The sequence below is a fragment of the Plecotus auritus genome, assembly GCF_963455305.1.
Source record: "Plecotus auritus genome assembly, chromosome: X".
Classification (NCBI taxonomy): domain Eukaryota; kingdom Metazoa; phylum Chordata; class Mammalia; order Chiroptera; family Vespertilionidae; genus Plecotus; species Plecotus auritus.
Genome location: NC_137784.1, coordinates 74,121,079 through 74,193,167, shown reverse-complemented (window position 1 = coordinate 74,193,167; position 72,089 = coordinate 74,121,079). Strand labels below are relative to the sequence as shown.

General features: G+C 39.0%; 1 pseudogene across 1 annotated transcript; it reads left to right on the top strand.

The window, feature by feature from the left end:
• The first annotated feature begins 23,342 nt into the window (after positions 1-23,342).
• Positions 23,343-25,133, top strand: LOC308240007 (F-box only protein 46-like; annotated as a pseudogene). Its single transcript has one exon. The product of its transcript is annotated as an F-box only protein 46-like (transcript).
• The last annotated feature ends 46,956 nt before the right edge of the window (positions 25,134-72,089 follow it).

Sequence of the window (72,089 nt, the reverse complement as noted above, 5' to 3'; positions counted from 1 at the left end):
GCAAGGGAGGGAAGTTAGGGGTGACTGGGCCAGCAGGGGAGAACAGTTAGGGGTGACCAGGCTGGCAGGGGAGGGCAGTTGGGAGGGACCAGGCCTTCAGGGGAGGGCAGTTGGGGGCAACCAGGCCTGCAGGGGAGGGCAGTTAGGGGCAATCAGGCTGGCAGGGGATCAGTTCGGCTTTAATCAGGCTGACAGGGGAGTGGTTAGGGGGTGATCAGGCTGGCAAACAGAAGCAGTTAGGGGCAATCATGCAGGCAGGCAGGCAAGCAGTTGGGAGCCAGCACTCCTGGGTTGTGAGAGGGATGTCCAACTTCCCTCGAGGGGTCCCAGATTGGAGAGGGTGCAGGCTGGGCTGAGGGACACCCCCCTATACAAATTTCGTGCACCAGGCCTCTAGTGATAATATAAAATTTCTCTGGAAAAGAATGAAGTCATTGATGACAGTAATCTGAGATCCAAGGAGATAGATGTCTAAAATAATGGATAAAGATTTTGGGTCTCATTCATGAAAGAGAAAGTGTTTCATTTCAATGATGATTGAAAGGAAATTACCAGGTCTCACGTGATAAACATTGAATTCACTTTCCTTCAGTCTTCACTTTATGCATGTTAACTCAATTAGTCTTCTGTTACTGTAAGGAAAAAAATGCTTGTTGATTGATGAGAAAATATGTTCCTTACAGGTGTATATTAGCTTCTTTTCATAATAATATAAGGAAAAAGGTAGTTTTCACTTCAAATTTTAGGGCAAGATTTTAAATACCCTGGTGTTAATGCTCGCAGCATAACTGTGCTGAAACAATTCTTATGTTGTTCTATGCTATATTGAAAATCTCATGGAAAAATACATTTGTAGAATACCACAGCAGTCATTCAGTGTCTGCTCATAATCTATGCCAGCAGTTTGAGAGGACTGCATTCAGAAATAGTGTTATAGGAACCCCAAAGGGAACACTGATATCCAAAATATGAGGTAAAGACAACAGCAAATGCAATAATAAAACACTCACATAAAAATATAATTTTCCATGAAGCTAAAATAATAGGTTGAAAAATAAGAACTTTAGCTAATCAGTTGTTGGCTCTTTCTCCATAATTTCAAATAATCAAGTCAATAATTTCCCAATCATTTGTTTAATTTGCTTTGTTGATGAAGTGACTACATTGCATTGGCATGATTTTGAGAGTCTGAATCAGAATATGAAAAATCACAGGGGATGGGTAGACTGCCCAAGAGTGAAGTGAAGATGTGTTTGATAACCAAGCATGGAACAAGATGTCTTTCAACATCACATGACATTTATGGAACTGAATCATTTGTATCTGCAATTCTCATGGAGACAGTTGTGGAGTTTACCTCCTGTTGGAAATTTCAATTCTAATCTATAGAAAGTCATTTTTGGTAAGTATGATAGTGTATGCACCTCTTTGACATGAAGGACTGGGTTTACATTGAGAAAGTAAAAAAAAAAAAACCTTCATTGGATTCCAGAAGAGATACATTTTATTCCAATGAGTATATGCAGAAAAAGTAAGAAATTATACTTTCAGATTATTTTGGAGTAAAGTTGGATCAATATTTTCCAATCATAAAAAACTTAATAATGATGCCCTAGCTTTGGCTCAGTGGGTAGAGCATTGGCCTGTGGACTGAAGGGTCCCGGGTTCAATGCTGGTCAAGGGTACATGGCCAGGTTGTGGGTTTGATCCCCAGTAGGGGGCATGCAGGAGGCAATGCAGGAGGCAGCTGATCAATGATTCTCATAATTGATGTTTCTCTCTCTCTCTCTCTCTCTCTCTCTCTCTCTCTCTCTCCCTCTCTCTCTGTCTCTCTCCTTTCCTCTCTGAAATCAATAAAAATATATTTAAAAAAAACAATGGTGTATGCTTTGTGTATACTTACTCTGTAATTTAGTGCTTTTATCACCCTTCTCACTTGCACTTACTTCAGATATATTATTCCCAAGGTAAATGATCAAACTTCCCTGAAAAGGATTAGTCAAAATAGTTTCTAAAATATTATAGGAACAAATTTGTAAAAGAAAACAATGGCAATATTTTTACTGCTTTTGATAAGCATTGTTATTTCATTGGGTGGTCAACTAAAAATGTTAGCTTTTTTACAAAAAAATATTTTTTGTTGATTTCAAAGAGGAAGAAAGAGAGAGAGATAGAAACATCAATGATAAGAGAGAATCATTGATCGGCTGTTTCCTGCACGCCACATTGGGGAATGAGCCCACAGTCCAGGCATTAGCCCCAAACAGGAATCAAATCATGACCTCCTGGTCTATTGGTCAATGCTCAACCACTGAACCATGCCAACTGGGCCAACTTTTTTAATCTGGACACTCTCTCCCCCATCCAAGTGCACGCACACACACACACACATGCACACACATACATATGTACACACAATCTTATGACCAAGCTTTTCTACTTCTGGGTATATATCCAAAGGAACCCAAAACACTAATTCAAAAAATATATATGCATCCCTATATTAATTGAAGTACTGTTTACAATAGCCAAGCTATGGAAGCAACCTAAATGTCCCTCAATTGACAAGTAGATAAAAAAAAGCTGTGGTACATATATACAATGGAATATTTCTTGACCATTAAAAAGAACAAAATCTTACCTTTTGCAACAGCCTGTAAGGACCTAGAAGTTATTATGCTAAGTGAAATAAGTCAGTCAAAGAAAGATAGTTGCCACATGATTTCACTTACATGTGGAATCTAAAGAACAAACAAAACTGAAGCAGATTAATAGGTACAGAGAACAGACTGATGGTTGCCAGAGGGAAGAGGGGTTTGGGACACTGGGTGAAAAAGGTGAAGAAATTGAGAAATACAGATTGGAAATTAAAAATAGTCATGAGGATATAAAATATAGAATAAGAAATATTATAATGACTATGTATGTTGCCCATTGGGTACTGGAAATATCAGAGGGAACACTTTGCAAAGTATATGATTGGCTAACTACTGCTAGTATATTGTACAAGTGAAACTAATCTACACTAATAAAAGATAAATATGTAAATTGACTGTCACTTCATGACACCCACCAGCCAATTAGGAGTGAGTATGCAAATTAGCAGGACAAAGATGGCGGCAGCCACAGAGCCAGCCAGAGCGGGCAGGAGGCTTGGGTCACCCTTCGCAACAGAGGAAGCCAAGCTTCCCGCCTGCTCTGGCCAGCTGCTAAAGGAGGGGCCTGAGGGCGGCGGCCAGAGAGCAGGCCTGAGCAAGTGGGAGGCTTGGGTCTCCTGGGCTGGCTGCCGATGGAGGTGCCTGCAAATGGCCCTCAGCCCCTCACCCAGGCTGGCCATGCCCCCATGGGGTGAGGGTTCCCACTGGGGGGCATAGCCAGCCTGCAAACAGCCATCAGCCCCTCACCCAGGTTGGCCAGGCACCCCAGTGGGGACCCACTCCCTGAAGGGGGTGTGGCCAGCCTGAAAACAACCCTCAGCCCCTCAGCCAAGCTGGCCATGCCCCCCCAGCAGGGACCCTCATCCCATGGGGATGTGGCTGGCCTGAAAACTGCCCCAGCCCCTCGCCCAGGCTGGCACTGTCCCCAGTGGGAACCCTCACCCCAATGGGGGAGTGGCAGGCCTGAAAACCACCACAGGCCCCTTGCCCAGGCCACCCCATTCCCCAAGGGAACCCCCACCCTGATCCGGGACACCCTTAAGGGCAAACCAGCCAGCCCGCACCTGTGCACCAGAACTTTATCTATACTAATAAAAGGGTAATATGCTAATTAGACTAGGAGACCTTCCAGGAGACCTTACAGACATTCTTCTGGACAAAACCATGGTGGCGGGGCCGAGGTAGAGGCCAAGAGGGGAGGGCAGTTGTGGGTGATCAGGCCAGGATGGGACAGCAATTGTGGGTGATCAGGCTGGTGGGGGGGAAGTTGGGGGTGAGCAGGCAGGCAGAGGGGCAGTTGGGGGCAAGCAGGCCAGTGGGGAGGGCAAGTGGGGGTGAGCAGGCTGGCAGGCAGAGTGGTTAGGGGCAATCAGGCAGGCAGGCAGGTGAGTGATTAGGAGCCAGCAGTCCCGGATTGCAAGAGGGATGTCCGACTACCGGTTTAGTCCTGATCCCAGTGGTGCGATCAGGCCTAAACCAGTAGTCGGACATCCCTCGAGGGGTCCCAGATTGGAGAGGGTTCAGGCCAGGCTGAGGGACCCCCCCACCCCGCACATGAGTTTTGTGCACTGGGCCACTAGTACAAAATAATATTGAATGTAAACTGTAAGTTAAAAGTTTAATAAAATGTTTAAAATTGATTTTTATTGATTTCAGAGAGGAAAGGAGAGGGAGAAAGAGATAGAAATATCAATGATGTGAGACAATCATTGATTGGATGCCTCTTGCATGCCCTACATTGGGAATCAAGCCTGCAACCCGGGCATGTGCCTTGACCAGGAATTAAACCATGACCTCCAGGTTCATTGGTCGATGCTCAACCACTGAGCCATGCCAGCAGGGCAATAATTTTTTTTTTAATTAAAAAAAGAGAAAACACTACAAAATTCAGGCTAGCAAAAGGCTGGCTTTATTTGCATATGTTTACAGAAGTGACTCATCAGGACCCATTTAGTTGCAAGTGACAAAAATCAACTCAAGTTAGGTTAAATCAAAACTGAGAATATAATTAGCTCATATATCTTAGAAGAATGCTGGATAAAATTTTTAAATCATAGAGAAATCACAGAAATGAGGACTTTAGGACCTAGGAACAGAGTCAAAGGAGATATCTATATACAGTTTTCTTTTATTAGTTGGGCAATTTTCATTTTGAAATATGTAAGAGTGGTCAATACAAAAACACTGTGACACTGCCTTACAACTCCTTGGAATATTTAAAATGCTGACTGGTGATTCTTAAAGTATGTGTAGGCTAAATCTATAAGAGGAAGCAAAAAAAGAAAAACACTGTAAACAGAATAATAATTTCTCAGTGAGCCAGAAAAACATTGATATGACCCAGAAAATACTGAGTTGATTAAAGAACTTAAAACAATATCTAGCACTTAGTGAATGTTCAAGAGTGTCAGTTTATAAAATGTGAAATAAAATAGAGTCACTTATTTTTAGGAGCTTTACAATGGAACTGGGAGGCCATTAAGGTAATGGTCTTATGCATGTCCTCATCAAACAGAACTTGAACTTCTTAACTGGGCCACAGCATAAATATTCTGAGAATATAGCAAGAACACCTGCAACTTGTTAAAGTGATGGACTTTTTCTTAGTGATACCTTAGCAATCAATTGTTTTTGGCCAAGGTTAACTTTCTGCCAATAGCACCAATTAAAAATCTCTGTGAATGATTATGCAAACTTCCCCACTTTCTTTTAAAAACCTCTGACTTTTGTTCTCTAGCAGGACACTATTTGACTTGCTGCCTGAATCTGTGTTACCCAAATTGCAATTCTTAGATCCCCACATAAATGTTTTTCTTTTTATTTGTTTGATTATTGCCTCCTGACAAAGTCAACATGTCTGCTGTCAGAATTGGGATCTGAAACAATCTCACTGTTTTAAGACTGACATCTCCTGGAATGGGATGGGATGCCCACACAAGTCTTCTTTTGCTCACTGCTTCCATGAGCCATTGTGCTCCTTAACTTTGAGTCTTCTCAGGCTCTAACCTGTGTCCCTTCAGTTATGATCCTCACCTTTCTTTGGGATCAGGTGAATGATTGCCCTGGGAGATCACTGTCTCATGGAGCCAGTTTGCAGTTACACCATTGGGAGGGTTTCCCTACTAATGAGTGTTCCGATTTCTTTGTGCACTGCATTAACTCTGGGATTATCTTTATCAAAGTCCCCATGAAAGGATTATCATCTATTGGTGACTCTAGATAGTTTTATATTTATAAACAATGGTCCTTCATCTTGAAAATCTCTATCTCAATGAACAGATAACACCAAAGATGATTTCAAATTAGAGTGGCCCCTGGGAGACTCTTTTGAAGTCCCAAAACTGGTTTTCCTACATAATAAACTTGAAAGCCTTAGAACTAAATGAATTTAAGATTTTTAAAACAATGGAATTCATTCTTTAATTGATATGCTGAAGCATATCAATATGTCTTTTAGAAAAGACAAAATGACTTCAAAAATATTTCTATGTCTTTACATCATGCAAATAAGTATCTTCAGTTAAAAAAAAAACACACACACACAAACTTTGGCTATTACTTTGTATTTTGTACCTGAGATAGGCTAAAATTTGTGACATAAAAGCTAATTTAGTCCTGGACAAATGGCTCAGTTACACACCAAAAGGTTGAGGGTTCAATTCCTAGTCAGGGTACATGTTTCAGTTTCATCCTAGGGCCTGTACAGGAGGCAACAGATCAATGTTTCTCTCTCACATTGATGTATCTTCCTCTCTCTTTCTTCCTCTCTCTTTCTCTCTCCCTATCTCCCTCGCAAAGCAGTGAAAACATATCCTCAAGTGAGGATTTAAAAAAAAAAGAAAAAAAAACTAATTTAAGTTTGTTGGTTTAATAAAAGCAGGCATGTTTTCAAAATTTGTCAACAAGAAGAATAACTAAAGATGATAGTTAACTATTTAATTTTAATCCAAGCATAATTGTCAAAAAGTAATTTTAAAAATTTTGGGTCTGTTAATAAACATGTTTTATGCCATATTACAATATATAGTTTTATTATAAGGAAGAATATACTTCTAAAGTTTTGAAATGTATTTTTAAGTTTGCTAATTTACTGCAGAAAGCAAATATATGATAGATAGTTTACAATTGCTTGCTTTCTAATTTATACTGGAAAGCAAATATTTCAAATAGTTTGAAGGTTGAAAAAAGGAGCCAGAAATACAAAATGAACTAAAGAGAAAATTCCAAAACACTTATAATAATGAGAGTAAATTAACTCTGCACACACTATGTACATTGATGTTGAGAAAATGCAAGCAAAACAGCAAGCATCCATTGGAAGATGAAAAGCAATGAAACTCCCATGAGAGCTTTCTCCTACTATAAAAGTGTTTGCTGTATCTTCTTATTCTTCAAACTATAGTCACAGACCATTGGTGAATTATAATTAACATTTATTTTAAATAAAAATATACATGGTACCTACATTTATCAATACAAATATATAGATGATATATCTTTAATTTTATAAATCATAGATAAGTTTTTTATATTTATTATCCTATCTAATAAAGATTGAATATGTTAATTGAACATGACATCCTAACAAAGATGGTGGCGCCCACAGCCAATAAGGAGGGAATATGCTAATTGACTGCCACACTCTCAAAGATGGCGGCACCCACAGCCACAAGATGGCAGCACCCAGTCCCCTCATTCACGCCTGAGTCCCTCAGTCTTTTCAGCCCCACTGGGAGAGTGGCAGGTGCATGGTGTGGCTGGACTCACCTTCAGCCTCCCAGCCTCCCAGGGCCAGCCTAAGGCTCAGGTATCCAAGGCTGGCCAAGGCTTACACTGCCAGCAGTGGGAGCAGCAGAGGTGTGATGGGGGCGTCGCTTTCCCCTGATTGCCGGGTCTCCTCCCACCCCTAAGGGCTTCCGGACTGTGAGAGGGGCCAGGCCGGGCTGAGGAACCCCGCCCCCCTAGTATTTAAATAAAAGAGAAATTTTATAAAATACAAATAGAATGCATGCACAGCATATGCTGAAGATAAAAAACACAAGTCACTTTATTAAACTTTTTTTCAGTTGCTTACTGATTTAATATATGTAGGTATGTGCTAGGCCATAATATACACTGTATTTCTTGCTATGAAATGATTCAACATGTTTGAAGGCCATTGCTCTTACTATTATACCACAGTGAGTTGATTGGACAAAGGTTCTATACAGCCAGCTGGGAAGACCAGTATAAGAAAAATCACCCTTTCTGTCCTACACACACATAATGATGACTCCCTAAGGCCAGGCTGCATTTACTCTTTGATAGACTTGTACTTGTTTTCTTATCTTTCCAGATTCACAACCAGGAAGCAATCTTTAAAAAATATATATTTCCAATATCTGGTAACTATTTGCAAGACTGAGAGAGAATACTGGTGATAACTTCCAAAATATTTATAGCCTTACCATTAGTTTAGAAGTTATTATCCCATCTTTTAAATCTTTATTCTGACTATTTATCCTTGGAGCAATGCTCTTTAGCAATAATGTGGGGATTCCATTTCCCCTGCCATTTTTATCCTTCCCAATATGGCAGAGGAATATTAAGATGAAACTGTAGACATGAGTGAATCTCATACTGTAATTTCTAAAAAATGTATATGGATTACTGTAACTATATTACATACAAATGATTTATATTCATTTAATGTAATTCCCAGACACTTATGCTATCCTCCAAGAGTAAATCTGTAATTATTCTGTAACAACTACCATGCATCATTTGTTTTTATGTAACCTTTCTAAGTTTTTGAAATTGAAAAAATAATTTAGTCCTAAAGTAAAATTATTGCCAGAATTAGAGGAAAATAAAAATAAGGCAAAACTGAAAACAATATTAAAATTAAATTTTAATGTATAGTCAAGCTGGACTAAATTGAAATAAATTTAATTAAATTTTAATATTAAAAGTACACTGATGCAAAATTAGAATTCATTTTTTGTCTTTGTTAAAAGGACACAGTTTCAGAGAGAAAAATGGCAGCTAAATAGGCAGCAGTGTTGTGCCCCTCCTCCTAGGGCAAGGCCAGGAGAGGAACTAAATCGGAGAACATCCACCCTGAATTAACAAATTAGACACAGCTGAGGAGACAGTTTTCAATAAGGAAGGGCAGAGGACACCTAGAGAATGCCACCTGCCAGCATAACCCACATGGAACCACCACCTTGCCCCAGCAGTGAGTGGTGCAGTACCTCCCAGCAGGCTCCCAAACATCTGCAGGGAGCGTGGGCCACCAGAGTGAGCTCCCACACCAGCCTGCTGGGACCCAGAGTCCTAGGATCTGGCTCCAAACCACCACAGTGAGTGCAAGCCAGGGGGAACCCTGTGCCCCAACCCCACCCAGGACACCAGAACCATGCTGCTAGCCTGACCCAAAGCCACCCAGCACTCACTCCACCCCTAGCACCAGGACATGCTGCCATGGTGACCCAGAGCAACCCAGAGCAAACCACAGGGGAGCTCTGACTGTGTGACCAGAGCAACCTGCAACTGCTCCACCCTGGCCCCTGGGACAGTCCTACTGGGGACATCCAGAGCAACCCAACATGCACCTCATTCCGGGAGACAGGGGAGCATGGACTGAGCGACCCAGGCAACCCGCCTCCGCTCTACATTGAGGAGGAGTGAACTGGAGGGAACCAGTGAACTCTAACTCCGGGCTACAAAAAAGTGGGGACTCTGTGACCCAGAGCAACCTGAGCCAACTCCACCCAAGCCCAAGGTCTTGCTGCAGGGGCAACCTAGAGTAACCCAGCAGGCGCCTCTGACTCACGCCATAGGGGAGCTCAAGACTGAGCCACCCAGGTCAACCCACCCCCGTTCCACACTGAGGAGGGGCAAACTGAAGCAACCAAGCACACTTCTCACTCCGGGCTACAAGAAAGTGGGGATTGTGCACCGAGAGCAACTTGCACCCACTTCTCACCAGCCCCTGGGAGAGTCCTGCAGGAGCTACCTGGAGCAAACCAGCACACACCTCACTCCAGGCCATAGGAAAGTGCTTCCAGGGCAACACAGAGCAAGTAGGTGTGCCCAGCCAGGGGCCACAGGACCAGGCTGAAAGTGCACTTCCAGAGGGACCTAGGGTGTCACCCTGTCACAAGTGCCAGGCCACATAGCAAACTGCATGCCAGAGGGCTCTGGGTCCTCACAGGGAGTCACACATCAGAGGAACTGTGCATGCGCTTCCACCACCCCGAGCATCTGAAGCAGACAACTGAGGGACCAGATCCATGGGAGAAGGGGATACAAATCAGAGCAGAGACAATAAAGGTGTGAGACTCAAGGCAGACCCAGCCTCTGGGCTAAGGATTTCTGGACCATTGCCCTGATAAGGTCTTCAACCTCTCAAACACCAAACAGGGTGCCCAGGGCAAGAAAGAGGAAGCAAAAATGGGGAGACAAAGAAACAACCACCAAAGGAAAGAAAATGAATCAGCAGAAAAGGACCTAAATGAAATGGAGGTATGCAATGTCAGAAAAAGAATTCAGAGTAAGGGTCATACAATTCATAAACAAGATGGATGAGAAAATCAACAACTTATGTAAGAATCCAAGAGTAAATAAAAAATTATATAGCTACAATAAAAAACACAATGGAAGGTTTCAATTGTAGACTATAAGAAGCAGAGTACTGAATTAGTGAGTTAGAAGATAGGGCAGTGAAACATACCCAATCTGACCAGCTGTTAGAGAAAAAAAATTAGTTAACAGGAGAGCCAAAGGAATCCTTTGGACATCATGAAACAAAGTAACATATGTATAATAGTAGTGCCAGAAGGACAAGAAGAGGAACAAGGATTAGAAAACCTATTTGAAGAAATAATGACAGAAAACTTCCTTGATTTTGGGAAGAAAAAGTCACACAAGCACAGAGAGTCCCAAACAAGATGAACCCAAAAATACCCACACCAAAACATCTCATAATTACAATGGCAAATGTTAATGACAAAGAGAGAATCTTAAAGGCTGCAAGAGAGAGACAGAGAGTTACCTACAAAGGATCTCCCATTAGATAATCAAATGATTCTGCAACAGAAACACATCAGGCCAGAAGGGAATAGAATGAAGTATACAAAGTGATGCAAAACAAGGGACTGAATCCAAGAATACTCTATCAAGCAAAGCTATCATTCAAAATTGAAGGGGAAATCAGAAGCTTCACAGACAAAAAAAAGGGCTAAGGGAGTTTATAACTACCAAGCCAGCAATGAAAAAAAAAGCTAAAGGGACTGTTGTACAAAGAAGAAATAGAAAGGAAAGAAGGAACACAGGCATAAAGAATAGAAATGGCTACAAACAAGTACCTCTCAATAATAACTATACACATAAATGGACTAAATGCTCCAATCAAAAGACATAAGAGTGGCTGAATGGATAAGAAAACATGAACCATATATATGCTGTCTACAAGGGACCCACCTCAGACAAAGGACTCACACAAACTGAAAGTGAAGTGATGGAAAAAATATCTTTCAGGAAAATGTAAAAGAAGAGAAAAACTGGGATAGAAATACTTATATCTGACAAAATAGATGTCAAAGTGAAGGTCATAACAAAAGATAAGAAGGCCACTTCATAATACTAAAGGGATCGATACAACAAGAGGATATAACTCTGGTAAATATATATGCACCCAATGCAGGAACAGCAAATACATAAAAAAAGTCTTGAAGATATCAAGGGAGAGATCAACAGTAATAAGATCATAGTAGGGACTTTAATATCCCACTGACATCATTGGATAAATCCTCTGGACCAGGGATCCTCAAACTACAGCCCGCAGGCCACATGCGGCCCGCCGAGGACATTTATCAGGCCTGCCGGGTGCCACTGCCTGTCCTGCTTAGCAGCCGACTTGTCCCAGGCCTGCAGTGCGCATAGGAATTTGTTCATAGTTGTTGTTTTTTAAACTATAGTCCGGCCCTCCAACGGTCTGAGGGAAAGTGAACTGACCCCCTGTTTAAAAAGTTTGAGGACCCCTGCTCTGGACAAAATTCAGCAAAGAACCAGCAATCCTAAATGACTCACTAGGTCAGATGGACTTAATCAACATCTTAAGAAAATTTCACCCCAAAGCCACAGAATATATATTCTTCTCAAGTGCAAATGGAGCATTTTCAAAGATAGACCACATATGGGGTCACAGGCAAAGTCTCTTCAAATTCAATAAGATTAAAATAATATCAAGCATCTTCTCAGATCACAATATCATGATATTAGAAATCAACTACAATAAAAACAATAAAAAAATTTTGAACACTTGGAGGCTAAATAACATGTTATTAAACTATGATTGGGTTACCAAAGAGATCAAAGGAGAAATGAAAAAACATCCTGGAACCAAATGATAACGAAAACACAACAATCCAAAATCTATGGGACATAGTGAAAGCAGTCCTGAGAGGGAAGTTCATAGGATTACAGGCCTACCTAAAAAAAAAAAAAGAAAAGAAAAACTAGTAATAAATTATCTAACTCTACAACTTAAAGAATTAGAAAGAGAGCAACAAGAAAATCCCAGAGTGATCAGAAGGAAGAAAATAATAAAGATCAGAGTGGAAATAAATGACATAGAGACCAAAAAATGAATACAAAAGATCAATGAAACCAAAGGATAAAAAAGATTGATGAACCTCTAGACAGACTCACCAAGAAGCAAAGAGAGAGGACACAAATAAATAAAACCAGAAATGAAAGAGGAGAAATAACAACAGACCCCACAGAAATACAAAGGATTGTAAAAAAAAAAAAAATACTATGAACAACTCTATTCCAACAAAGTAGACAACCTAGAGGAAATGAACATATTCCTAGAACAATCCGACTTTCCAAAACTCAATCAGGAAGATTCTAAAACTCTGAATAGGCTGATAACTATGGAGTGAATTGAAGCAGTTATCAAATAACTTCCAGCAAACAAAAGCTCAAGGCCAGATGGCTTCACAGGGGAGTTTTGCCAAACATTCAAAGAAGAACTAAAACCTATCCTTCTCAGACTATTCCAAAAAATTCAAGAGGAAAGCACACTCCCAAGCTCTTTCTATGAATCCAGCATTACCCTAATCCCAAAACCAGATAAAGAAAACACAAAGAAAGAGAATCACAGAATCCCTCATGAACCTAGATGCCAAAATCCTCAACAAAATTCTAGCAAATGGGATCCAGCATTACATTAGAAAGATCATACACCATGATCAAGAGGGATTTATTCCAGGGATGCAAGGATGGTACCATATCGGCAAATCAATAAATGTGATACATCACATAAACAAATTGAGAGATAAAAATCACATAATCATATCAATTGATGCAGAAAAAGCATTTGACAAAATCCAATACCCTTTCTTGATAAAAACTCTCAGCAAAGTGGGAATAGAAGGATCATACCTCAACATAATAAAAGCCTTACATGACAAACCTACAGCCAACATCATACTCAATGGGCAAAAACTAAAATCATTTCTCCTAAGAACAGGAACAAGACAGGGATATGCACTTTACCACTTCTGTTCAACATAGTACTTGAGATGCTAGCCATAGTGATTAGACAAGAAGAAGAAATAAAATGAATCCAAATTGGAAAACAAGTAAAATTGTCATTATTTGTAAATGACATGATACTGTACATAGAAAACACTAAACACTCCATCAGAAAACTACTAGATTTAATAAATGAATTTGGCAATGTAGCAGTATACAAAATTAACACCCAGAAGTCTATGGCTTTTTAATACACGAATAAAGAATTCACAGAAAGAGAAACAAACAAACAAACAAACAAACAAACAAACAAAAAACAATCCCATTTGTCATTGCACTAAAAAAATTAAGATACCTAGGAATAAACTTAACTAAGAAGTTAAAACAATTACATCTAGAAAATTTTTACTTTAGAAAATTAACTTTCATTTGTAATGCTAACAGCAAGACACCCATGAAAAACACACATGGTGTCAAAACAAGCCAAAGGAAAATCGTTTGGGCAAAAAAATGAAAAAGGATCCCAAGTCAAATTTATAGAAAAGATTCCTTTATTAACTTTTGGTCGAGAATATGTTTGTATATTTTCAGAAAACAACTCCAAGACCATGTGGATTCCTGCAACAGAGAGGAATTGTTCCAGCCATGAAGACAGAAGAGAAACAGTCCAGAGATGGAAGACGCTGATGATGCCTTGCCATACTAGCAGTCAGCAGCTGTGCATCACTGCAGGTTCCCCAGGACCAAACCAGAGAGGGTCAGACCTGCATTACCACCATTTGTCCACCATCCAGAACTGAAATATCATTGCTGACATGTACACATAAGGAACTGTTTGACATTGAAATTGGGACTCAAAAGAACTGTTGGCCCAGAAAGAAACTCACTACAGACTGATTCATTTGCCTCTCAGCATAACCATTATTGCTTGTCCCATTTTCAGTTCTTATAAGTGTATTTCTAGTATCACATGATCTCACTCATCTAGGGGAAATAATGAACAACATAAACTGATAAAAACAGACCTGGAGACAGGGAAGCATCGATCAGACTGTCAAACCTCATGGAAGGTAGGGGAGGGTGGGGGTAAGGGGGAGAGATCAACCAAAGGACTTGTATGCATGCATATAAGCCTAACCAGTGGTCACGGACAACAGGGGGGTGGGGGCATGCGTGGGGAAGGGTTTGGGAGGGGAATGGGGGGATGAGCACAAATATGTGATACCTTAATCAATAAAGAAATTTAAAAAAATTTTAAAACACCTGTACTCAGAAAACTATAGGACTTTGAAAAAAAAAAGAGATAAAGACAAAAAAAAAAATGGAAGAATGTACCATGTTCATGGATTGGTAGAATTAACATCATTAAAATGTCCATATTACCCAAAACAATTTATTGATTCAATACAATCCCCATTAAAATACCAACAGCATATTTCACAGACCTAGAAAAATGCTTTAAAAATTTATATGGAATGAAAACGGCCTTGAATAGCCACAGCAATCCTGAGAAATAAGACCAAAGTTGGAGGGATCACAATACCAGATATCAAGCTATATTACAAAGCCACTGTTTTCAAAATAGCCTGGTGCTGGCACAAGAACAGACTTATAGACCAATGGAACAGAACAGAGAGCCTAGATATCAACCCAAGCCATTATGCTCAATTAATATTTGACAAAGGAGGCAAGAGCATACAATGGAGTTAAGACAGTCTCTTCACTAAATGGTATTGGGAAAATTAGACAGATACATGCAGAAAAATGAAACTAGACCACCAACTTACACCATACACAAAAATAAACTCAAAATGGATAAAGGACTTAAATTTAAGACAGGAAACCATAAAAATCTCAGCAGAATACATAGGCAGCAGAATAGCAGACATTTGTTGTAGCAATATCTTTACCGATATAGCTCCTAGGGCAATGGAAACTAAGGAGAAAATAAACAAATGGGACTATATTGAAATAAAAAAACTTCTGCACAGCAAAAGAAACCATCAACAAAACAATAAGAAAGCCCACTGCATGGGAGAACATATTTGCCAATGTTATCTCTGATAAAGGCCTAATCTCCAAAATTTATATGGAACTCACACATCTTAACAAAAGGGAGATAAAAATCCAATAAAAAAATAGACAAAGGACTTAAATAGATATTTTTTAAAAGTGGACATACAACAGGCCAAGAGGCATATGAAAACATGCTCAAAATCACTAATCATCCAAGAGATGCAAATCAAAACAAAAATGTGGTACCATCTCACACCTTTCAGAATGGCTATTCTCAACAAATCAACAAACGACAAGTGCTGGCAAGGATGTGGAGAAAAGGGAACCCTCGTGCACTGCTGGTGGGAATGCAGACTGGTGCAGCCACTGTGGAGAACAGTATGGAGTTTCCTCAAAAAACTAAAAATGGAACTCCCATTTGACCCAGTGATCCCACTTCTAGGAATATGTCCCAAGAAAATAGAAACACCAATCAGAAAGGATATATGCACCCCTATGTTCATAGCAGCACAATTTACCATAGCTAAGATTTGGAAATAGCCTTATTGGCCATCAGCAGGTGAGTGGATTAAAAAACTGTGGTATATCTACACAATGGAATACTACGCTGCGCTAAAAATGAAGGAACTCTTACCTTTTGCCACAACATGGATGGAACTGGAGAGCATTATGCTAAGTGAAATAAGCCCGTCAGAGAAAGATAAATATCACATGATCTCACTCATTTGTGAAATGTAATGAACAATATAAACTTATGAACCAAAATAGATCCAGAGACAGAGAAGCATTGAACAGACTTTCAAACCTCAGAGGGAAGGCAGGAGAGCCTGTGGGTTAGAGATCAACCAAAGGACTTGTATGCATGCATATAAGCATAACCAATGGACACAGACACTATGGGGGTGAGGGCATGTGTGGGTGTGGGGAGCGGGGTGGCTGGGGAGAGGTAAATGAGGGAAAAATGAGACATATGTAATACTTTATGTAATACTTTAAATAATAGAATTAAAAAATAAATTTAAAAAAAGACACAGTTTCAATGCTTTGAATGTAATCTGCCTAATAAACAAAGATTCTGTGCTCTGTCTTTATCAGGTCTTTGATTACTCAGAATAGTTGAGTCTTCTCATTGTTATTCTTTTTGTTATTAAAAAAGCAAAGGCTTTTTGCATCGATTGAAACTCTATATATGCTACTGATATTTTTAAATCACTTTTGGCTAAATAAATATTATCTGTGATCATATATAGTCAAGGTTCCAAATCCTTTAATGTTTTGGTTTTTTTTTACCAACTTCCCCCAAATCAAATTCAAGATGAAGTTTTTTTTAACTCCAAACTAACTGTAGTTTTGTGTGTGTGTGTGATTTTTTTTTTGTTTGATGCTTTGCAAAAATGATCCTACAAAAATGCTTCATCAAGAAAATTCATGGAATAGACCCTGATAAATACTCTAGCATGTAGGTTTCTGATAACATTAAGAACATAACAGTAAACTGGGTAAGAATAAGTCTAGAACCTTAATTTAAAACTTACTGATTTATAAAGCTGCTAACTCAAGATCAAGATGACCAGAACTAATTAGAGGGGACTAAATAAACTAATGAGCATGATTATAATTTTTATGAGTTCTTAATATTGTTCTCTAATATTTTACTTTTCCCGATTTAAGGGGACTTTTTCTCCTAAGCTTCTATTACTTACATAATTTGATAAAATATATTTTTGTAAACAAAGATAAAACATTTACCTTTTTCTCTCTACCTGATTCCTCCAGAATTTAGAAATGCTTATTAAATATTATTTTCATAACAATATATGTATTTGCATAAGTAAAATAAAGAATCCATTCTCTTTATACCATAAAACAATTAGAAATATTAGCTCTTTTAACAAATTTTATATTCTGAATGTCCATGAGATTTTTGGAAAATTATTATTGTTGTCTTCTTATGCTCATCGCCTTGCTAAAGAAGGGCCACTTAATTAGCTGGTAGCTTTGGATTTTCCCTTAGTGACTTACTTTATTATGTCTTAAATGGTGACTAGACAGTACTTTGTTAGAATCTGTTTAATCCTAACTGGAGTCTTTACTTCCTTTGAGGGTACTTCTGTTGGCAAATGGAAAGGTAATTTTCTAGTGAACTATTATTCCCTAACCATAGCTGCATTAGCAAACTCCACTGAGTGAGCCTTGGGTTAACAACACTGATCCTTGGATTCCTTAGCAAGGGTTATATTGGATAATCAAATAGCATTCAATTATCTTCTTGCAGAACAGAGCCGCATCTGTACCATAGTCAATACCTCGTGCTGTTCCTGGATCAATACTTCTAGTGAATTTGAATTAGAACTTGAGAAAATTAGAAAAATAACACAGGGCCTCTCTGGTCCAATGTCTTTCAATAACACCCTCTGGTTTCCTGCCAATGTTTTTAACTGGCTTCCTTCAGGTATAAGCGCTTGGTTAAGATGAAGATTTTAAATATTATCAATGATTGTGTGCTTGTATTTCAACTTTTTATGCTACTGCTAATTCACATATGCTACAGAAAATCAAGCATCAGTATGGTCACTCAGTGGATTGAAATAATAAAAAGAGCCTATTCATCTGAAACTTTAGGTAACTTGATTAAATCCACAAGCAAGGAAACTGTCTAATAGTCATTTCCTGACTACTTCATTGTTACTCAAATGTGGCTTACTTAGGACATTGAGTTACATTTGATAACTTATCTCATTTTTTCATCAGAACATCCAAATAAGTAAGAAAGTCCCATTTTACAGCTAAGCAAATTAGAGTGCCAAACTTACAAAGTCTCACAATTTATAAATAAACTAGAGGCTCAATGCACGGATTCATGCACCGGTGGTGTCCCTCGGCCTGGCCTGCAGGGATTGCGCTGAAACCAGCTCTCTGACATCCCTCGAGGGGTCCTGGATTGCAAGAGGGCACAGGCCAGGCCGAGGGACCCCACTAGTGCACGATCTGGGCCGTGGACGGACCACTGAGGGAGGTTGGCCAGCGGGGGAGGGACTGCAGGAGGGCTCCAGGGCGTGTCCAGCCCTTCTCGCCCAGTCCCAATCAGCCGGACCCCAGCAGCAAGCTAACCTACCCGTCAGAACGTCTGCCCCCTGGCAGTCAGTGCTCATCATAGTGACTGGTCAAATGGTCAAATGAATGGTTGAACACTTAGCATATTAGGCTTTTATTATATAGGATGATTCATCTGGGATTGGAACCCAGGTAGGTTTTCTCTAAAATTTATTCTGTGATATTACTTGTCAAAACAATGCATTAAGGTAAAATGTTTAATTATATAAAATCCTAAGGTAAATGTATTCATATAAATAGGTTTAGAATAGAAACATGGATATTTTAACATGAAAAATATTTTCATCTTCAATATTGATGCTTAAAGTTTAATGATATACAAAATTAAACCAAGAGTCAGTATATGTAACTCTATCAGCTGATTAAGTGTGAGCTATAGGAAGAAACACATTTTGATGGATTTTGGTATCTTATATTCTATTAGCAATTTTTAAAAAATAATGATGGCCATGACCTATTTCTTAACCCACTAATGGGTTGTGATTTACAGTTTGAAAAACACTCATTTAGACAATGATGAACAGCCATGTTTACTATTTTGAGCAACTGAACTATTTTGAGCAATCAAAAACCTGATAATGACTTCTTTTTAGCACCTAAGTACAATTGATTTTGCCAATTATTATGTTCAACTGAAAGAAAAAGACAAAACAACCTAAAGCTCCTTCTCAAGAAGGTTGTAGTCAGGATTCACTCTTCTTGTCTAGGAGGCAGGCAGTGGCATCCCCTCACAAGTGTTGCTCCCCCAAGCAATTTTTCTCCCCATTCAACCTTCTGTAGCCAGCTAGGGATCCCAGATCTTTTTTCTACTTGCACTTCAATACCTGATCTTAATCAAGTTTCCAATTTCTACCCAGTAAAATAAAAGTTACAAAATGGGGGAGGGAGGCAGTGCTAGAACATTTGACAAAAATATGTCAAAAACCCCCAGAAAAAATGATAATAAATGCATTGGCTCCTAAACACAGTTTCAGGCCACTATGTCAGCAATAGACTCCATGAGTATTATATAATAGCTACTATATGGAATTATAGACATAAATATGAATCAATCTGGTTAGCTTATGTTTTTCTTAATATTTTGAAAAACTTGCTATAAATATTATTTAAACTTTTCATGAAGGTAAACAAAAACTAGCTGTTATTAAAATTTTTTGATTAAAACTTCCAAATAATAGCCCTGCCCAGGTGGCTCAATTAGTTGGAGCATCATACTGTACACCAAAAAGATTATAGGTTTGATTCCCATTGAGGCACATACCTAGGTTGTGGATTTAGTCCCCTGTCAGGGAGTGTAGAGGAGGCAACCAGGCAATCGATGGGTATGTTTCTCTCACATTGATATTACTCTCTCTCTCCCTTCCTCTCTCTGTAAAAATCAGTAAAAACATGTCCTCAGGTGAAGATTTAAAAAACAAAGAAAAAACCTTCCAAATAACAAAATAGCATATACTGAAAAATAAATTGTGACTGGTTCAGTCTAACACATTTTTAAAATTTTATCTTTATTGTTGAAAGTATTACAGCTGTCCCCCTTTTTCCACCTTTAACCTTCTTCACCCCACATCCCTGAGGCCTTCACCACACTATCGTCTGACTTTTTTTTCCTACTATTTCAAGGCACTATGTCATATTTTGGATTCTTTTTTTTTTTTTTTTTTTTTTTTTTTTACTAAATGTAAACTGCAACCATTATCCTATATAATAAAAGGCTAATATGTAAATCGACTGAATGGCAGAACAACTGGTCACTGTGATGCACACTGACCACCAGGGGGCAGGCGCTCAATGCAGGAGCTGCCTCCTGGTGCTCAGTGCGCTCCCACAGGGAGCACCACTCAGACAGAAGCCGGCCTCACAGCTGGCAAGCGCAAAGGTGGTGGTGGGAGCTTCTCCCACCTTCACGGCAGCGCTAAGGATGTCCGACTGATGGTTTAGGCCCACCTAAGCTGTCAGTCCGACATCCCCCAAGGTCTCCTGGACTGCAAGAGGGTGCAGGCTGGGCTGAGGGACAACCCCCCACCCCCAAGTGCAGGAATTTTGCGCACTGGGCTTCTAGTTGTGAGATAAATGGAGATACTGGAGATAGTTCTAGTTGGTTGTTTATCCAATAAAGACACTTTTATTGTTCTCCTTCCCAACTATATCTTACCAAAATTGTTCTTCAGGGTATGAAATAAAGTATGACTAATGATAAATTATTAATACTTTATTACTCACTTTATCAATTTTACTGTTTTTTATTGCCATTTTATTCTTTACTAGAGGCCTGGTGCATGAAATTCATGCAGGGGGGGTGTCCCTCAGTCCAGCCTGCACCCTCTCCAATCTGGGACCCCTCAAGGGATGTCTGACTGCCCACTTAGGCCCAATCCTACCGGGATTGGGCCTAAACAGGCAGTCGGAAATCCCTCTCACAATCCAGGACTGCTGGCTCCCAACTGCTCACCTGCCTGCCTTCCTGATTGCCCCTAACCACTTCTGCCTGCCAGCCTGATCACCCCCTAACAACTCCCCTGCCAGCCTGATTGATGCCTAACTGCTCCCCTGCCAGCCTGTTTTCCCCCAACTGCCCTCCCCTGCAGGCCTGGTCACCCCTAACTGCCCTCCCCTGCAGCCCTGGTCCCCCCCAACTGCTTTTCCCTACAGGCCTGGTTGCCCCCAACTTCCCTCCTTAGCCGGCTTGGTCACCCCTAACTGCCCTCCCCTGCAGGCTTGATCTCCGCCAACTGCCCTCCCTTGCAGGCCTGGTCCCTCCCAACTGCCCGTCCCTGCTGTCCATCTTATGGTGGCCATCTTGTGTCCACATGGAGGCAGCCATCTATGACCACATGGGGGCAGCCATCTTGTGTGTTGGAGTGATGGTCAATCTGCATATTACTCTTTTATTAGATAGGATAGAGGCCTGGTGCACAGGTGGGGGCCAGATGGTTTGCCCTGAAGGGTGTCCCAGATCAGGGTGGGGGTTCCCTTGGGGCGTGAGGTGGCCTGGGCGAGGGGCCTGTGGTGGTTTGCAGGCCGGCCACGCCCCCTGGTGACCCAAGCGGAGGCCCTGGTATCTGGGGTTTATTTATCTTCTACAATTGAAACTTTGTAGCCTGGAGCAGAGCCAAGCCTTCTGCTTGCTCCGTGGTGGCAGCCATTTCTATTGGGATTTATGTATCTTCTATAATTGAAACTTTGTAGCCTTAAGCAGAGGCCTGGGCCGGCCAGGGTGTGAGGAAAGCTTGGCTTCCTCCATCACCGTGGGCAACCCTAGCCTCCTGCTCTTTCCAGCTCAGTGGCTGCCGCCATTTCTGTTTGGACTTATGTATCTTCTATCATTGAAACTTTGTAGCCTTGAGTGGAGGCCTAGGACATCAAAGGTGGAAAGCCTGGCTTCCTCCATTGCCGGGGAAACTCAAGCCTTCCTCCTGCTCTCTGTGGCTGTAGCCATCTTGGTTGGGTTTATTTGCATATTTGCTCCTGATTGGCTTGTGGGTGTGGCTTGTGGGTGTAGCGGAGTGATGGTTAATTTGCATATTACTCTTTTATTACATAGGATTTTATTTTTAAAATGTGGGTATTATGTTTTAAAATATATTTATAAAAATACTAAACTATTTTAGAGAAAATGATTCTGGACAACTGTGTCCTGAAAAATAGTACAGAGTAATAATGCTGTATTTGCTTTTAGCATATAACTGTACTTAATAAAGAGCTGGCATATACGATAAGAATCATAGAAATAAGAGAACACTGAAGGCTTTCTGCAAGACCATGAATTTATCGCACTGGAAGCTACATACCTGTACACATGGCAAAGATTACTTCCTAGGATATGAAAAGAAAAGGAAGTGAACCTCCATTTCATAAACAGTAAATTTTCCCAAGTGCAATACCAAAAAAATATATTATCAGTCAGTCCTTCCCTAAAATGATTTTTCAAAGAAGAAAAAACAGACAAATAGAGGCTTAACTATAAGAATTTCCTCAAATCTTTATTTGGCCTTGAACTTTTATTTCTCATAAACATCCTCTTCCTGTAGCAAAGTACATACATAAGAAAAAGAAGATTCATTAGCCTCTTAGCCACACAAACCTGACAAAAGTCCCCAAAGAATCCTACATAAAACAAGAGAATAGTTATATAAATCATGCATATAAATAAATGTCTACTCTCATTTCCTATTCCAGGAAGCCTTGCACTGTTGACTGAGGTTCCAGATGAAGAAAAGAAGTATAAAAATCCCTTTCCACATGGCAATATCTATTGCTATTAATATAAAGAGAATTATCAACTCATTTAATGGAGATGATCTAGTTTTATTTGTTAGTGAATACATACTTATTATTTTTACTCATGGGATATGACACCTTCTGGTGTTGGCAGCTGCCAGATTATGTTAGCACCTGCCTATAGTGGTTAGTGAATTGGAGAAATATTGAGGACTTTATGAACACCTGTAATTGTTATCACTTGTCCTTAGACATGTACTCAAAACTTCCTCAAATCCATGGCAAACTGAAGTAAAATGTATTTAGTGACTTGATTGTTGTTATTTTTATTTTCCAAAGCTGATTGTTCCTTGCCCTGGCTCGTGTGCTCAGTGGTTGGCCCACACACCAGAAGGGTCGCTGGTTCGATTCCCAGTTAAGGGTACTCGGGGAGCATGAGGGAGACAACCAGTCGACGATGTACCTCTCTCACTTTGATGTTTCTCTCTCTCTCTCTCTCTCTCTTTCTCTCCCTCTCCCTCCCTCTCCCCCTCCTCCCCTGCCTTCCATTCTCACTGCAAAGCAATGGAAAAAAATCCTCTGATGAAGATTAACAGAAAAAATAATAATAAAATAAAAATAAATCTGACTGCTTAGAGATTCTTTTCTTAGCTCTTGGGGACAGATTTTTAAAAAATAAAGTTTAGGAGTGGGGGGAAACCTGCGTATCTGAGGGAGCTTCAGCGAGGGGAGATGGTGGCCTGTGGAGTACCCCACCACCATCCAGGTCCTGAGATGCAGTGATCCCCCGCCTCTCTGCCACCATTCCCCAGAATGGACCGCGGAGGCCTCCTGCCCTTCCAGCTGTGGTGCCTTCAGCCTTTTGGCACCTACTCACAGAACCAGCCGCGCCCATCTTCCACAGCCCTCAAGCCGTCAGCCTGTTCTGAGTCAGGCAGCAGGGCTGAGCCAGACCATGGGCCTGCCCACTCAGAGAACACACCATCCGCCTTGGCCCCGGAGGCCCCTTCCTCCCAGCAGCAGCTGCTGGTGATGAGGGTCGAGTCCTGCTGGACACGTGGTATGTGATTAAGCCTGGGAATACAAAGGAGAAGGTGGCCTTCTTTGTAGCCCACCAGTGTGGTGGCGGCAGCCGGGCCAGCCCCATGAAGGTCAAGGGGCACTGGGGCAATGACAGCTCCAAGGCCAAGCGGAGGAGGCACTGTCTTGAGCCTACTAAAGCTCCACCAGACCCAGGGGGGCTGGAGGGGCCCCCTGCTGCTCAGGGGACTCCAGCTGCAGCCAGTGAAGATGTGGACCTGCTCTCTGTGGCTGAGATGGTGGCCCTGGCGGAACAGCAGGCTGCCCTGCAGAATTATCCACACCCGGGTACCCCAGCACCTGTGGTCACTGTGTCGGCAGAGCAGGGTGGTTCTGCCAAGGGGCTGGGGTCTGAACGGCGGTCTGGTGGCTGGGACTGCAGCCGTGTGGCTGAGGCGGTCGCTCATTTCGAGTCCCAGCGGGACAACCCTCCAGCCGAGGGCTTCCGCAAGGAGGAGAGGCCTGGGCCAGGCCCGGGGGTACGCATCGCCTTCCATATCTCCAATGGCCGAGAGCCCTGTGCACCAGACGGCAGCTTGCCCAACCGGAGTGGGGGCCAGCCAGGCTGTGCCTACCCAGGCAGCCCAGGACCAGGGGCCCAAGCCAAGGACAAGATTACCTGTGTCCTGTACCAGCTCATTAGTCCCTCTCGGGACGCCATCCCTAGCAACGTGGAGTTCCTTCTCTCCAGGGCAGACCGAATCCAGCGAGGGGGAGGCCCCAGCTCCTGCCAGGCCAGAGGACACTCCCCCGGCAACCCCTGCCACCCCCTTCCCCGGGACTGCAGAGCATCCAGCTTCCACATGGATATGGTGGTGACAGGCGTGGTGGACGAGTCATCTTCTTTGGCAAGGATGGTACCAAGAATGTGAAGGAGGAGAGAGTGTGCCTGACGGTCAGTCCTGGGGAGTCACCTCCACCTGGCCAGCTCTTCTTCCTCCCGTCCTGGGGGCCGGACGGACCTCCCGAGCCACCCCCAGCAGACTCGCCAGCCACTGCACCAGGCCCAGATGACACTGAGAGCACAGTAGACACCTCCTTGTGCCGCCCATACTGGCACGTGTCACACGACTTCCTGGAAGTCGGCTTCAAGATCCAGAGGCTGCTGGAGCCACGGCAGTACATGCTTCTGCTTCCCGAGCACGTGCTGGTCAAGATCTTCAGGTTCCTGCCCACCTGGGCCCTGGCTGCCCTCAAGTGCACCTGCCACCACTTCAAGGGTATCATCGAAGCGTTCGGTGTTCGGACCACAGATTCACGCTGGAGCGGAGACCCCCTCTACAGCGATGATCCTTGTAAGCAGTGCCGCAAGAGATACGAAAAGGGCCATGTGTCACTCTGCCGCTGGCACCCTAAGCCCTACCACCATGACCGGCCTTAGGGACGCTCCTACTGGATGTGCTGCAGCCCAGTCCATTGAGAGGCGCCTGGCTGCCGCCTGGGTCTGAAGATAACAACTGGGTGCTGCCCTGCATTGGGCCTGGTGGGGGCGGGGGCCAGGCTGGCGGGAAGGAGGGGAGGTGAGCCAGGGGAGGAGGGGAGCCCACCATGCCCGCCCCTCTCCGTGGGTGCCGAGTGCCAGGACTTGGTCACCAGCCCTATCCCAAGTCCAGGCAGTGTTCATCCCCCTCCAGACTGAGCTGGGATTCAGGGGGATGACCTAAGAAAGCACTCTGATTGACTGGCCCCTATTGGTTTTCTGTTCTTAAGACCCAGGGCCAGGGACCCTCGTGGAGGGTGTTTTTTTACTAGCATCTCAAGTTTCTACTCCATTCACCCTGGCACCTTTCCTGCCACTCTACACCCCAGGGACCTACCAGCAGGGAGCAGATGGCAGCTAATTTTGGTACTACTTAAGGGTTCCCCCATCCTGGCCCCCTTCTGGACCCCCTAGCTATCCCCATTCTCTGTCTCTGGAGCTGGTGTTCTCTCTCCCAAGAGGCTGCAGCACCCAAGGCTGGTACCTCTCCTAACCTGTTTCAGAGCTTACCTCATCTTCGGGAATTGGGGGCCATTCAATCACAGATTAAACTGGGTACGTTTCATGGCAGCCTGCCATTTCTACATGTTTTCCCCATTAAAACAATAAAAATCAGTTTTCTCCTTACCCTCAAGCTACTAGTCTCTCCACTTCCCCCAAAGGGGAAGAAAAAAGAAAGTTAAACTATAAAAATTTCCCTCCTCCCATTATTTACCATCACCACAGCTAAAAAAAAAAAAAAAAAGCTGTGAAGCCCTTTGCCTTGCTCTTGACAGCGTGGTGGGCCAGTGGGCAGGGACTGTGGGTTTGAATTTGGTTGTTTTCCTTCTGCTCTGGGTACTTGTTCAGGCTTTAGGGTCTCCACCCTGAGCCTCATATGTTTCTTTAGAAAAAGACTTTGGTTAACTGAGACCTTGATTTTTCAGGCAAGTGGGTCTGGGGTGTTTTTGTTTGTTCTGTTTGGGCTTTGTTTTTTTTTTTTTTTTTTCTTGTTTTCTCATCCCTGTGGTTCTGAAAGCCTCTGGTGTGTGGCATCTGACCAATTTTGAGTTGGTCCTTTCTATAAAATCCATATTTATTAAAAAAATAAAAATAAACTTTATTTTAGAATAGTTGATTTACAAAATTATGACAAAACACAGAGAGTTCCTATATACCCCACACACAGACTCCCCTATTACTAACATCTTACATTAGAATGGTACATTTGTTATAATTAATTAATCAATATGGAACAATTTTATCGATTTAATATCAAGCCTGTGGATGAAATGGGCCACATGCTAACCTGACAAGTCCTGGGAAGGCCTGTATGTAACCACAAGGATGGTCTGAAATTAAAACTTTAACTAAAAGCAGTTATGGTGGGTAGTCATGTCCTAGGCCGGTATCTTCCCTAACAAGGTCAATCCTTAGCTTAACTGAGCCTATTGTCTTTTTGCATGTAAGATAACATAACCTTCAAATATCAGGTTAACTTGTAACTTCCCTTTTTCTGAACCCCTCAGGGCACAATCAAATGCCCTGGGCACAGGACAGATACCACAAATTCCTTCATTATTATTGTTATCATGTTAATTGTTGACTGTTAGCTATCCCATACCCACCTAAGTAAAAGAAGTATGTGTCTATCATTTTACTTTTTATCCAATCCCAGAGATCCACCCCCCACCACCACTTTGCTTTCTCCCACCTCTCTAATCTATTACCAGTGGATTTCAAGTAACCCAATTAAGTCTCCTCCTTTGATTGTAATGTATAAAACAAGGTGAAAAACCGCCATTCTCTAGAGCATTATCCCAATCCATTGAGATTCTTCTTCCTGGCAATTGTTGACAGTTTGGCTCAAATAAACTCACAAAAATTATTTACAGGTTTGAATGTTTTTACATTAACAAACCTTTATTTAGATTTTCTTAGTTTTCATCTACTGTCATTTTCTGTTCAAAGATCCCATCCAGGATACCACATTACAATTAGTTCTCTTGTCGTCTTTGGCTATGTCAATGCCTCAGATTTTTCTTTCTTTCTCTCTCTCTCCCTTTTGCTTTATTTCTTTCCTTCCTTCCTTCATTTCTTTTTCTTTATTTTGCTGACCTTGACAGTTTTGAAAAATATTGGTCAGATATTTTGTAGAATGTCCTCCAATTTGGATTTGTCTGATAATTTTATTACTGTTATTGGACTGGGGTTATATGGTTTTTTGTTGGAAGACCACAGAGGTAAAATGCCATGATTATCACCTGGCTTAACTCGATCGGCTGGCTTAACATAGTGCTTCTCTGATTTCTCCACTATAAGTTAACCATTCTTCTTTCCTTTTCTATGCTGTGTGTAACCTTTGTAAGAAAGTCACTATTAACAGCCCAAATCTACGGGTGGGGACTTGTGCTATGAATCCTTAAAGGTGGAGTATCTACATAAATTACTTAGCATTATTTGGATGGGAGATTTGTCTATTCTCCCCATTTATTTATTTATTCGATCATTTATATCACATGAATTCTTGGAGTTTTATTTTATACTTTGATATATTTTGTTCCTCAAAAATCTTGAAATTTCACCCATTGGATGTCCTTTCCATTGGCTCTAGTGTAACTTTCAGTACTCCTCACACCCTTAATGTGGTTTTCTTTTGCTTTTATTCGCTTTATGTTATGAGAACTTCTTTAGTTTTTTATACAAGATGTTCCACATCATTTATATATTTTCTGTCCCAGTCTTATAATCAACTATTTCGTCAAGAAGCCTTTTTGCTGTTATTGGGGAATGGTCTCAGAAATCAAAATTTGTGTGTGCTAATTGCTACTGTGTGATATTGGCTATAGGCCAGAGTAAGGAAATATATGCATATATTCTATTGATTTTATAGATTATTTTATAAATAATAAGCTACTAATTATTTTATATATCTTAAACTACTAATGCCTCCATTATAATACTGATTTCTCCAACTCTAATCTACTACAGTTTGGATCATTTTAGACTATTCCTTTATTTACCTATAAATTCCCACTCAAGCAATGAGAAACCTGACTCCCACCATCAACCATCCATTTACTGAATTGTTAAATTCCAGTATAGATGCATTGCGGTATCTGGATTGATAACCCATATACTCATGGGAAAACTCTTCATCAAGTAAAGTTTTATGTGCAGTTCTTTTTGCCTTTAGTCTTACAAACTCCACTCATTTCCAAAATTACTTATAGGATGGGGCAAAAGTAGGTTTATAGTTGTTCATATGAAAAACAATGCAATAATTAAGAAATAATAATACAAGAAAAAAATTCTGTGTTTTGCATACTCACAGTGGAAACCTACTTTTGCCCCACCCTTTAGGCCAGCAATACATTTATTTACCTTCTTCAGGGAGGTTTTAAAATACATTTATAATACATTTGTATTATTTTGCCACTTTTTGCATTCCATCCTGGAATCCATGCATTAAAGATTACACTTTGTACTATAAAAATTGATTAGTTTTTGACAAATGCTTAATGTTTTATATACACCATTACAGTATCATACAAAATAGTTTCAGTTTTCTAAAAAAAAAAAGGTTTCCTGTAATTCGCCTTGTGGCAGGATAGTAAGAAGCTAGGAAAATTCCTGAGCAAGTGGAATGGGGAAACTGAAACAATAAAATTAAACAAGGCCAAACAGTTTGGGCAGCTAACAGCCAGCTTGTGAATCGCAAAACTTTATCTTCCCCAACCAAGGACACAAGAGCAAATAGTTTATACCTCTCCTCTCTAACCACAGAATACATAGCTTAAATCACCCTGGCCTGGGAAAATAGGGAACAAAGACCCAATTTGTACCAACAAAACCTAAAGACAGATGAAGTCTGGAGGACAAATAACAAAAAACCCAAAAGCATTTGGATGGTATATAGATAGTGACTAAGGCAGGAGGAGGGGAAGGGGTAAAATAGGAAAAAAAGAGGAAGCTTATCTCACCCATTGAACAACGAAGTCAGCAATCTTGGGACTTGCCAAGATAAATCACCAGATGTTCTCATAAATTCTGGGAAAAGCCACAACAGTGTGAAAGGGGGACTTTGAAATCTAGTCTATCCAGCAGGGCACCTTGAAACCTATAGGGGGAATATGTATAAAATTCTTGAACCCCCACCAGGCAGTGCACTCAGACAACCTGACTTGCCCACTTGTGCTTTATGCCAAGTGTATTCTTTTTAAAAAAATATATTTTATTGATTTTTTACAGAGAAGAAGAGAGAGGAATAGAGAGTTAGAAACATCTATGAGAGAGAAACATCGATTAGCTGCCTCCTGCACAACCCCTACCGGTATGTGCCCGCAACCAAGGTACATGCCTTTGACCAGAATCAAAGCTGGGACCCTTCAGTCCACAGGCTGACGCTCTATCCACTGAGCCAAACCGGTTAGGGCTGCCAAGTGTATTCTTAATAAATTTGCTTGCTTTGCTTCAACACTGCTTTCTGTCACTCATGTGAATTCTTTCTAGCAAATGTGACAAGAACCAAGGAGGGAGAGCTGACTCAGGCAGCTCTCCAGTAACAACCTAATCAACACCCCCAAAACCCTAGAGACCAAGGACTTGTTTACCATCTCCATAATTTTGCCTTTTTTAGTATGTCAAAAAATTAGAACCATATATATGTGTAGCTTTTACAGATAGTTTCTTTATATATATAAGAGAATCATATATTGGCTGCCTCCCGCACGCCCCCTACTGGGGATCCAGCCCACAACCCGGGCAAGAGCCTTAACCAGGAATGAACTATGAGCTCTTGGTTCATGGGTTGATGCCACAACCACTGAGTCACACTAGCAGGGCAGATTGGCTTATTTCACTTAGAAATATGCATTTAATAGTTATCCATGTCTTTTCATGTCCTGATAGTTCATTTCTTTTATCACTGTAAAATATTCCATGTATCACAGTTGGCAGTCCATTCACCTATTAAAGGACTTCTTTTTTTCTTCTAGGTTTTGGTGATTATGAATAAAGCTACTCTAAGCATGTGTGCAGTTTTATTCATGAACATTAGTTTTTGAATAGATTTGCTAAGTACCTAAGAGTATAACTGCTGATAATATGGTAAGATTATGTCTAGTTTTAAAAGAAACTGCCAAATTTTCTTCCCAAGTAGGGGTTTCATTTTACATTCCCACCAGGAATGAATGAAAGTTCTTGCTCTACAATCTCTCCCACAGTTGTAAATGTCAGTTGTTGGGTGTGTGTGTTTTTTATTTTAACCTTTCTAATGGGCTTGAAATGGTATCTCATTATTCTTAATTTTCAATTCCTTAACAACAAATAACGTGGAGTATCTTTCCATACACTTATTTTCCTTTGCCTGTTTCCCTTCCTTGTCATGTCTTTATCTGGCTTTGGTATTAGAATAATGGTGATTTCATAGAATGAGTTAGGAAATGTTTCCTCTGCTTCTATTTTCTGAAATCTCTTATGTAAAATTGGTATAATTTCTGTTTAATATTTGATAGAATTCACCAGTAAAATTCTCTGACCCTGGTGATTATGTTTTTAGAAGGTTTTTAATTATTTGTTTACTTTCTTACTAGATATAGAGCTACTCAGTTAATCTTTCCTCCTTGTGAATTGTAGTTGTATATTTTGAGGAATTTGTTCTCTTCATCTAAATTATCAAATTTGTGGACATAAATCAAATTTATAGAATGCCTTTATTATCCTTTTAATATCCATTTATGTTTTCTCTCTTTTTTCTTGGATAGCCTAGCTAGAGATTTACCAATTTATTAATATTTTCAAAGAATTGGCTTTTGTTTTCTTGCTTTTTTCTATTGTTTGCCTATTTTTAGTTTTATTGATTTCTGCTGTGAACTTTATCTATTTTTCTTCTTGCTTTAAGCTTAAACTGCCCTTCTTTCTCTAGAGTTCTTAAAGTAAAAAATACATAATTAATTTTTGAATTTTGTTATTTTCTAATACATCCATTTAATGCTATACCAGTAAACTTCCCTCTCAATACTGATTTTGTTGCACCTATCAAATTTTGATAAGGTGTATTTTCATATTTATTCAGTATATACTTAAATTTTTAGAGAGTTATTTCTTGCTTCGTGTGAAATATAGAAGTGTATTGTTTAAGTTTCAAATATTTGGAGATTTATCAGCTATCTTTTCATAATTGATTTCTGGTTTAATTTTATTGTGGTCTAAAAATACTTTATAATATTTCTATTGTTTTAAAGATTGTTCAGGTGTATTTTGTGGCCCCAAATATGGTCTATCTTGTTGAATGTTCTATGTCAATTCAAGAAGAATATGTATTCTGCTGTTGCTGAATGTTATATTTTATAAATGTGAGATAAATCCTGCTTATTGATAGTTTTGTTCAGGTAAACTATATCTTTATTAATTTTCTGCCTCCTTGATCTATCAATTACTAAAAGAGGGATATAGAATCTATATATATGAAAAGCCAATGGCCAGAACGACCAAAACAACCAAACGGTCACCAGGAAGTGCATGGAGCACCTCTTGGTCCCTCCCCTGCAGCCCACAGGCTCCTATCATAGCAAGGCTGGTGGCTGGCGGGTGGTCAGGGCGAGGTGGGCGCAGCAAGAGAGGCAGGGCCTGATCTGCAGCTGCCGCGGAGGCTGCGGAACAGGCCCAGAGAGAGGCCCAGAGAGAGAGACAGCTGTCAGCAGGGCCATTCTGAATTTTCCAGAAGAGCCAATGGCTACCTAGGAGGCAGAGCTCTTAATGCTGACTGGCATAGAAATCAACCAATCAGAACCTATTCTGGATGAACTGCAAAGGCAGAACCTAAGGTGGGGGCTGAGGAGGGGTTTTAAGTGCAACAGCTGTTTGGTGTAAGGTGTAAGAAAGCAGTTCAATTTTTTAATAACCAGTTTGGCAGCATAGTGCATATAGCTGGCATCAGTCCAGATATAGGGGTTATGTATTTTTGTCTGCCAAAAGCATCTCTCCTGCTGAAAAAGGCTTCTACCCCCCAATTAAGCAATCTTATCCTATATAATCTATCTCTACTAATAAAAGGGTAATATGCTAATTAGACCGGGTCAACCGGCCATCTTCCAGACGTCCGACTTCCTTCTGGACAAAGGCATGGTGGTAGGGGCCAAGGCAAAGGCAGTTAGGGGCAAGATCAGGCTGGCAGGGGAGAGCAGTTAGGGGTGAGATCAGACTGACAGGGGGTTAGGGGCAATCAGTCTGGCAGGGGAGGGCAGTTGGGGGCGACCAGGCCAGCAGGGGAGGGCAGTTGGGGGCTACCAGGCCAGCAGGGGAGGGCAGTTTAGGGCAAGATCAGGCCGGCAGGGTAGGGAAGTTGGGGGCAAGATCAGGCTGGCAGGGGAGGGCAGTTGGGGTTGACCAGGCCAGCAGGGGAGGGTAGTTGGGGGCATTAGGTAGGCAGGCAGGTGAGTGGTTAGGAGCCAGTGGTCCTGGATTGCGAGAGGGATGTTTGACTGCCAGTTTAGGCCCAATCCCTGCCTGTGGGATCTGGCCTAAACCAGCAGTTGGACATCCCCCGAGGGGTCCCAGATTGGAGAGGGTGCAGGCTGGGCTGAGGGACACCTCCCCCTTGTGCACGAATTTCATGCACCGGGCCTCTAGTCTTACTAATAAAAGCCTAGGTGGTCCTCCCGCCATCACACCATGATGCCGTCACACCATCACAAGATAGATGCGTGCACAGCGGGCGAGTGCAGGTGGGCAGGACAGGGCTTGACACTTCATGTGCAAGAGCACTGGAAGGAAGTTGACCAGGAGGTGCATCAGGGGAGTCCCACAGGGCACCGGCCGCAGGGCTGTGGGACTCTGGGACTCAGGGGGGTCCTGCAGCTCTGCGGGGCACTGGGCCCACATGCTAAACATCAGGGCAAAGGGCACCACCCCCACTCCACCTCCACCCAGGGGAAATGAGATTCAGCTCCAGTGTCAGGATAAACCTGGGGTAGCGGGAGCTGCCTACACTCCACGTCCTTCCCCAGCCTTGATCTGGGGTATGAACATGACAGAAAACCTCCCTGGTCACTGCCTGGTCCCCTACCCTGAGCTTCTCCCCAAACAAGAGCAGTGATTTCATTTCCTGACAAGAGCAGTGACCTCACTTCATGACGATGGAGCCCAACAGAATGTGGAACCCTGGTAGCCAGGCAGCCAAGTTCTAAAATAGCCCCTACCCAGCTGATTTGATAGAGACATTCCCACCAAGGCATGTTCTGCTGTTTGCTGCAGTCCCACCACCGTGTAGGCAAAGAGCCAGCCATGATAGCTTCTTCCACCACTTCTGCCACTGGCTCCGCACTCAGCCCCCATGCCTCTGGGCCTTTTCACGGGGGAACCCAGAGGTAACATAGGGAGGCCCAGGGCAGTTTTCTTAGAGCCAGGCCACCACTCTCATTGTCTTCACCAGTCCCGTGTCCCCTTTGGTGCCGGCCCCATGGGGCTGCAGGACTCTGGGACTCAGGGGAGTCCTGCAGCCCTGCGGGGTGCTGGCTTTGATGCTGCATCCCCATGGGCGCCATCACAGACTCTGACAGGAGGGAGGAGGGAGCCAGATACCTGCACCCAGGACTTAGCAAATAGTGTTATTAAAATATTTCTTCTAATTAATTCCCTTTCGTTGTGCACAAATTCATGTACCAAGTGACTAGTGTAACTATAATAGTGAATTTCTTTCTTTCTCCTTGCAATTTTCTCAGTTTTTGACTCAGGTATTCTTAGGCTTAAACACATCAGTATTGCTGTGTAATGCCCCTCTTTTTCCCTGATAAATTTCTTTGATCTGAATTCTGTTTTATCTGAAATTAATATAGCTATTTCAGTTTTCTTTTTCATTGTATTATCATGGCATATTTTCTTCATCCCTTTATTTTTAACCTATGAGAGTTTTTGTATTTAAAATAGGTTTATTATACACACAATATAGATGATTTTGTTATTTTTTTAGTCACTTTGACAATCTGTCTTTTCATTGATATATTTAGACCACTCATATTTAAAGTGATTGATATAGTAGGATTCATATTAACTATGTTTGTAACTATTGTCTATTTGTTGCCAGACTTTTTTCTCTGCCTTCTCTGGTTTTATATAATTCTATTTTCTCTCTCCTCATTACATATCAATTAAGCTTCTTTTAAAAAATAATTTTAGTGGTTTCCACAGTGTTACAATAACATTTTAAACTAATAAAAGTTCACCTTCAAATAACACTATTCTTCTTCACAAGTAGTGAAACGCTTTATAATAGAGTATTACTAATTCTCCTGTTTTTATGATATTTACTATTGTTCATTTCACTTATTTATATGCAGTAATTAACCAATATATTGTGACTATTGTTAGTTTAAACATTTATCTTTTAGATCAATGAAATATTTTATATTGCTTTCAATTATTCACCCAATGTTCTTACTTTCTTTACATACATACAAGTATCCAAGTTAATGACCTATATCAGTTTTTTTAAGCCTGAAGAAAAACTTCTACTATTTCTTACAGAACAGGACTACTGGCAATGGACTCCCTTAGTTTTTGTTTGTTTGAGAAAGTATTTTTTCTTCAGTTGTGAAGGGAAATTATGCTGGATATAGATTTCTAGGTTGGTGGGGTTTTTTCTTTCATTACTTTTAATATTTCACGGTATTCTCTTCTTTGCTGGCATGTTATCAGAGGAGTAAGCCACTGTAATTCTTATCTTTATTTCTTTATAGGTAAGGTATTTTTTTAAAATTTTCTTTAGTTCTTTTAGACTTTTTCTTTGATTTTGCTTTTTTGAAGTTTAAATATTTATATGCTTACATGCAGTAATTTTTTGATATTTCTCCTGCTTGGTGTTCTCTGAGTTTCCTGAATTTATTGGTTGGGGTTGTTGTTTATTTTGAAGAGATTGTGGCCATTATTACTTCAAATATTTGTTTTCTATCCCATTCTTTATTTCTTTTCTTTCTGGTATACTGATGACCTATATGTTAAACCTTTTGCAATTGTCCCACAATTCTTCAATATTCATGTTTTATTTTTCAATTTGAGAAATTTCTATGGATCCATGCTCATACTCACTGATTTTTTTTCCTCAACTGCATTGGGTCGGCTTTTGAAACAATCAAAGATATCCTTTATTACTAAGATGATTTGATTTCTATCATTTCTTTTTAATTTTTTGTTAGAATTTATATTTCTCATTACATTACCCATTTTCTTTTTTCAAAATATATTTTAATTGATTTCAGAGAAGAAGAGAGAGAGAGATGGAAACATCAATTATGAGAGAGAATCCTTGATCACCTACCTCCTACATGCCCCTTACTGGGGATCAAGCCCACAAACCAGGCATGTGCCCTGTCAAGGAATTGAACCATGATGTCTTGGTTCATAGGTCAGTGCTCAATCACTGAACTACACCAGCCAGACCCCATTTCCTCTTGCATGTTGTCTACCTTTTTTACTAAAGTCCCATCTTGGTGTTATTTTAAAATTATATTTATTTTAAATTTTCTGTTTCACATTTGGAACATATTTGTCATATCTATGTCTTGTTCTGATGTTTGCTTTATCTTCTGAGGCTGTGTTGTTTTGTTTTTCCTGTATTTTTTGTAATTTTTTTTTGAAACACAGATATGTTGAATTAGGTAATAGGAAGTGAAGTGAATATGCATCTAGTGTGAGGATGTATATTAATCTGGCTAGGAGTTGATCTTTCTTAAATGTTGGTTATACTTATAAGTTCCAGGGACTTTAAGTCCTCAGTGTCCTTACTGTTTTCTCTTCTCTTGACTTTGATAGAAATGAGTCATAGAAGAAGTAAGCCAGCTGGGCTATATGGACTCAGGAAACAAGTTATAGAGGCAGAAGAAGGGCTTTTGGAGCTAGGAGAAAGAAAGCAAAGGTATAAACCTTGAAGGAAGAAAAGGGGAAGAGAGGTGTTAGTGTGCTCCAGAGAGAGTGCACCTGGAGAAAGAAGGGTGTGGTGAAAGGCATGGGCATGCTCTAGAAAGAGAGTGCACCAGTTTGCACTGTATCATTTGTCTTAAGGGGTTTAATCTGTTTCCAAAGGTGGGGATTTTAGAGAAGGTCTGGAATGGGGGGAGGAGGGTGGTATGGATTTCAATAGAATATTCATACGCTTTTCCAGGTGTGCCTTTTCAGGGTTGTGCTTTCTATTGATTATTCAGTTCTAGGGTAGGTGGTCACTAGTCATTGTAGCTGGTCCTTATGTTGGCCATCGCATTGTGTCATCTGGTTTTGCTACTTTTCTGGGCCTGGAGCTGAAACACAACTGAGGCCTAGATATTATCTCTATTTTGACCAAAATTCTGTCTCTGTGGTCAACAGACCCAAGACTTTGTTGCTAATATTATTTGATGTGGGCCAAAAACTCATTGTCCTGAGGACTTAATTCTTAAGGGAGTGGTCATGCAACAGAGTCACATGAGGCTATCCTCCCTTGTTCCTCCTCTATGGGGCCAACTGCATGACTAGTGATATACCAGGGTAGAAAATGTCAGGAGAAGGTCCGATCGGCATGACCATCAATGTGAAAGGTCAGGGTGTCTAAAACACATGACCAGTGATATGCTAGGGGAAGAAAGGTCATCCTAGGGGCAAGGTCCTTCCTGACAATTGTCCATTGCTAGATACCCAGAACTTTCCACCCTGGTGAAGTTTCGTACCTGGTTTATTGTTCCTACTCTGTTCAAGTCTGTCTAATTGCCTACTATATCATTTCACCTTCAAAGATTCTTGGCTCTGAATATTTAAGGGAATAAGGAGTAGGGTCTCTTCTATTGCTGCTTCCTGCTGAAGAGAGGTGGAGTTTTCCTTCAGAGCCAAGCAATCTTCGCTCTCTTGTCAGAGGGACTATGAGGTCTGGTCACAGAAGGAGGTTGTGATGTAGAGTCCAATAATATTAAGCTTTATAACACAATTTGTCTCCACCAGGTTACAAGCCCTACTCATGCTCTGAAGATATCTCCCTTCACCAACTTTGGATTTTCTTAATTTACTTCTCCTTAGAGAGAGTCTCTGTCTTATAGATCTTTTATTTGTAATCCATTATTGTGTTTCAGCCCTGTTGGTGATGTTATAAGATGAAGAGAGGAAAAACATTTTATATTCCTCCAATTAAATCACAGTATTGAAGTGGGTCAGTGTCTCTCGCTTTGACCTTCACAAGTGTTTTTTCTTATATAGCTTTATTATTCCTGCTGATTAATTAAGGAAGACTAGGGGGATTGAAGTGAGAAGAATGTCCTTCTCCTTGTGGCTTTGAGATAACACCCTGGTAAAATCATTTCCCCTGAAGGGTGGCCCTTTGTTATAGAGAAAGTCTGGTGCATTTCACAAAAAGTACTTATCCCATCTCACTGCCACAGTCAAGAGATAATCTTTATCATTTCTTTACTGTGAGAATCTACTAAGATTCCTGAGGTATAACACTAAAATATGTAAGACTATCACACCCAGAAGTTTCTCACCCTCATCATAGTCCTTGCTCAGCTTCCAGAAATTTATAAAACATTACTATTTAAGTAATCCCACACATTTATGGCTCTAGTGGCTTCTGTTCCAGGTAAACAGATCTTGGCTCTGACTCTCTGAATTCACCTGTGTCTTCAGATTCAAGGGTTGTGGTTATCCTTGCTACCTCAGTTCTATGATATGTAAAAAAAAATTCTGGCTTATCTTATAAGAACAGGAGTGATGATTTCTAAGCTTTTTACATGTCAGAGCTGAAACTGAAGTCCTTCTTGCAACAGATTTTACAAATTGTTTATATTTTGCAAATCTAAATTACAAAACATGTTTACACACATCAAACAGCATGTTCGAAACCAAGAGAAATCCCTTTCTACTAGAAAAAATGTTCTTCCTATTTCAAAATGCCAGATAAAATATAGGGTATTTTTACATCCATAGCTCTAGAAATCATAAGAAGGAATTCTAGCATTTTAGCATCAGAGAACTTGTAAGAAAAATTATTTTCTAGGTTTCTATGTAGTGAGACAAAATGTCAATTGTAGATAAGTATTGCCCTTACATTCTAAGCAGCATAATATTTAAGCTTTATATTTCTCTTTGAAATTCCATCCCCACATTAAATTTCATAGACTAAATTACTTTAGGGAGCAATGCTACCCAGTCTGGGTATGTATTTTAATCATTAAGGTAAATTTTTTCCTCATTAACCTCCCTTGTTAAACAAGCTATAAAAGGTTTTGATAGCAACCACAAGAGGGTTTGTATTTTTTTAACTCAGAAACTGTCATAGAGGATAAAATTAATTTAAATTTGGCTTAACAAAACCACTGTTGCTGATGGTTAAAACCCAGCAAAAGAGTCACTATATTTAGAAAGCCAAAATCACACCACTTTCTTAATAAAAAGTAAAATAAAATCACCAGGAAGTACCTTATGGAGCATTTTTTTTTCAACAATTGATTAACCATGGCAATATATGTAACTGGATACCCCTCCCATGATAAAAGAGCGTGGTTGGAGAAATCAACAGGCAATTTTTCTGTATTCTGTTATTCAAAATCTGGATTACTTATGCATAACTAGTTATTTTATATTGTTTGACATAAATCAAGAACTATTTTCACCACTTTTTTCTTCATTGAGTTTGTAGCACAAGCTGTCATTTAACTTTATGTATTCTGTTGCCTTATGAAAATAGGGAAATATAAAAATTTGGAGTTACTAGCATTGCTTTACACAAAACTCCTTATTTTATAGTGGTAAAAACTAAGGTCCACATATATTAAATAATTCTTTTATAAAGAGGAAGTATTAATCATGTATCAATTTTAATCAATATCATATAGAAGAGATTGACTATAATGAAACTGGTGAAACTATTTAAGAAAAAAAAATAACTAATTAATGCCTCTGGAAATGATCCTGAGGATAAATAGAAAATAAATAAATATCTATTTTAACCAAGATTACTACCTCCCTTTTCCACCTTCCAGCTCAAGGAAACAGAGACTCCACTCCAGAATGTTGCAACCAATAACATAGTGTTCTTTTTTCCAACGGCACCCAGATAAAGGGTGTTTTTGTGTATGTGTGTGTGTGTGTTTTTCCCTAGGAAGAGTAGAATGTCAGCATTTCTCATCTTACCGCCCTGTACCTGTTGCTGAGGCTAAGACATGAATGGGCAACTGCAATTGAGTGAGAGACTTGCTTTTTTTATACCCAGCCCTGACACATGAAACAGAGGCTCTAACATGGACACAGCACTTCTGAGAATAGTGAATCCTGATCACTCTTGTTCCAGCTTGGGGGATGGTAGTTTCATGTCAGGAGAGGCAAGCTGAGAGTACTCTAGGCTTCTGCTCACCTCAGAGAGGGCTCATCCAATGAGTGTGGTAAAAGGTGATTGAAAGAAGGTGCAAGATACAGGCTAAAGTGCACGTCAGCTACTTTGAAGGTGAGAACCAGGAATAAGACAGCTAGGAGAAGCTTTGCTGGGGTCAGAACAAAAATCAAACACTGACATTAGAAACTATTTTTTTCAAAGGAGCCAAAATTTGATTGCATTCATTTGTAAAACAATTTATTCCCCATAGCATTGTTGAAAACAATAGAGCAATCATCTGCAAATATTGGAATTTAGCAAGTGGGTATGGTAAAGGAAAGAAGAAAAGAGTCCTTCAAAAATTGTTATCCCAGAATCACTGAAACTCTACTTAAAACTGTGCTTTTCTGAGCAACAATATCAGAGGCTGAACACTATAGGAGGGAGGAGTCTTGATTTTACTAAAATAAGACAGTCAATCACTAAACAAATAAACAAACACAGTAAGAAGCTCCTGGAGATGAGTATTACCCAAAGTTGTTACAATATATTATCTAAAATGTCCAGTTTACAGTACCAAATTATGAAACATGCAAAGAAAAAGGACAGTATAAGCATCCACTGAAAGAAAAAACAGTTAACAGAAGGTGCCTGTGACAGTGACAAGATGCCAGATTTATATGAAAAAGTCTGTAAAGTAGCCATTATAAACATACCACAGAACTAAGGGAAAAAAAGCATAACAATAATGTTGCATCAAATAGAAAATAGCAATAAAAAGATAGAAATTACAAAAAATAACCAAATGGAAATGATAGAGTTAAAAAGCATAATAACTAAAATAAAATGAAAAAATCAATAGAGGGTTTTAACAGTAGAATTGAACTGGCAAAAGAAAGAGTAAACAAGCTTCAAATATATCTATTCAATAGAGACCATATGACCAAAAAACAGATGGAAAAAAAATTAAGAAAAATGAGAGAAATGTGTACATCATCAATTAAAAAAATATTCATTATGAGAGATAAGTGGACGATAAAAGCAAAAACAAAAAATGTTGGAAGGAACAATGGCTGAAAGCCTAGCAAATAATTTGTTGACAAACATTAACTTACATGTCTAAAAAAGCTAAAAAAAACCTCTAAGATAAATACAAGGACATACACAAATAAATAAAAAACAAAAATGCTGAAATTCAAGGAAAAGAAATCTTACAAAGAGCAAAATAAAACTGACTCATTACTCACAAGGAAAGTTCACTTAAGTTTAATAGCTGACTTCTCAATAGAAACAATGAAGACCAAAAGGCAAAGTGCTTAAAGGACAAAATTGTCAACCAAGAATTCTATATCTAGCAAAGCTATTTTTCAAAAATGAGTATTAAATAGACTTTCCCAGATACACAAAAAGTGACAGAATGTGTTGCTGGCAGAACTGCCTTACAAGAAATAATAAAAGAAGGTTTTCAGGCTGAAAGAAAGTATTCAAACAGTATTCAAATCTACATATAAAAAAAGGAAAGAACAATAAAAGTAATTATGCATTTATAAGAGACAGTAGAAATGGAATTTTATCTTCTATCTTCAGAGACTTAAAAATCAATTGCATAAAAATAATATGTATGTAATATATTACTGTTTGGCCTATAATGTATGAAAATGTAATATATGTGTAATATATTTACCAACAACAGCAAAATGGAGGTAGGTGGGAGCTAAGTTAAATTAGGCTATGGAAATGACCACAAATGCAATAATTAAAACAATGTATTGTTGCCCTGGCTGGTTTTGCTCAGTGGATAGAGTGTCGGCCTGCGGACTGAAAGGTCCCAGGTTCGATTCCGGTCAAGGGCATGTACCTTGGTTGCGGGCATATCCTCAGTAGGAGGTGTGCAAGAGGCAGCTGATCAATGTTTCTCTCTCATCAATGTTTCTAACTCTCTATCCCTCAACTTTCCTCTCTGTAAAAAATCAATAAAACATATTTTAAAAAAACAACAACAATGTATTGTTATGTTTCTAATATTAATAGATGTAATCCTATATAATAAAGAGCTAATATGCAAATGGTTGTCATGCCCTCATGCCATCATACTGTAATGGCTCAGACACTCAACAATGGGGAGAAAGGAATGGGGACCACCCAGGCTGCAGCCAGGAGAGGGACAAGCTGCCCACTCCACAGTCCCGGGTGCCAGCGGCTGCACCTATGGCATGCTGCCCAGGAGAGGAACAAGCCACCCACCCTGTGGTCCCAGGCACCTGCGGTTGTGGCCCTGGCAAAGCCACCTGACCATGGTCCCCTGTGGCTGCAGCGGGCCCAGGCAAAGCTGGCCAGAATCCTGGGTGCCTGCAGCCAGCCAGAGGGAGGGATGCCTGGGTCCTGGGTTCCTGAGACTGGCCAGAGGATGGAATCCTAAGTCCTGTGTGTGAGGCGAGGCAGAGGCAGTTAGAGGCAATCAGGCCAACAGGGGAGCAGTTAGGGGTAATCAGGCAGGCAAGCAGAGGTGGTTAGGGGTGATCAGGCAGACAGAGGTGGTTATGGGCAATCAGGCAGGCAGGCACAAGGGTTAGGGGTGCTCAGGCAGGCAGGCAGGCAAGAGGTTATGAGCCAGTGGTCCCAGATTGTGAGAGGCAGTTGGACATTCCCTGAGGGGTCCCAGATTGGAGAGGGTAGGCTGAGGGACCCCCTGCCCATGCACAAATTTCATGCACTGGGCCTCTAGTATCTATACTAATAAAAGGTAATATGCTAATTAGACCGGGTTGACCGGCCATCTTCCGAACGTCCGACTTCCTTCCAGACAAAGCCATGGTGGTGGGGGCCAAGGAAGAGGCAGTTAGGGGTGATCAGACCAGCAGGGGAGAGTAGTTAGGAATGAGATCAGGCCTGCAGGAGAGGGCAGTGGGGGCGACTAGGCTGGCAGGGAAGGGCAGTTGGGGGCATTAGGCAGGCAGGCAGGTGAGTGGTTAGGAGCCAGTGGTCCTGGATTGCGAGAGGGATGTCTGACTGCTGGTTTAGGCCCGATCCCGGATTGGAGAGGGTGCAGGCCTGGCTCAGGGACACCCCCCTTTGTATGAATTTCATGCACCAGGCTTTTAGTATATAATAATAATGATGCAGGGAAAAAAGAAATAGAGCTATATGAATGTAACATTAGTATATATCACTAGAATTAAGGTAGTATAACTTGAAAGCTGAATCAAATAAGTTAAGATATATATAAACCCTAGAACACCCACTAAATAAGTTAAGATATATATAAACCCTAGAACACCCACTAAAAAATAAATACAATAAAAAGTTATTAAAGAAAAAAATGATACATTAGAAAAGTATTTCACTTAATATGAAATAAAGAAATAAAAGAGGAATAAAGGAATAAAAACATATATATATATATATATATATATATATATATATATATATATAAAACAAGAAAGTAAAATAGTAAACATCAATTCAACTATATCAATAATAACAATAAATGTTAACAAATTAAATGATCCCATCAAAAGGTAGAGATTGTTAGAATGGGCTAAGAAACATGATTGAACTATATCTCACACTTTAGATTTAAAGATACAAGCAGATTGAAGGTAAAATTACATAAAAGATATATCATGCAAGTCAAACCATCAGGAAGATATAGCAATTATAAAATACAAATGCATGTAATAGCGGAGCACCATAATACAAGAAACAAAAACTGACAGAAATGAAAGGATAAGCAATTCAAATGTAATAGTTGTAAACTTTAATAGTCTACTTTCAATAATGAATAGAGCAGCTAGACAGAAGATCAACAAGAGACTTTAACAATACTATAAACCAACTAGACCTAATCAGACATGTACAAAATACTCTACCCAACCACAACAGAATATATATTCTTCTTAAGTTTACACAGAACATTCTCTAGGGTAAAGCATATGCTAGGACATAATACAAAACTCAATGAAATGAAAAGATCATAAGTAAGACAAAGTATGTTTTCTGACCACATGGAATAGAAATAGAAATCAATAGCAGGAAAATGTTTCTGAAATTCACAAATATAGCAATTAATCAACATACTCATATATAACAAATGGATCAAAGAAGACATGAAAAGGAAAATCAGAACATACTTTGACATAAGTGAAAATAAAGACACAATCTAAAAATATTATGGGATGCAGCTAACAATACTTGGAGAGGAATTTATAGCTATCAATGTGAATATTAAGAAAGAAAGATTCAAATTCAACAACCTAATATTTCACCTTAACACACTGGAATAAGCGGTAAACTCTTTGAAAAAAAAATAAGTAAAAGAGAAATACACAAATGAAAGAATGACATTTTGATCTTCAGAAAATGCAAATCAAAACCACAATGATATATCATTTCACAGCTACTAAGATGGCTAGAATAATTTTTAAAAATTAGAAAGAAACAAGTGTTGAGGATGCAGAAAAATCAAAACCTTCATCCACTGCTGTGAGAAATGTAAAATGGGGCAGCTGCTTTAAAAAACAGTCTGTTATGTTGAATCTCAGAGGGAAGGTGGGGGTGGGTGGGTGGGTGGGAAGAGATCAACCAACAAACTTGTATGCAGTATATGCACAACCCATGGACACAGACAATAGGGTGGAGAAGGCCTGGGGCAGGGGGCAGAGGCGGGTTAGAAGAGGTCAATGGGGAGAAAGGGGGACATATGTAATGCTTTCAACACTAAAGATAAAAATAAATAAAAATGTTTATGCTAATCACACACACACACACACACACAAACACCAAAAGAGTCTGGCAGATTCTTAAATAATTAATTATGGAGTGATCATATGATGCAGCAATATACTCTTAAGTATTTGCCCCAAAGAAGTAAAAACATATGTCCACACAAAACCTTGCACACTGATGTTCATAAAAGCATTAGTCATAATACCTAAAAAGTGGAAATAATTTAAATATATATATTTTATTGATTTTTTACAGAGAGGAAGAGAGAAGGATAGAAAGTTAGAAACATCGATGAGAGAGAGACATCGATCAGCTGCCTCCTGCACGCCCCCTACTGGGGATGTGCCAGCAACCCAGGTACATGCCCTTGACCGGAATCAAACCTGGGACCTTTCAGTCCACAGGCCGACGCTCTATCCACTGAGCCAAACCGGTTAGGGCAAAGTGGAAATAATTTAAATATCCATCAACTGATTAATAAATAAGCAAAATGCAGTACAGATATACTTCAGAGATATTGTGGGTTCCATTCCAGACCACCACAATACAGCAAATTTCACAATGAAGTGAGTCACACAATTTCTTTTTGGTTTTGCGGTGCATATAAAAGTTAAGTTTACACTGTACTGTCGTCTATTAAGTGTACAAAAACATTGTGTCCATAAAATTGTATATACCTTAATTTAAAAACCCTTTTTTGGTAAAAATGCTAAAAATCATCTGAAACTTTAGCAAGTTTTACTGTTTTTGCTAGTGGTGGGTCTTGCCTTGATGTTGATGACTGCTAAGGATGGTGGTTGCTGAAAATTGGGGTGGCTGTGGCAATTTTTTAAAATAAGAAAGCAAATATATGGTGATGGAACATGATTTGACTTTGGGTGGTGGGAATATGATGCAATATATAGATCATGTATCTAGAAATGTATACTTGAAACCTATGTAATTCTTTAACCAATGTCACCCCAATAAATTTAATTAAAAATAATAAAAGTAAATAAAATAATATTCAGAGATGCAAAAAAGTTTTCCACATTGATTGATTCTTCCTTTCCTAAATGTTTGCTCTATAGCATGCAATGTTGTTTGATAACATTTTGCCCAAAGTAGAACTTCTTTCAAAATTGGAGTCAAGCCTCTCAAACCCCACCAATGCTTTATCAAATACATTTATGTAATATTTTAAATTCTTTGTTGTCACTTCAAAAATATTCAGTGCATCTTCACTAGAAGTAGTTTCCATCTCAAGGAACCACTTTCTTTGCTCATCCATATGAAGCAACTTCTAATCCATTAAAGTTTTATGAGATTGCAGCAGTTCAATCTGATCTTTAGGCTCCACTTCTAATTCTATTTCTCTTGCTATTTCCACCACATCCTCCACTGAAATATTAAATCCCTCAAAATCATCCTTGAGGGTTGGAATCAACTTCTTCCAAATTCCTATTAATGTTGATATTTTGACCTCTTTCCATGAATCATGAATATTCTTAATAACATATAGAATGGTGAATCCTTTTCAGAAGATTTATTTATTTATTTGTTTATTTGGCCAGATCCATCAGAGGAATTACTATCTATAGCATCTATAGCCTTAGGATAAGTATTACTCAAAATTACTCTTTGAGCCATGAACTGCAGAATACATGTTGTGTTAGCAAGCATAAAAACATCATTTTTATTGTACATTCCCATCAGAGTTCTTGGGTGATCAGGTGCATTGTCAATGAGCAGTATGATTTGGAAAGAATTTTTTTTCTGAGCAATAGTTTTCAACAGTGGGCTTAAACTATTCAATAAACTATGTTACAAACAGATGTGCTGTCCTCCAGGCTTTGTTGTTTTATTTATAGAGCACAGGAAGAGTAGCTTTAACATATTCTTAAGGACCTCAGGATGGTAAATGAACATTGACATCAACTTAAAGTCACCAGCTGCATTAGCTTCTAACAAGAGAGTCAGCCTGTTCTTTGAAGCCAGGCATTGATTTCTCTTCTCTAGCAATGAAAGTCCTAAATAGCATCTTTTCTAATATAAGACAATTTTGTCTGCAAAAAACCTGTTTAGTGTAGCCACCTTCATTAATTATCTTGACTATATCTTCTAGATAACTACTGCAGCTTCTACATTAGCACTTGCTTCACCACCATGCACTTTTATGTTATGGAGATAGCTTCTTTCCTTAAACCTCATCAACCAACCTCTGCTAGCTTCAAACTTTTCTTATTCAGCTTCTTCAGTTTCTTCATCTCTCTCAGCCTTAATGGAATTGAAGAGAGTTAGGAACCTGCTCTGAATTAGACTTTGGTTTAAGGGAATGTTGTGGCTGCTTTAATCTTCTATCCAGATCATTAAAACTTTTTCCATATCAGTGATAAGGCTGCTTTGTGTTTTTTATTATTCATGTGTTCACTGAAATAACACTTTTAATTTCTTTCAAGAACTTTTCCTTTGTATTCAAAACTTAACTTACTATTTGATGCAACAGTCATAGCTTTTGTCCAATCTTGAATTTTGACTTGCCTTCCTCACTAAGTTATATTATTTCTAGCTTTTGAGTCCCCCAGCCCCGATTATGTACCAGTGGCCTAGCCTGCACCCTCTCACATTCGGGCTGAGGGTCTCTCCCCCGAGTGCATGAATTTCATGCACCAGGCCTCTAGTAATGATAATAAATTGAAATATTGTGGGAATTACCAAAGTGTGACACAGGGACACAAAGTGAGCAAGTTTTATTGGAAAAATCATGCCGCTAGACTTGTTTGACACAAGGTTGCCACAATCATCAATTTGTAAAAAAGTCAGTATCTGTACTAAAGCACAGTGAAGCTAAGCACAAGAAAATGAGGTGTGCCTGAATAAAATATTATTCAGCCATCAAAAGAATAAACTTATTAGAGCCACATGCTCTAATATGGATGAACCTTAAAAACATTATGATGAATGAAAGGAACCAGTCACAAAAAACACACACTATATTATTTTAATCATATGAAATGTCCAAAACCTTTAAATCTCTAGAGATGGAAGGTATATTAGTGGTGACTTAAGTTTGAGGGAGGGACAAAGATTAGGGAGTGATCCTTAAAGTTATGAGGTTTCTTTTTGAAGTGATGAAGATATTCTAAACTTTACTGTGGTGATTATTACACATACCTAAATACACTAAAAATCATTGAATTTTACACTTTAAGTGTGCTAACTATATGGTACATGAATTAATTATATCTCAATAAAGTTGCTAAAATGATCACATAGGGATTTTTAACTATTAAGGTAGGCAAGTGTTAATCCTGTCAGTTATTGTTAGAAAACCTCTGAGTCTTGGCCAAGTGCAAGGTACAAGGATGGTAACAATCATAGCTGTTCCTTTTAGGAAATTTTGCCCACTCCCAGTTATGTCTGTGACCCACTTCAGTGCAGAGGTAGGATAGCCTTCCTACAGGACATGGATATAAGTCTGATTCTTAGATTTTCATAGCATATGGATCCTGCTCAAATGCTCTTTAAAAATTCAAGAGTAAAACTACTTATTCCCAAGTTCTGTCAAAGCCTACTGAAGCCAGTTGATAATTAAGACTAACAGACTATCCAAAAAAAAAAAAAAAGACTAACAGACTAAGGCAGATTTGGCAAACTTTTTCTGTAAAGACAACATTGTAAATGTTTTAGGGTCTGTGGGCTATACAGTCTCTGGACTAAGCTCTTCAATCATAGCATGAAAACAGGCCAATGAGTTGTATGTATATTTGTATAAGATAACCTACAAAATAGGAGAAAAATGCAAACCATATATATGATAAGTAATATATAAGGAACTCAGTTTTATTTAAATATTTTTGGTAGTTATTTGTTTTGTTTAATATATTTTTATTGATTTCAGAGTGGAAGGGAGAGGGAGAGAGAGATAGAAACATCAATGATGAGAGAGAATCATTGATGGGCTGCCTCCTACCTACACGTTCCCCACTGGAAATAGAGCCCACAACCTGGGCATGTGCCCTCACTGAGAATCAAACTGTGAACTGGCTGGGCTAAATCTTAAAAGATAGGTTGACTTTCTACAGCCCTGGCAGATGTGGCTCAATAGTTAGTGTGTTGGCTGGAAGCACTGAAGGGTCACAGGTTGGACTCCAGGTCAAGGACAGAGTACCTGGGTTACAGGTCCATCCCTGGCCCAGTGGAGTGCGTGCAGGAAGCAACCAGTTGATACATCTCTCTCACATCAATGTCTCTCTCTCCCTCTCTTTCTCTCTCCCTCTCTCTCTCACTCTCTCTCCTCCTTCTCTTCCTCTCTTCCACTCTCTCTAAAAATCAATAGAAAAAAATATCCTCAGCAGAGGATTAACAAAAAATAATAATGATAATTGTCTACATGGTGATACATTGTGATAAAGTGTTGATGGACTCCATGAATGACAGATCACATTTAAAAATATGAAATATATGCCCTAACCGGTTTGGCTCAGTGGATAGAGCATTGGCCTGCGGACTGAAAGGTCCCAGGTTCGATTCCGGTCAAGGGCATGTACCTTGGTTGAGGGCACATCCCCAGTAGGAGGTGTGCAGGAGGCAGCTGATTGATGTTTCTCTTTCATCGATGTTTCTCTCTATCCCTCTCCCTTCCTCTCTGTAAAAAAATCAGTAAAATATACTTTTAAAAAAATTAAAAAAAATACATGAAATATGCCCTGGCTGGTGTGGCTCAGTTGGTTGGAGCATCATCCAGTGGACCAGAAGGTCACTGGTTCCATTCCCAGTCAGGAAACGTAACTGGGTTTCAGTTAGATCCCGCTCGGGGGGCGTTTAGGAGGTAACAGATCGATGTATCTCTCTCACATCGGTGTTTTTTCTCTCTCTGCCTTCCTCCTTCTCTGGAATATATTTAAAAAATAATGAAATATGTTAACATACAAATAAACAAATGGAGAAGGTTTAAAACATTTATACAAAGGCAATATTATGTTTATCATTTGGTAAGTGGGGTGGTGTGTGATTTTCTTTTATTCAGTTACTATTATCCTATATTTATTTGGGTTAGCTTGGGTTGCTTTGGACATAATTTAAAATTTAAACCATAAGCATTAAGCATTAAAGTATACTGAGTGGTCAGATTATTATGACCACCTGACGTTTGTAGGCAAATTAGCCATACACTGCATTGTATGGGATATGGAAGCTGAAGGCCTGTTCGAACACCTTTGCTGTCTGCAGTTACCAAGATAAAATGTCTCCAATTTGCACAGGAACACAAGGATTGGACAGTCGAGCACTGGAAAAAAGTCATGTGGTCTGATGAATCACGTTTCCAGTTGCATCATGCAGATGGCAGAGTGAGAATTTGCCGGAAACAGCATGAAAGCATGCACCCCACATGCATGAGTACAACCCTTCAAGCTGGTGGGGGCAGTGTTATGGCTTGGGGCATGTTTTCCTGGCATGATTTGGGCCCTTTAATTCATGTGGAACAACGTCTGAATAGCAAAACATACCTAAGTATCGTTGTTGATCAAGTTCATCCTATCATGTTGATGGTGTATCCCAATGGAGATGGCTTCTTCCAACAAGACAATGGCGCCATGCCACGGTGCTCGTATTGTGCAGGAGTGGTTTCAAGAACATGAGGGAGACTTTACCTTGCTTAGGTGGCCCCCACAATCACCAGATCTCAATCCAATTGAGCTTTTGTGGGATGAAGTTAAAAGAGCCATCAGGCAGCTGGTTCCACAACCATCAAATCTCACAGAACTGGACAGTGCTATTCATCAGGCATGGTGTCAGATTTCTAGCATCACCTTCAACATCTCCTGGAGTCAATGCCAAGAAGAATCGCCAAAGTATTGAAGGCAAAGGTGGCCCAACGAAGTACTGATGGGGTGGTCATAATAATCTGGCCACTCAGTGTATGTTATTGTTGAGATAATTAGAAAAAGAGCTAACATTCAATAAATTGAATTATGATTGTGAATGCTCAGTTAACTCTGGTGGTAGCGATGTGAGATGGGGCTGACATAATATCCAAAAAATAAATAAATAAATAAATAAATAAAGATAGGTTGCCTTTATTTCACCAAAAGATTTAGGCATAATCTACGTGGCTATATATTCATTTATTTGCTTAATAGCATATGTTTAGTATATTGAACCAAAATTGGAAACTTGGACTCAGTTTGAAGCTAACACCTTATTATTTGTCATGTATTTTCAAGGAAAGAAAAAAAAAATTCCATCAGTTGTGTATTTTGAAATTCAAAAGTCAAACAGGTAGAAATGTATAAAAATGTTCATGCATAAGCTTCTGAATTTTAAAGCATTTCTCATAATTTTATCTTGTGATAGAAAAAATTTCTGAAAAATCTAGTCACTGCCCTGTTTCTTTTTAGTCATTTATGTGAAATGCAGTAATTGCTCTGTCAACTAGCAGCCAAAAAAGGAGCACTTTCCCCGCTTTGCTGCTATTCTCTGACTGGAAAGCACTGGTGAGGCTGCATGTTGATGATTTCAGAAGAAGGTTGTGTGGATTTGTTGACTTGACAAGCTTTACTAGTGGTGATCTTGTTAATCTCAAGGAGGCAATAGTTAAATGATCTGGAGATAGTTAGCTCACTGTCTGAAAAAGGAGTCAGACTAAGAAAAAGCAAAGTTAATAAACTTAACTGCTTCTTCTTCTAATCCGCCTTACTAATGAGTTTTGGAGAGGGCTTGCCATTCATCTCAATGCTACTGTTACTCTTATTACAAGACTTCCAAAACTGATGCTCAGAGGAGCATAGTTAGTATGCCTTAATAAAAAGGGTCCATTTACAAATAAGTTTGGGAGATGCTGGCTTATTGTTTTATTTTCTTGTGTTTTGTTTTGTTTTATTCCCACAGAACATCTCAGGTCCTTGAATAACATATTACAGTACATTGTGAATTTCCAATGTGAAAGACAGGATGCTGTATTTCTCATACTTTGTTAGGAAACTCTTAAGCAATGCATCTACTTACCCAATTAGAGCATGTATCTTACTGCATTATATTTGTTTGTCTTGTCAATAAACAGTGAACAATTATTTCTTCACATTATTTCTTCAAAACCTAGCACAATACCTAGCACTAGTAGGCAATCAGTAAGAATTTGTTAAATTGTTACCATAGGATATGTCATTCACAGAAGTTCTTCCCTAAACCACCAAGGTTTAATTTGGTACCTTTATTATAGGTTCTCATAAAACATAAAACATATCATAAAATATATCACAACATATGGTGATGTAAACAAATAAAAGGGTAATATGCTAATTAGACTGGATTAACTGGATGTCTTCCGGACGTCCTTACAGACAAAGCCACGGTGGCAGGGGCTGAGGCAGAGGCGGTTAGGGGCAATCAGGCCTGCAGGCAGAGCAGTTAGAGGTGATCAGGCTGGCAGGGGAGAGTGGTTAGGGGCAATCGGGTGGCAGGGGAGTTCGGTTAGGGGTGACTGGGCTGGCAGGGGAGAGCAGTTAGGAGCCAGCAGTCCTGGATTGCTAGAGGGATGCCAACCCCGAAGGGGTCCCGAATTGGAGAGGGTGCAGGCCGGGTTGAGAGACACCCCCATGCACAAATTTCATGCATTGGGCCTCTAGTTTTATAATAATAATCAGGATTTATTAGGCATTTACTACATGCTAGACATTGTGCTAAATAATTTACCTGTCATATCTCCTTTAATTTAGTCCTCACAATGACCCTGTGAGTTAGTACTATTATTATTACACTAGATGCCCGGTGCATGAAAATTCATGCACTGGAGGGGGGGTACCTCAGCCCGGCCTGCCCCCTCTCACAGTCCGGGAGCCCTCAGGGGCAGGAGGCAACCAGGCGATCAGGGGAAGGCAATGCCCCCATCACACCTCTGCTGCTGCCATAGCCAGCAGTGCAAGCCTTGGCCGGCCCTGGTTACCTGAACCTCAGGCAGCCCTGGGCGGCTGGGCAGCCACCATCTGAAACTTGCCTGCATCTCAGGCGTTGGCTGAGCAGCCACCATCTGAGGCTTGCCTGCACCTCAGGCTGGCCCTGGGCAGCTGGGCAGCTGCCATCAGAGGCTTGCCTGTGCCTCGGGCCAGCCCTGGGTGGCTGGGGAGGCTGAGGGGATGGGCGCCGCCCTCTTGTGGCTGTGGGTGCCACCATCTTTGAGGGTGTGGCAGTCAATTAGCATATTCCCTCTTTATTAGATAGTATTTTAAGATGAAGAAATGGGCATAAAGGTGTTAAACATATTGTCCAGGGTCACACAGTTAGAAAATATCAAAGCTTGGTTTTTAACCCACAAAATTTGTCTTTAGATGTCATTCTATTAACCAGTATACTGTACTTCTCCCACGTTTGCTTCTGTTTATAACATCAAACTGTCAGAAAATTCTTAGGAGCAGATATTATATCTTCTTTCCATCACCTACTATGATATATAATAAATAGTAGCTGCTCAATAAAGTTTCTGTATAAATGAGTGAATGACATAAATTGAAATTCAGATTACTGCTTCCTGTGAGTTCAAATATATTATTATTCCAGAAAATGAAAATATAGCCTATGAATTTACACTTGGTACTCAGCATTTTAAATATATGCATGGACTAGAGGCCTGGTGCACAAAATTCGTGCACGGGGGTAGGGGTCCCCTCAGCCCAGCCTGCAATCTCTCCAATCTGGGACCCCTTGGGAGATGTCCGACTGCCAGTTTAGGCCAGCCTGGTCAACTCTTACTGCCCCCCTGCCTGCCTGGATGCCCCCAACTGCCCCCCCCTGTTGGCCTGGTCCCCCCCAACTGCCCTTCCCTGCAGGCCTGGTTTCTCCCAACTACCCCCCCCCCCCTCTGCTGCTGGCCTGGTCACCCCATGCAGCCTGCTGTTCAGTCAGTTCACTAACCCCCATGCTGGCCTGGTTGTAGGGTGTGAGGGTCAATTTGCATATTACCTCTTTATTATATAGTATAAGTATCATTAAAAAATATAGCTAAGAGCCCGACTGGCATGGCTCAGTGGTTGAGTGTCAACTTATGAACCAGAAGGTCACAGTTCGATTCCTGGTCAGGGTACATGCCCAGATTTCGGGCTTGATCCCCAGTGTGGGGCATGCAGGAGGCAAGCAATCAATGATTCTCTGTCATCATTGATGTTTCTATCTCTCTCTCCCTCTCCCTTCATCTCTGGAATCAATAAAAACATACTTTAAAAATATAGCTAAGATATGGAGCTTAGATCCTTACAGAAAAATTTAACATGTTTACTTTCATCCAGCATATGAAGAGTATTATTACTTCTACATACATCTTTTTCCCCTTTTTCTTTTTTTTTAAATTTAAATTCTTTATTGTCGGAAGTATTACACATGTTTCCTTTTTCCCCAATGACCTCTCCCCGGCCATCCCCACTCCTCAGCACATGCCCTCACCCCCCTACTGTCTGTGTCCATTGGTTATGCTTATATGCATCCATACAAGTCCTTTGGTTGATCTCTTACACCCCCCACCCCCACCTTCTCCTGCCTTCCCTCTGAGGTTTGGTGGTGTGTTCAATGTCTCTATGTCTCTGGATCTATTTTTGTTCATCAGTTTACGTTGTTCATTATATTCCACAAGTGAGTGAGATCATTTGATACTCATCGTTTTCTGACTGGCTTATTTCGCATAGCAGAATGCTCTCCATGTCCATCCATGCTGTTGCAAATGATGAGTTCTTTCTTTTTTACAGCAGCATAGTATTCCATTGTGTAGATGTACCATAGTTTTCTAATCCAGTCATCTGCTGATGGGCACTTAGGCTGTTTCCAAATCTTAGCTATGATAAATTGTGCTGCTATGAACATAGGGGTGCATATAACCTTTCTGATTGGTGTTTCTGTTTCTTGGGATATATTCCTAGAAGTGGTATTACTGGGTCAAATGGCAGTTCCATTTTTTTTTAAATATATTTTATTGATTTTTTACAGAGAGGAAGGGAGAGGGATAGAGAGTTAGAAACATCAATGAGAGAGAAACATCGACCAGCTGCCTCCTGCACACTCCCCAGTGGGGATGTGCCCGCAACCAAGGTGCATGCCCTTGACTGGAATCGAACCTGGAACCCTCCAGTCCACAGGCCGACGCTCTATCCACTGAGCCAAACCAGTTAGGGCATGGCAGTTCCATTTTTATTTTTTGAGGAAACTCCATACTATTTTCCACAGTGACTGCACCAGTCTGCATTCCCACCAGCATTGTGTAAGGGTTTCCTTTTCTCTGCATCCTCTCCAGCACTTTTCATTTGTTGATTTGTTGATAATAGTCATTCTGACAGGTGTGAGATGGTACTTCATTTTTGTTTTGATTTGCATCTCTCAGATGATTAGTGACTTTGAGCATATGTCTCTTGGCCTTCTGTGTGTCCACTTTCAAAAAGTATCTAGGTCCATTGTCCATTTTTTTTATTGGGTTGTTTATCTTCCTTTTATTAAGTTGTATGAGTTCCCTATACATTTTGGAGATAAAACCCTTATTGGATGTCACATTGGCAAATATGTTCTCCCATACAGTGGGCTTTCTTGTTGTTTTTTTGATGGTTTCTTTTGCTGTGAAGAAGCTTTTTATTTTGATGTAGTCCCATTTGTTTATTTTCTCCTTAGTTTCTATTGTCCTAAGAGATGGGTCTGTAAACATATTGCTATGAGATATGTCTGATATTTTGCTGCCTATGGATTCTTCTAAGATTTTTATGGTTTTCCATCTTACATTTAAGTCTTTTATCCATTTTGTGTTTATTTTTGTGTATGGTGCAAGTTGGTGATCTAGTTTCATTTTTGACATGTATCTGTCCAATTTTTCCAACACCATTTATTGAAGAGACTGTCTTGCCTCCTTTGTCAAATATTAATTGAGCATAATGACTTGGTTTGATTTCTGGGTTCTCTGTTCTGTTCCATTGGTCTATATGTCTGTTCTTGTGCCAGTGGCTTGGTAAAATTTCTCATTGGTGTTTTAATGAGGATTGCATTGAATCTATAGATTTCTTTGGGTAGTATGGACATTTTAATGATGTTGATTCTACCAATCCATGAACACAGTATATTCTTCCACTTGTTTATATCTTCCTCTCTTTTTTTCAATGTCCTGTAGTTTTCTGAATACAGGTCTTTTACCTCCTTAGTTAAGTTTATTCCTAGGTATCTTAATTTTCTTGGTGCAATGGTAAATGGGATTGTTTTGTTATTTTTGTTTCTCTTTCTGTGAGTTCATTATTGGTGTATAAAAATGCTATAGATTTCTGGGTGTTAATTTTGTATCGTGTTATGTTGATGAATTCATTTATTAAATCTAGTAGTTTTTTTTTGGAGTCTTTAGAGTTTTTATATACAATATTATGTCATCTATGAATAATGATAGTTTTACTTCTTTTCCAGTTTGGATACCTTTTATTTCTTCTTTTTGTCTGATCGAATGGCTAGCACTTCCAATACTATGTCATACAGGAGTGGTGAAAGTGGGCATCCCTGTCTTGTTCCTGTTCTTAGGGGAAATGGTTTTAGTATTTGCCTGTTGAGTATGATGTTGGCTATAGGTTTGTCATATTAGGCTTATGTTATGTTGAGGAATGATCCCTTTATTCCCACTTTGCTGAGAGTTTTCATCAAAAATGGTGTTGGATTTTGCCAAATGCTTTTTCTGCATCAATTGATATGATCATGTGGTTTTTGTCTTTCAATTTGTTGATGTGATGTATCACGTTTATTGATTTGTGGATATCGTACCAGCCTTGCATCCCTGGAATAAATCCCACTTGGTCATGGTGTATGATCTTTCTAATGCAATGCTGGATCTGATATGCTAGAATTTTGTTGAGGATTTAATCATCTTTGTTCATCAGGGATATTGGCCTGCAAAAAAAAAAATGAAACTAGACCACCAACTTACACCATACACAAAAATAAACTCAAAATGAATAAAGGACTTAAATATAAGATGGGAAACCATAAAAATCTTAGAGGAATCCACAGGCAGCAAAATCTCAGACATATGCCAAAGCAATATCTTCACCAATGCAGCTCCTAGGCCAATGGAAAATAAAGAGAAAATAAACAAATGGGACTACATCAAAATAAAAAGTTATGCACAGCAAAAGAAACCATCAACAAAACAATCAGAAAGCCCACTGCATGGGAGAACATATTTGCCAATATTATCTCCAATAAAGGTTTAATCTCCAACATTTACAGGGAACTTATACAACTTAACAAAAGGACGATAACCCAATAAAAAAATGGGCAATGGACCTAAATAGATACTTATTGAAAGAAGACATACAGAAGGCCGAGAGACATATGAAAACACTAGGGGCCCAGTGCATAAATTCGTGCACCTTGAAAGGAACTGTTGGCTGCGAGGCTGTGGTAGGCACAGGGATGGGTCTCTGGCCATCCTTCGCACCCCCACTAGGACCCTCCCACTGTGACCCCTAGTCCCCTGTCTACCGGCAGCCCCACTCTCACCACCGCCACTCCCACGCACTGATGGCACCAGCCCCGCTTGCATCTGTTGTCAGTGCAGAGTGATTGGGGCCAGCACCAGCAGTGTGTGCGAGCGGCTGCTGCTGCCCTGATCACCCCTCAGGAGCAGGGAGAGATGGAGAAGCCCTCAGGGGCAATCAGGCCTGGGAGCCACTGCTCGCAGTCCTTGATGTCGCCGAGTTATCAGGATCGACACTGGCAGCAGGTGCAAGCAGTGGCTCCAGCACTGGCTACAGGTGCAAGCGGGGTTGATGCTGGCAGGGGGTGCTAGTGGGGCCAGCACCGGCAGCAGGTGCAAGTGCCGGGCATATGCGAGCAAAGAATTTTCAGTAACCACCAGAGGTTCACCCCCATGAAAAGCGACTGGCACCCCGCCTTGGTCTGGCGACCCCACTCACCTGCTTCACCATCCCACCACAGCCAAAGCCCACCATGTTCTGCACATACCCCCTGGTGGTCAGCGTATGTCATAGCAACCGGTTGTTCATTTGTTAGGTTGTTCCACCATTCGGTCTATTTGCATATTAGCCTTTTATTATATAGGATGCTCAAAGTAAGTAATCATCCGAGAGATGCAAATCAAAGCAACAATGAGGTACCATCTCACACCTGACAGAATGGCTATCATCAACAAATCAACAAATGACAAGTGCTGGCAAGGATGCAGAGAAAAAGGAACCCTCGTGCACTGCTGGTGGGAATGCAGACTGGTGCAGCCACTGTGGAGAACAGTGTGGAGTTTCCTCAAAATCTAAAAATGGAACTCCCATTTGACCCAATAATCCCACTTCTAGGAATATATCCCAAGAAACTAAAACACCAATCAGAAAGAATATATGCACCCCTATGTTCATAGCAGCACAATTTACCATAGCTAAGATTTGGAAATAGCCTTAGTGGCCATCAGCAGATGAGTGGATTAGAAAACTGTGGTACATCTACACAGTGGAATACTATGCTGCAGTAAAAAAGAAGGAGTTCTTACCATTTGCAGCAGCATGGATAGAACTGGAGAGCATTATGCTAAGTGAAATAAGCCAGTCAGAGAAAGATAAATATCATATGATCTCACTCATTTATGGATAATAAAGAACATTATAACTTGATGAACAAAAAGATAGATACAGAGGCAAAGAAGCATCAAACAGACTGTCAAACCTCAGAGGGAAGGCAGAGGAGTGTCGGAGGGAGGGGAACTTGTATGCATGCATATAAGCATAACCAATGGACACAAACACTAGGGGGGTGAGGGCATTAGCTGGGGGCTAGGGAGCAATGGGGCAATAAGGATACACATGTAATACCTTAATCAATAAAGAATAAAAAAATAAAATAAATTTTTAATTTTAATGCAGTCCAATTTATTATTTGTTTACTTTATAGATGTTGCTTTTTGTGTACTGTTTAAGAGATCTTTGTGTACTCTAAGATTAAAAGTTTCTTTTGCTTGAATTTTATGTTTTACCTTTTATATTTAGGTCACAATTAACCTATAATTGATTTTTTTATATGGTAGGAAGAAGAGATCATGGTTTAATTTAGGTGTTCAATTAATCTAGCACTCTTTATTGAAAAAGTACTATTCTTTCCCTCACTGAATCTTAGTAGAGACTTGATCATGTAACTCTGTTTATATGAAACAATGAAGTGTGTTTTAATTACTGTAAGTTTAAAATAAGTCTTGATATCTGGTAGTGTAACTCCTCCAGTTTTGTTCTTGTTCAAGATAGTCTTGGTTATGCTGGGTCTTTATAGTTTCTTATACATTTTCAAATGAGCTTATCAAGTCACACACACACATACACAGACACACACACGAGGTGGCTGATATTTTTATTGGGTTTGCGCTAAATCTACAGATAAATTTGAAGATAATTGATATAATTACAATATAAAGACTTTCAATTTATTAGCTTGGTTTATCCCTTTAATTATTTAGCTTTTTTAAATGACAGTAGTGCTTTGCAGTCTTCTGTTTAACTGCTGCTGTTTTAAAGGTGGTGAGTCTTTACTTCTAAATGTTTTTAAGATTTTCTCTTTGACATTAGTTTTGTACAGTTTCACTATGATGTGTCTATGTGTGACTTTCTTTTTATATTATTGTGCTTTCAGTTCATCAAAATTCTTGAATTGTGGTTTAATGTCTTTCATTCACTTAGAAAAATCAAAGTTATTCTCTTACTATTTTAATACACGAAGGTATTGATCAGAGTAATTTTAAAGTCAAAGCCTGACAATTGAATAGCTGGACTCCTAGCAGATCTCCTGTTGTCCATTTTCTTCCCCAGAAGATGGTTTTTGTTATGCTGTTTAATTTTTTAATGACCACCAGAAGTTGCTTATGAAAAATTATGAAAGCTCTACATAAGGTTATATCTTCCTCCAGGGAAGATGTATTCTATCTCTTATCCAGAACACAAGGGTCAGAATACTTGAATCCAATCCTGGACTGAAGTGGCCCATGCTCACTTGCAGTCTTTATAAACTCCTCTTTCTATTTTGCATACATTTCCAGAATTTAATTCCTCATTGGTTCTAACTGAAGGTTTGCAGTGTCACTTAATGATGCTACATACTAGTAATGAAGGATCCTCAATTCCAATTTCTGGTTCCCAGTACAGGAAACTGTGGAAAACTCCGCTTTCCTTTATAGCTGTTTTCTGCGTGTGTGCGTGTGTCTGTGTGTGTCTCTGTGTGTGTGTGTTGTTGTTGTTGTTTTAACCATCTTGCCCTGTATAGTTTAGTGAGAAAAGGCCTTGAAGAGGAAATTGGTGCCAAGTATCTAGTTCATGTACGTGTGCCTTCTTTCTCTCTGGGATCTTAACTTCTCATCTATAATGCCTTTGAAATACTAGAAACCCAGTATCTATCCCTCCATTCTATGCAATTGGACAAAGCTATTCTGGGTTCTCTTCCTCTTTCTTGGTATCAAGAATCAGTAAACAGACCAAGAAGAAAAGCAGCAGATAAAAGACTAGGATTACCTCAATGACCTTCCCTTTTCTCTAGGATCTGGTCCTTCAAATTTTAGTTGCCTTTGAAACTATCCTGAAAACTTCAAAATAAATCTTGAATTTTATCCAGGTTTTTCTGTTTGTTCTCAGCAGGAGTATTGGTCTGCTGCAGGCTACTTGGTCAAACCTCATAACATATATTTCTTTTTAAATTAGTTCTATTATGAGAGTCTATCGTAAGTTGAAAATTCTACAAAATTCTCAGAGGATACTTACAATATTAACCTTTTACTGTCATAAAAGAAAAAATCAATAGAATACCTAAGTAGGCAACATAGAGATTACTTCCCTCAACCTTAGTGTCACCAACTAGAAATAAATAAAAATATTAGCCAAAACCCACAAAGAATGATTTAAATTTTAAAAATCTATTTGAATTAACTTGCTTTAAGAAGAAATCAAAACTAAAATTTAGAAAATTTAGAAAGAAGAAACCCTGAGATCACAGCATCTCTTTCTTAGTCTACAAATGAAGTGGTTCTGAGTGGAATATGTATAGCTTTTAACTGCATTTCTTGATAACAAGAAAAATAAAAATATATATATTAATTTCAAATTTGTTAAGAGATAAGAAAACAAAATAACCAAATAATTATAAAAACAAAGTAATAAAATGATAAAAATTATAATAGTTGATAAATATATAAGCCAGTCTTTTAGAAATAATAATAAAATTGACAGATATTTGGCAATTATAGCCAATAAGCAAATTTTTAAAAATTGAGAATGATAAAAATATCATAACTATAGATACAAAAGAGCTGTTTTCAAGATATACAATAAAGAGTTTTACCAATAAATTTGTATTAAATAGACATTTTCTAGAAAATTATAAATGAACAGAATTAACTCAAATAGAAGAGAGAATATTAATAGCCCAATAAGTATAGAAATAGAGGATATGCTTTCAACCTAATTATTAGCTATGAAAAATAAAGGAAGAACATCATACTTGATAATGAAACACTGAAGACAAGCCAAGTAGAGAAAAACACAAAAATGCTTAGCATCACAACTATTATTCACCATTGATCCAGAATTCCTAGGAAATGTAATTATACAGCACAAATAAGTAAAACAATATATAAATATTGGGAAAAGTGATTATACATTGTGGTTTATATTATTGTCTACCTGGAATATGTTATAGAAAAAATTAAAAAATTTACAACTAATTAGAGAGTTTATAAAAAGACACCATAAACAACGTGGGAAGAAAACAGCTGTCTGAGAGATATAATCTGCAACATTTATAGAAGTAAAGGTTTAGTATTCACTTTGAACTTAGTATTCACTTAGAACTTGACTTTGATATTAAAAAATCAAAACCTCAATTAGAAATGTGGGCAAAGTATATATACTGATGATTCAGAGAAGAAATGAGAAAAATCACTAAATAGTTTTTGAAATGTATTCAGCTTTACCAATTGTCCAAATGAAAATTAAGCAAGCAATAAAATACCATTTTCCCTTTAATAGTTTGATAAGAACAACAGAGATTTATAATATTTGATTAGTAAGGATTTTGGAGAATCAACATTTTTATATATTATTAGTGGTGGTGCAAAATAGTACTGTCAATCACTTACAGGGCAAATTGACAGTATTTATCAAAATTATATGTACACTTGGTACAATTAATCTACCCTTTTTCCTCTCCCTAGAAAAAGATTGTGAAGGAGAATGGGTACTGTCAATAAACTTAAACAATCAAGGTTTTAAAACTTTACTTTTAAAGTTATGGCCAAGATCTTTGAAATGTTAAAAATGAAAACAAAATAGTTTGGGAGTAAGACTGAAGAAATTAGGATATCTCTGCAGAAGAAAATAGGAAGAATTAGGTTTTGGAAGAGAAATATGGTTACAGGAAGGGATGGCAACAGGGAAGGAAGACAATAGTGTTATGGTATAGTGACCAAAGGACTTTTAAGAATGCTAATTATCATAGTAACTTTTGAGTGGTTTGTGGTTTTGAAATACAACACCTGTTTCACCTCTCTAAATCTTGAGTAAATTTAGCTCTCACACTCACTTCTCATTTCATGTCCCAACAACATGAAATCAGATATAATTCCTCACACACACACACACGGCTCATTCATGTTTCTATTAATTTGCATAAGCCCTTCCCTTGACATGGAGTGTTCTTCTTCTTTTTATGCTATCTGGTTAAAACTAGTCATTCTCTAAACCCTGCTCCACTAAAACTTGACAGGTAGTAGTGTCTTAAAGCTTAGTTGTGATGTAAAATCTAAAACCATATCACTGAATTGTCTGTACTTTCTTACAGTAAAAACTATTGCTATATCTTGTACTTTCAATGAATCTTTTACCCATGCATGATATTATACCATCACGTATTGGTCATTTAGAAAATATTCACTAAGTTTTTTTAACTCTTCCAAATATTGACGTATTTCATTCCACATTATCACAAAGTCACCTTCATTATTGTCACCATGAATCATATCAGAAAAGTCTTCAAGCATTGGGACGCTATCAATCTCATGGTAGTAGTAATAGTAACAATTTTTCCAAAATTTTTATTTCCACTTGAAATATTAAATATTATTATTTGCAACAATATTGCCAGTGATTTTCTTTGAAGTAACAGACTCACTTGATTCATTCTCAAGCCTGAATGACAATAGTTCATCATTCATCCTTTCTAATAAGATGATGTTCCATGAAAAAAAAAACCAGCCATATCTTAAAGGAAAGCACAAGTGTTTTCCCTTGAGGCAGCTACCATGCTTCGCTATGCCTAAGTACTTTATGTACACTCCCATTGCATCAGAGACTATTAAGAAGATATGCACACAAGTGTCAAGTTTCCATATAATTAATAAATTTTGTTGCTTCTTTGAGGACATTGTTAAGTGAAATTGGCTTTTTTTAATTTCTAAAGGGATGATTTTTTTAAAAATTCCTTATTGATTAAGGTGTTATATATGTGTCCTTATTCCTCCATTACCCCCCTCATCCCCCCCACTCGTGCCCTCACCCCCCTGTTGTCTGTGTCCATTGGTTAGGCTTATATGCATGCATACAAGTTCTTTGGTTGATCTCTCAACCTTACCCCCACCCTCCCCTACCTTCTCTCTGAGGTTTGATGGTCTGATCTATGTTTCTCTGTCTCTGGATCTGTTTTTGTTCATCAGTTTATGTTGTTCATTATATTCCATAAATGAGTGGATTAAAAAAAATTGTGGTACATCTACACAATGGAATACTACGCTGTGGTAAAAATGAAGGAGTTCTTAACATTTGCAACAGCATGGATGGAACTGGAGAGCATTATGCTAAGTGAAATAAGCCAGACTTTTTTTTTAATTGCAAGTGCATAGTGGTAAAAAATACTATGACTAATCTTACTTTTTGACGCCTTATCTCATACCAAAGCCCCTGCAGTTTTACCCATCATTGTTTTTGTATCATCAATGTGAATGTCAATACAATAAAAAAAACTATAATTTAGGATTAATATTAGACAAATAGTGTTAATGTTGCAGAACCTCTGAAGGGATCTTGAGAATCTCCAAGATAGAAAACCAGGGCAGAGAAATATGGTACTTGCCAGCGCTGCAATAATTGGGATTTAGGGACATTTCCAAAAATTATTTAGCTAAGATGTATTGATTGTTTATTATGCTTAGTTACTGTGCTAATCATTGAGGATACATTGGCCTGAAAGAAAGGCAATTTCCAAAAATTAGTTAGCTAACATTTATCCCTGTCCTGATGGAATTTACATACTAATGGAATAAGTCCATTGAAAAGTGAGAGGTGTGTATTAACTTGAGCTGTCCAGTAACTTGGGACAAATTGTTATAGAAGTTCTACCTATGGTGACTCTTATTTGGGATCCAGTCAAACAATATATTAACTAAATATTTTAATTCATTGCAATTCAATGATGTTTGCTTTGCATAATAAGCCATATGTGAACAGCTGTGTATCTTATTGAACTGTTTTGTGTTTATGCCTATATTTGCTATAGCCTTCAGATCTAGGGTGCAGAATGCAATATTGCTTACATTTTCACTTCCTCCTTTACTTTTTATTTTTTCTTGAGACTGGGAGGATGTCTTCTAATAGAAGATTAACTGGAGATGTAGTTATTTACAGAGATTCTCAAGCCATCAGCCTCACCAGGACCTAAAATGGTAAAGGTCCTACCATATATAGAACTTACTGATTAGCTGCAGCCATAAATGTCTGCCATTGTCACGTGGGGCTGTTTGTCAGTGTCACTCTCCTCTCTACACAGCCAAAGTATTTTTCAGATTCAGTTACAACCATGAGCTCTGGTCTACTAACATCTCTCTCCTCTGCTGTCAAAATCTGGGCAAATGATATCCACAAATGGAAACTCACATGTGATTTTAGCAGAGGGTCTGGGAAGACTCATTAGCAAGAAAAAGCTTCAAACAGAAAACAGTGCCAATGAGTTGAAACACATCCCCAAAGTGATTCCATGTAAATTGATTTGCCCTGTCCAGATGGCATAAGTTGTTGAGACTATTTCTAAGAACAAGTTAACGATTTTAAAGGTGATTCAAAAGGGTGTGGTTGACAATGACAAATGAGCTGAGCTTTGGTACTGAGGGATAAGAATCTCTGTTCTGGATTACATTAAACTATACTGTTGGAGTAATTCAATTAAACTCTATGGGCCTTTAATGTTTTCTCATTTAATCAAAGGGGACTATAAATACTTCCAACTAATATCACAAAGTTTCAAAATGGAAGAATATATTGGAAAGCATGTTGTACGTATGAATATTAAAGTGTTTTGAAATAATCACTGGAATAAAGAAGTACTGTAAAGTTGAGTAGTTCTAGAAACAGTCATCTTTAATGTTGATTTTTAATAGCTACAAAGTTATCTTTCCATTTAAAGTCCTTTTGTACTATTTACTCCTCCAATGAGAAATAATATATTTTACTAGGCAAAAAGAAAGCAGAAGTATCTTCAATCCTTTCCTAAATTAAAGAAGCATTTTTACTCTCACCTTCATTCATTCTTCCCTAACCACCCATTATCAGAAAGTAGTTAAGTACTCTAGCCATACGGAACTTTCTTAAGGAACACACACACAAAAGGGTTTTTCTTTGGTGCTTCTATATTTTTGCATATGACTTTTTTTTCTGATTAATTTCTTTTCACCTACACGAACCCAGCTGAAAGGCAATCTTCTCTGTAAAGACTTTCCTGACTCCTCAAGACAGAGCTAGTAGAACCTCCTTTCTCTTCTCATTACATTGTGCACAAATTTTGCACAAGTAATTACAGAATGTGTATACTGCCTCTTATTATATTTTGTGGTAATTTTTTATCTTTCTTCCCACATTAGACTATGAAATCATTAAAGGCATTGGTCATGTCTTCCTCCCACCCTCTAAACCCAACACAGTTCTACCCACATATCTATTAAATAGAAATGAATTAAACCATCAATACACCCTTCCAGCTAAGTCTGCTTTAGTGTATAAATATGTGACAGATGGGAACATGTGATCTCTATGTGACTTTTATAAAGATGTACTTCTTTCATTCCTACTTCACTGCCATGGCACTCCAGAGAATATCTTAAATGTGCCTCAGATACTCTGATCCATAGAAATATTTAAATAATATATGTTAAAATTTAAAAAATAGTATACAAGCAAACATGAAACCATTATAGAAAACAAAAGCTAAACTTCCTTGTACTGACAAAATCCACATCAAAACCTGTGAAGGGAAGGGTCTTTCTTTCTTTCTTCCTTTCTTCCTTTCTTTCTGTCTTTTGTTTTATTTTTCTTTGAATAGTCACAAACAAAGACTCAATTATGGGTATCAGCTCCAAACTTTTCATAAAATAGATATTTGAATCTCTCACACCTTTTCGCTATTTCTTGGCCACTTGAGTTAGTTAAAATCCAAAGTACATAATTCCCAATCTTTTAGTGAAGGAAACAGGAAAAACACAAAACAAGCAAAAAAATATCTCTAGTTATGCATTGCAGATTGCAGGATAATTCTTTTTTCCAGTAAGTTTTCCAACACTCTCTGGCAGAGATTGTTTGTTTGTTTTTCTGTAAAAGAGCAGTTAGTAAATATTTTAGGCTTTGTAGGCCAAGAGAAAAAATTAAGGATATTATGAAGGAATTTACATTTAAAAAATACAACTTCCTTAATTTTTTATGCACAAAATTCAAAATATAATAATAATAATTGAGAAAAATTTTGCAATACAAGTCTACTATATGAAAAGAATGGAATTCCTTTTGGGTTAAGGAGAGGTAACATTTCATTTAATTGGGGTTCAAAGTTAATATCAATTATTAAAATTGACTGCAAATTTTATTTGTTAATGATGATCTATAATGAAATTTTAAGTATTTCATTTTTGAAAATATTTTTTTCACACAGATAGGTAATACATGTGCCATTTGAAATTCTGACTACATCATTATGATTTATAATAGCAGTAAGAAGAGATAAGAGCTCCATATACAGTCTCTGTCAGAACTACTCAACTCTGTTGTGCAAAATCATCCTTAGAAAGTGGATGAACAAGTGTGAATATGTTTCAATAAAACTTTATTTATACAACTGAGATTTGAATTTCTTAGAATTTTCATATCCCCAAATACGTTTCTTTTGATTTTTTCAACCATTTAAAAATGTAAAATATAATTCTCAGCTCATGGACTGAACAAAAGTAGGTGGATTAGGCCAAATGACTGTGCTTTGCTGACCCTGTTTCTACGACATGCTCTTATATAACAGCCAGGATTACAGTTGACTTTATATGGAGTAAAAGGGAAAGAAGAGAAAAAAAAGAAGACATAGGCTATTCCTTTTTCCTAGGCCCTCTCAAACATTGATGTGAGAGAGACACATCGATTGATTGCTTCCTGCATGCACCCTGACCAGAGCCAGGGATTGAGCCTTGAGCCTGTAACTGAAGTACATGCCCTTTACCAGAATTGAATCCAGAACCCTCTGTCCTCAGGCTGTCGCTCTATCCACTGAGTCAAGCCAGCTAGGGCTACTAGGCCCTTTCTCTCTCTCCCTCTCTATCTCTTTCTCTCTTTAAAATATATTTTAATTGATTTCAGAGAGGAAGGGAGAGGGAGGAAGAAATTGAAACATCAATGATGAGAGAGAATCATTGATTGGCTGCCTCCTGCCTCCAGACACTGGGGATCGAGCCCTCAACCAGGGCATGTGCCCTGACCTGGAATTAAACCATGACCTCCTGGTTCATAGGTCTACACTCAACCACTGAGCCACGCCAGCCAGGCTAGTCTCTCTCTTAAATGCCCCATTCCTTATGTCACTATCTCCAGACTGTGTACACTCATCACGCTGCAATATAACTAATATACTATTACTGTCTGCCAAGAATTTAACTCCATAATGCAATATTTCCATTGTTTCAAACTCTATTGACTGCAGCCTCAGGCAAGCAAAGATTCTGCAAAATGACCCCTAGTCCTCTCATAAGGAATGTGTGTGTGCATGTGTGTGTGTGTGTGTGTGTGTGTGTGTGTGTGTGTGTGTGTTGGAAAGGGATGAGAATGTAAGCAAATGAGCATGAATATGGAACTGACAGGACTAATGGACATACAAAAGAGGAAAGTTGAGAACCACAATTTTGGAGCATGAAAGATGGAAACCAAGGTCTTTCATTGTGAATAGATGGATAGCAATGTGTCTCTGTACAATAATTAAGATGTAAGATGTTTAAAACTTCCCTGGTATCTTGGAAAGTGTTAGCATTTGTGGGTTTTTTGTTTGTTTTTTTGCTGCAAAAAGTTTTATTGTTTCATTTGGTCCAATGCATTGCAAACAAACAAACAAACAAAAACACACCGGTGTGTTGGCTGGTCCCTGAGATGGTTCTGAAGGTGGTGACTGCATGAGGCACAGGAGAGTGGCCTGAGGCTGGAAGAAGGGGTGTCCCTGGGTCAGGTCCGTCCAAACACTGTTGACGCAAGAGACAGATCCGGGACTTCCAAGTGCACTGCATTTGTGGGTTTTTTTTTCCTGTTGAAAGACTAAGACTCATGTAATTCTTCTTTTGGGGAAAAGGAGTAACATTTCACTTAATTGGGGTTCCAAGTTAGTATTCCCTAGCAATTAAAACTGATTGAAAATGTTGTTAATGCTGATGTGTGATGAGATTTTATATATTTCCAAGTTAGAAAAGAAGAACTAGACTTCCAGTCAAGCTGGTGGAGTAGATAAACATTGTTCTTGCCTCCTCCCATAGCCTCATCAAAATTACAACTAAACTATAGAAAAATCACTCTGGAGAGCCACCTGAAGACTAGCTGAACAGAATTCCTATAAGTAAGGACAAAAGAATAAGCCACATCAAGATTGAATATTATATGTCAACTATAATTGAAAAATACAAATCATTAAAAAAAGAATGAAAATGAAACAGTTGGTTATATTTTTACTTCAATATCTAACAGTCAACAATGCTGATGGATCATGATAACATATGTCCCTTTTCATAAGTAAAGGTAGTCCCCAAAAGGCAATGTGACTTCTGCTTCAATTGATTCAGTTGCATTTCCCATATCCGATGTAATTTTATTTTTTCTGATGGCCTCTTAGAACATAATTGTACTTGGTAACTTCCAGCTCTGGTTTATTTCCAATTAGAAAATATTTTTTCCAAAGTTTGTTCCCAAAATTATAGCCTTTAAAACCAAATAAAAACTGTTTAAGTGACTTCTATATTTTAGCAAGTTGTTGGCATCATGTAGCTCTCAACTTGGTTTTCATTTTGACTATAATATACTGTCCGCTTATAAACAAATAACAGGAAAAATCAGCTTATGTGATATACAAAAAGGATTCTATAAAGTGAGTAATTATGGCCTGATTTACCTTTAGCAAGTGAATAAAAGTGTTCAACAATAATATCCAGCAAGATTTAAATAAATAACACTAGCTCTCAGAAGCTTGGTTAAATGGCCAAAAGTCTACACAGGTGACTTTTGCTCTTCATTGCAAATCACATTGCATAGGAAGTAAAATTAATTGATAAAATAAGATATGGTTTAATCTAACTTGAACTTGCGGGTTTTCCAAATCAAATACATAATGTAAATCTCAGACGCATAATATAGAATTAAATGTCACTAATATAAAAATAAAAAGAACATTTGCTAAAAACTTAAATGATGTCTTTTTTCCTGTTTTAGAAGTGATTTCTATGGTATAACATGTGAGTGATAAATATATTTAAACTGCACATTCAAATATGAAACACAAATATCACAGGGATGCACTGCCAGGGTATACACATTTTAATTTCATTCCCAGTGTGGACATGCTCTTTGACTTTAGAAAATGTCATTTTAAAGCTGCATTTATGGGGCCCCAGCTGAACACAAAGCTTTGCTCATTTACATACAAGTAAACATCTGGGCCAGGGTGAACAGAGTACCATCTCTCTCTCCCTGCCACTAGACTCAAGACTTATGTCCAGGTTCAAAAGTCATCTGATAGTCCAGGTACACCAAAGTATTCTCAATAAAGCATTTGGAAATACAAAAGAAAAAAAGTAAAAACTGAAATGATTTTCTGCATAGTATATTCTTTTTTAAAAAAATATATTTTATTGAATTTTTACAGAGAAGAAGAGAGAGGAATAGAGAGTTAGAAACATCAATGAGAGAGAAACATCAATTAGCTGCCTCCTACACACCCCCTACTGGGGATGTGCCCGCAACCAAGGTACATGTCCCTGACCAGAATCGAACCTGGGACCCTTCAGTCCACAGGCCGACGCTCTATCCACTGAGCCAAACCGGTTAGGGCTGCATAGTATATTCTTAAGTAACAAATAAGAAAACTGTAATATAAAGTACCATTTTATTAAATGTCACTCAGCATTAGCAATTTCATCATTCTGGTAGTTTGCAGAGGGTACAAAGTAGCTGGTTGTCCACTTTGTACAGTATGCATACCTGGAACACGTCAATGTGGAAACTATAAAAAAAAACTTGAGGAAGGAAGGTATAAATGCACATAAAAAAATAAATTCACATGTAAAAAGCAGGCAACTCTGCCATGATCACTCTATGTGTTACTGAAATTCAAATAAATTACATTTTTCACAGGTAGCCTATGATTATTTGTTTCCTTTTCTGTTCAACTGTGTGTGTGTGTGTGTGTGTGTGTGCTCGCACACGCGCACAAACAGAGAGAGGGGAAGAGATGGGGAAGAGAGACAGAGAGAGACATACAACTAAATCAAACAAAATTCAGATATATGTATTTGAATAAAACAAGTGCTTGATTTAAGTCTGTGATAATAGGTGGTGAAATTAATCCAGAAAAAATAATTAAATAGCAGCTACAATTTACCATGGCACATTTATATAAAGTTGGATTTGGAAAAAGTCTTGAGAACTAATTACATTGAACACTTGAGAAACAAACACAGATGCACATTCCTCGTTTAATGTATAGATTAGAAGAACTAATTTAACTTTAAGATTCAGGAAACATAATTTTCTGTAAGATTTTGTTCTGTCCCCAACAGAAATACAAAACAATCAGTAATTAGAAGTGGAAGGATATGGATAATTTCTTAACTCTATATATGTATGATTTTTAAAATGATAGTTCCTACTAAAATCTAAGAGTCAGCTTGCAGGTTTTGTTTTCTTGTTTGTCTTATCAAAATATTTAACCAGATTTATAATGGAAGGACCAGATTTACCCTCTTGCCTTAACTATAAAGCAAAAAAAAAAAAAAAAAATTAAAGAATGATTTTCAGATGTTGAACAAGAGTCAGTGCAGAATAGTTATTTCTGAAAGAAAGGGAAACAATGAGGTAAGTCCTATGATTGTCTTAGCTTACTGTAGCTGAGAGTTTTTAGGCTGTAGCACAGGGAGGGGGTACCCAGAGCATGACAGTTTTCTAGAGTTGAGACAAAATTCAGCATCCAAAAAAATCAAGGCAGATAGATTTCATAAGGCAGACTACCACAGAGGAAAGAGCTGCCCAGAAAAATAAAGTCCTGAAGATCTACAGATGTTTTTATTAGGTTTTTTGACTATATACTGATCTGCATATGTAGGTCCAAAACCTATTGAGGTGGGGGGAAGGGGGAGGGGAGGAGCACTCAAAGGAGCAAGCAGAAAAATTCCTGGAGCTCGCATTAGTAGGACTGGTATAGTCATGTTCCATTAAGCCAGAGTGGCAAGATCTCCTAAAATCTGGGGAATTAAATGGAGTCCTCAGAAGGGTATTTGCATCAGTAGTGGGGCCATAGTAGACCCAAGCTGAAGACTATGGCGAATAGTCCTCCTGTGCACGAATTTTGTGCACCAGGCCTCTAGTATAATAAATAAAGAAAAAGAAATAAAAGGCACCCAGATTGGAAAAGAAGCTTAACTGTCTTTATCTGCATATGTCATGATACAAAACCTGAAGGAATCTACCAAAATGGTTGGGATGTGAATTAATCTTTTGGGGGGACACTAATCAACCCATTATACATTGTTTGGCAGTTTCTTTTTTTTTAACTTATTGGGGTGACATGGTTAATAAAATCATATAGTTTTCAGGGGTACATTTCTATAATACATTACCTATATATTGTATTGTGTGACCATGACCCAAACTCAAGTCTTCTATCACTATTTATACCCCTTTTCCCTCTGTTAATCACCAAACTATTGTCTATGAGGCTTTTTTTGTTTTGTTTTCTTTTTGCTTAATTCCTTCCCCATTTTCACCTAGGCCCTCTCCCACCTCCCCTCTGACAGTTGTCAGTCTGTTCTTGGTATCTATGAGTCAGTTTCTATTTTGTTTGTTTATTTTGTTCATTAGGTTCCACATATAAGTGAAATCATATGTACTAGTCTTTCTCTGACTAGCTTATTTCACTTAGCATGATACTTTTCAGGTCTATCCATGCTGTCACAAAAGGTAAGATTTCTTTATTTTTTATGGTTGAGTAGTATTCCATTATGTAAATGTACCACAGCTTTTTTTAAAATTTCTTTATTGATTAAGGTATTAAATATGTGTCCTTATTCCCGCATTACCCCCTACATCCCATTCATGCCCCCACCACCCTGTTGTCTGTGTCCATTGATTAGGCTTACATGCATGCATATAAGTCCTTTGGTTGATCTCTCCCCTTTACCCCCAACCTACCCTACCTTCCCTGAGGTTTGACGTTATGATTGATGTTTCTCTGTCTCTGGATCTATCTTTGTTCATCAGTTTATGTTGTTCATTATATTCCACAAATGAGTGAGATCATGTGATATTTATCTTTCTCTGCCTGGCTTATTTCACTTAGCATAATGCTCTCCATCTCCATCCATGTTGTTGCAAATGGTAAGAACTCCTTCTTTTACACCGCAGCATAGTATTCCATTGTGTAGATGTACCACAGTTTCTTAATCCACTCATCTGCTGAT